At 38.5% G+C, this 72,089-nt stretch overlaps 1 protein-coding gene across 1 annotated transcript; it reads left to right on the forward strand.

Annotated features, from left to right (window-relative positions):
• The first annotated feature begins 4,268 nt into the window (after positions 1 to 4,268).
• On the forward strand, positions 4,269 to 51,541 carry PPARGC1A (PPARG coactivator 1 alpha). The gene is made up of 12 exons (XM_027104035.1): positions 4,269 to 4,307; positions 14,608 to 14,802; positions 16,632 to 16,754; positions 17,617 to 17,821; positions 21,923 to 21,968; positions 22,078 to 22,151; positions 34,151 to 35,066; positions 35,628 to 35,732; positions 35,885 to 36,005; positions 44,099 to 44,220; positions 44,552 to 44,703; positions 50,977 to 51,541. Exons 1-12 carry the CDS (start codon positions 4,269 to 4,271, stop codon positions 51,078 to 51,080), a joined length of 2,202 nt encoding a protein of 733 aa, XP_026959836.1. The 3' UTR covers positions 51,081 to 51,541.
• Positions 51,542 to 72,089: the final 20,548 nt, after the last annotated feature.

Here is a 72,089-nt window from a genome sequence, read left to right on the forward strand (position 1 = left end):
GGAAAAGCCCATGAAATATAGATCATAGCAAGTATTTTCATCTTCCCTCAAAGACTCTACCATTAAGTCCTGGCTCCCGAATCCTGCCAGAGGAGCTTTATAAAAATACTAATTCCTACTTCCAAAGATACTGATTTAGTTGCTCTGGGGGTGGGGATAGGGGGGTGTCAAGCATAAATATTTTTTTAAATGCTCATGTGATTCTAATATGTAGCCAAAGTTGAGACTCACAGATGCCTTTTACTTTGTGTGAAAGACAGCAGGAAACTTTTCTTTGAGTCAAGTTTTTGTACTAAGAATTATACTTTCAATAGTTTAAGTGTTTCCGTGTTATCCCAGTATGAAACAGTTTCTAAGGAAAAGTCATGCCCTGTTTTGTAAATAAATCTGATTTTTAAAAATATTTGGCTTTTCTTGAATAAAAGTGGAATTCTAATTATTTTATCTAGTCATTTATTCCTCACAATTGTTTACTTCATTTACAGTAATTTATTTTTTTAATCATCTGTCTTCCCTTGCTAGAATAAGCTCTGTGAGGGGAGGGACATTTAATTACTTTGTTCATTTTTAATTATTTTGTTCATATTCCCACTGTCAAGAATGCCTGGCACATAGTAGATGCTCAATAAATATTCGTTAACATTGTTTGACACTCAGTTTGACACGCACATCATGATTCCTATTCCCAAGAAGCTTATGGTCTATTGAAAAGCACAGACATGGAACTTAATTGTAGTCCAGCATTTCTATAGAGGACTGAAACGGGAACTTTCCATTTACAATATTTTATTTTTATTTTTTTAAACTTTTTATTTTATATTGGGGTATAGCTGATTAACAATGTTGTGATAGTTTCAGGTGCACAGCAAAGCGACTCAGCCATACATATACATGTATCCATTCTCCCCCAAACTCCCCTCCCATCCAGGCTGCCACATAACATTGAGCAGAGTAGCCTGTGCTATACAGTAGGTCCTTGTTGGTTATCCATCTTAAATATAACAGTGTTTACAGAGAAAGAGAAATACGTATGATATCCCTTACATGTGGAATCTAAAAAGAAAGGATACAGATGAACTCATTTACAAAACAGAAATAGACTCAGAGAAGGAGCTTATGGTTACCAGGGGGGAAGGGTGGGGAGGGGAGGGATAGTTAGGGAGTTGGGATTGACATATACACACTGCCATTTATAATATTTTAAACAATGTTGAGGCCTAAAGAATAAAGTGGCAAGTGCATGAGAAAGATTCTTTGCTATTATTTCCTTTAATTCTCCTGGGAAACAACATAGTATAGTAGAAAAAAATAAGGAAACCATAGGCCACAAACAAGTATAGATTTAGATCAGTTACTAATTGGCCTTGAGAAAGTCTGTTTAACCCTTTGGGGGTCAGTCGTCTAATCTTCAAAATCATGTGACTGGATGAGTTGACTCTTTTAGCTCTTACTGTTTGGCATTTCTGTTACTATGTTCTATCATTATATGAGGCTTGTTTTCTCCTTTCTGTAACTCTCGAATTTTTATCCAGTTTGGTTTGTACTTCTCTTGTCATTTCCCATGTTGTTAAAGGCACATACACTTTTAAAAATACAGCTATCAAGGCCACTTTTGAATATGTTACCTTTGGTGTTATTAGCCACTTTGTCTAACTGGATGTCCTAGGCTACATTGCTGTGCGTGCTAACTGTGTATGCATATAAATTACTGACCGTCATGAATGATTCTGTATCCAGAAGGAATTCAGTATAAAGTATTTAAAGATTTTTCGGGAGGGTTGCACTCAGTCTGGCATTAAGAGAAGCTCAATCTCTAAATCCTAGGAGATTGCAGACTTACTCAGCTACTTTGGAAACCCAAACCTATGTGAAATACTTAGTTAACTACAAAGTAATTGAAAAGATGAACTTCTCATATTGTATTTATTTAGCAAGTATTTATTGACAACGCACTGCTCTGTGCAGGAACGCTTTAATGGAAAATGAAAGGTGCTCAAGGAGTCTAAGGTCCAATCCCAGGATGTGAATGGCTCCTCTTCTCTTGGGGACAGGCCAGGAGTGGCACAGAGGATTCTCAGGATGTACACGCTGATTTCCTTCACCCTAGATGGCCCCATAGAGAGGACAGCCTTGCCTCTGATTAGCTTCTAACTACCTTGAGACAATTTTCTCTCATTTTAATGCTATTGCCAGAATATTGCAGTAATCGGATCATTTGACATCGCCTGCATCTTGGCGTCCCCAGCCTTAATATGCCATCTAGATCCAGGTGCCAAGCATCTGCAGCTGCATGTTTTGCACACATAGCTTGTGGTGCTAAGTCTTTAGGAACAAATAGCTTTGCATTGGCCTCTGCAATGGTGCCTTCTAAGCAGTTCTTTGGGGCAGAAAATGTACTATCTTAGAGAGAATTTATTAGTTGTAATGGAAAATTGTTATAAATGTTTCTTACAGAGTCAATCTAAAAAACATTGCTTATGGCCAGGGTTAGTATAATCTGCTAATTTAAAAAATAAAACTTTATGAGTCATTTAGAGTTAAGCCTCCTCTCTGAAGTCCTAGTGCTGCTGTTCTGATTGATCAGTGCTCTTGTGGAATGTTTGTTAAATATTTTCAATATTACCTCCCTCACCCTTCTACCAATATGTAAACCGTGGAAAAATTAATATCTTACTCATTGCAAGTTTGTACCTCAGGACCTTTGTACTTACTCTGTCCTCTGCCTAAAATATTTCTTTCTCAGGTATTATGGCTTGCTACTTCAAATGCTTTCTCTCTGTCTCCCGCTCTCTCTCTCTCTCTCTCTCTCTCTCTCTCTCACACACACACACACACACACACACACACAGTAAGGTGTATATATGCGTTTACACTATAAATATACATACACACATATATTCCATTTTTGTCTATCTATATACTCCAAATATTTTGTCTCCTTCTCTCTCTCTATGCATGTATATATTACATATATGTATATATATAAATGAACCAAATATATTCTCTCTATATATATATATGTACTCTGTGTAATATGTATATATACTCTATATTATTTATATATTATATATGTATATATAATTATACATATATGTATATATTAGTCTAATCTTTGGAAGGTCTGCCATCTTCTGTCTACCAAACTAAAATGTAAGTTTCTAGAAAAACGATTATAGCATGTAGTAGTCACTCAATAAATATGTGTAAGTAGGGCTTCCCTGGTGGCACAGTGGTTGAGAGAGTCCGCCTGCCAATGCAGGGGACACGGGTTCGTGCCCCGGTCTGGGAAGATCCCACATGCTGCGGAGCGGCTGGGCCCGTGAGCCATGGCCACTGAGCCTGCGCGTCTGGAGCCTGTGCTCCACAACGGGAGAGGCCACAGCAGTGAGAGGCCCGCGTACCGCAAAAAAAAAAAAAAAAAAAAAAAGTGTAAGTAATAAAAACATACATTTATAAACATGCACATAAATATGGTATTTATGCCTGTGTGTGCACAAGTGTATGTCCAGTGTAGATATCAAAGTTCAGCTTGATATGGATTTCAGGTGATCACTTCATGTAATAAACATGCAAGCATCCAGGGATTATGTCAAACCATGCCTGTTAACTCGGACATATCAGCCTTAACAAGTAACAGGTAGGCAATGACCTTTATACAAATTGTAAGGATTTCTGAGCATTCGTGTATTTAATAATTTTGATGGCATATTTCGAATCTCTATATTGTGTCAGTTTATTGAGTAGAATGTTCTTTCCTTTTCCCTTCATTTGTTTATACTCTGTCCCTACCTCAAAGTCTACTCTGTGTTCCTTCATATTATTTTTTCAACAAATTTATATTTGGTCTCAGTTACTTTGAACTCAATCTAGTGCATGAGGACAATAATAGTGATAATGTTATTAATAGCAAACATAAGTCGTTGCTATATATCAGACACTGTTCTACATGTATGCATGGATTAGCACAACTGAGTCTCAAAATAACTCTACAATGTAAGTCTTATTATTTTTTTTAAACTAAGCTCAGAGTTTTATTTATTTTTTTAATTAAAAATTTTTTTAATATTTATTTATCTGGTTGTGCTGGGTGGCTCCTTAGTTGTGGCATGCGAACTCTTAGTTGCAGCATACATGTGGGATTTAGTTCCCTGACCAGGGATTGAACCCGGGCCCCCTGAATTGGGGGTGCAGAATCTTAACCACTGCGCCACCAGGAAGTCCCTTTAAGTCATTATTATAACACACTTCTCAGACATGAAATCGGAGACATGGAGAGGTTAAGTAACTTGCTGAAGGTTACATACCTTGTAAGGATGAATTCAGGATCCCGACTCAGGCAATCTAACTTCAGAATCTATATTTTGCCTCACTGCCTCTTTCATAAGAACATGAAAATCTTATAAGGCTTTTATGTGCTTTTGATCTTTAAAAAAATCTTAAGAAGTCTAGAAATATTTAAGAACTCTGTGAAAGTATATAGAAGAAAATCCTCAAGAATCGTTTGGCATCTCGTCTATGTAATCAAATAGGCTACAAAACGAAAATGAACTTTACGATAATGATGATGGTCAGAAAATGCTGAAGAGAGGAGAGTGATTGGTAATAAAAAGAGTAAAATGCCGTAGAACTAATCCAAAAGAAATTCGGGGAGTAAGCTGTAAAACACCTAGGCACATTAATTATTAGAATGCTTATTAGAAATAAGCGTTCACATAGAATAAATCAAAAATGTTATTAATAACTATTAGGCACTACTAGAATTGCATGTGTGAGAAGAGATAAATCTAGCATACGTGGAATCGTATATTCTAACTTTATTTATACATTTCTCAACAGGCACAAAATAGCAACTTACCCAAACTTGCATGATTATCAGATTCACTTGGTGTGCTTATCAAAACTACAGAATCCTGGACTGTTTCTCTAGGGAAATTGTTCTCAAATGGGAGAAGTTTTGCCTCCTGGCAAATATTTGGCAATATCTGGAGACAATTTTGGTTGTCACAACTGGAGAGGTGCTATAGGCATCTAAACAGGTAGTGGTCAGGGAAGCTGTGAAACAACCTACAGGGCACAGGGCAGCTTCCCCTAGAGTAAAGAATGATCTGATCCAAAATGTCAATTGTGCCAAAGCTGAGAAACACTGATCTAGATATTTTGATTTGGTGGTATATGGTGGGATCCAGAAATCTGTATTTCTAACCAGGGATCCAGGTTACTCTTATAAAGGCTTGAAGACACCAGTATGGGTTGGATTTGTTGAAAACCTTTTCATTAAAGAAGGACCACTTATAATAGGCTTTGAGGTGGGAGTCAGAGATATGAAAAAAAATGAAGGGGAAAGGGGAGATCATTCTAATCGAAGAGAAAATCACACCCAGTAGGACTAAAGATAGGCAGTAACACTGGGCCAGCAGCAGATAGTAAGAAGCAATCTCAGAGAAACCGCCTCTTTCTACGTGGAAGGCCAACTCTGCTTCATGGGATGTAACTATATTTCTTCACCTTAGTCCCTACCTGTTGATAGTGAACTGACATGTCTTTCCAACTCATTTTGTACCCTCCAAATGTGAATATAGATTAGACTAGCCCATGCCCACTTTCATTTTTGTTCTAATAATTTCTTCCATAAAATCCTAACATATAAAAAAAGGGAGGGAGAACAAGTTTTTATCAGAGGTGTCTGTTTTGATATCCAACTCTGCTTCTTATTAGCCACATGAGTTTCGGGCTACTACTAGGGTTAATGGTGGTTTAAATGAAATAATATGCATAAAGAAATTAACTCAGCACCATGCACATGAGAAGCACTCAGTAAAGGTCAGCTGCTGTTTACTAGTTTTTATATCAAAATAACATTTATATGTCACAATATTTTTGACACTATTTAAATGAACATAAAAAAGTGAAGTTGGGTTATAAGATAATGATTAGTATGTTATAGCAATCTTAGCAACTGATTATTTTGTACTTTGTTTTGATTGAAGAGGATGGAGAACACCCTGCTTCATAGGAAGGAGTATTTGTAAATGGCTTCAGGTTTTAAACTGCTCATGTGCACATCTCAAGATATTTTTAAATCTTGAGACCAATGCCAAATGATTCAACTTGGCAGGTTAAGGCAGTGGTGATCTCCACTGTGTTTATGATAAGATAAATAACACAATTGAATGTACATTTTGCTTTCTAAAAGCAAATTATTTATATTTGTATATGGATTCAATTATATAAAATATATTATATACTAAAATATTTACAATCAATCCTTGTAGTAACTGTACTGATGTCCAGGGTTCCATGGAACACAGTTTGAAAAACCCTCTGGCTAAGAGTAATATATATACCCAGCTTGTAGACGAGTATGTTATAAGGTATGAAATAAAGAAGCTCACTCTAATCCAGATAGATTGTATCAGTTGTTTTCTCTTGATTAGTGAGCCTGATGCTCCTGCATGGGCAGATAGTTAGCTGGTCTGGCATGATGTTTCTCTTGGCTCTTTTGAGATATTTGCAAATTAATTGCTTAATAATGCATTCCAGTATCTTTCCAAACACCAGGATTGGTGAGAGTAAATCTCTACATTTACAAGACCCATCCCAAACCCTTCCTTTACAAAAGATGGATTTACAAAAACTGCATGAGAAATGAATGGAAGCTCTTTTAAATCAGAGCCTAAGATAAACATTATTATCAAGACAAATCTGCTGAGGGTGAGAAGAGGTGGGAATTACAGAGGATACAACAGTGGCAATAACAAAAGGAGGATGAAAAGTCACATTATATTCTTAGAACTGATTAGACTTGTTAGTTATTATTGATTCATTTTAATTAAGCTTCTACTATACGTCACATGTTTTAACCAGCGATCAGATGGACCTTGCAGGGCTTCTATTTTACACAGACCATGAACAATTGTCATTAAAATATATACTGAGTTAAGTTTCAGTTAAGCAGTAAGTTTCAAAGGGAAAAATAAACCAGGAAGGTGGATAGACTGTGTTTGGAGTAGTTAGGAGGGTCTCACTGAGAAGGTAACATCTGAGTAAATAAGGGGATAAAGGGGGCAAGCCATGTGGCCTTCTGGCAGAAGCTCCTTCTAGAAAGGGGAAACGGCAGGTGCAGAGCCTTGGGGCAGAGGAATGCCTGGCATTTTTGTGATCTAGTAAGGAGCTCAGAGTGTTTGGAAAGGATTCAGCCTGATAAATGGGGGTGTTGAGAGCATCAGAGGATATAGGTCTAATATAGGGCAGCCAACAATGCATCTCAGTTAGCCTGCAGTAGTCTGGGTTAAGCCCCCAGTGGTTGATTGTTGATGATTCCCAGTCACTCTCAAAAGTGTTCTGGCTTGGATGATAACTTATATGGTGATCCTAGGCTAGAAGGTCACTCTTAGAACTTTGACTCTTACTCTTAGAGACATGGGAAGCCATGGAGGGTGTGGTCAAAATTGAGGCAAGATAAGACTCAAGTTTTATCAGGATCACTGTCTTCTGGGTTGAGAATGGACTATTGGGATGGAGTGGCAAGTGGCAAGAGTGAAAACAGGAAGCCAGTTGGGAGCCTATAGAATGATCATTCTAGCATGTGCAGGGCAGCCGGAATTGAGTTGTTTGACTTAAGCCATACAGATAGCTGGTGGTCCACATGGGACTAGGATCCATTCTCTTGACTTCCAATCTGGTGTTCTTATAACCTGCCCAGTTTCTCTCTTGGTTTAAACTTGAGGACAAATGGAATGCCTTACTGGCTCTTTTCAGGTCTATTAAGCCTCCTGTTTGATGGCACAACCCAGTTGCTTCCTCTATATAGTGTGAGGAATAGATGTGAAACATCTCCCCCACCCACCCCTTAACTAGCTCATTTTGAGTGCATCAACCAGGATTTTCTTAGGCCTTTCTCTTGAACTTCTGTATTTACACTTTTGGCTCATGTGACCTTTTCAGAATAATGGACTCCATATGTTCAGGACATGCTTATTAACTCATGAGTGTGTGATATAAGCTAATAAGTTAGTATAGCGCCTAAGTACAGGTGTGAACCTAAATTTTATGCCTGCTTAAATGGGAGCGTTAAGTGTTAACGGGAATGAAATGGACTCCCACAGGTAAATATATCTATGGAGGGAATCCTTCAGTTTTGCTTGTATTTATTTCCACTTGATCCTTATTTTATTTTATTTTTGCAGGAGTTATCTTCAGTTTTTCTTCATTGCTTTCTTCAGTTAGAGTGGATAACTGGGAGGAAAAATACATGCACTGATTATACACTTACACAGGCAATGACAATTGAATATGTAGAATACACTCAAGAGATTGAGAGGCACATATACGTAGATTCTGTTTTAAATATGTCCTTGAAATGCAGACTTATATGTGTTGAGGGGTGTGATGTGTGTAGACACATTTACGTACACGATATTTTAAGTAGCCTGTAGTTTCATGGGGAGTTGCCTAGACAGTGAAATTTAAATTTGTGTTCTTTCTGTTAGCCACTATATCATACAACCAGCAACTCTGGCATCTGACAGGGCAAATACAGTGGTGCCTAATGTACTCATTGTATCTCTCCTGGGAATAAAATAGAGGACTAAGCTAACTTTGGGGGTATTTGTAAGAAATGAATAGATGAAAAAGTATTTTTTATAAGAAATATGTGATATGAGGTAAGGTGGTCTTTACTGTCTTGATTATTTTTCTGCTGGACATATATGCTTGAGATTTCTTAAGTTGTTTTTTTTTCTGCCTTCAAGTGACCATCCCATTTTCAAAGCCCTTTATTCCATATGCTAAGCAAAAAGTTAGTGGAGTGTTTTAGAGGCTCTTCCTATGGAATGGGGTAGGAGTTAGCAACCTATAAGTGCCATGTGGGGATTCTGCCCGATTTGGAGTGTGAGAAGGTGGACAGACGTGCTGTTGTTACCCATGCCTGGGTGTAAGTAAAACAAGAAAAACCACAGTGGATTGTAGAGCATTCAAGGAGAGAAAGAGAAGAAAGAAGGAAAAAGAATTGTTTGAAAATAGTATTCAAAATATTTAACAACGTCTTCAGCAAAGACTCAGACTACTCAGAGCAGACATGTGCAATAAACAATTAGTGAAGTGTTATCTGTCCTCATTAAAATGGTTTTTAAAAAAACTTAAAACCTCAAATTCTATTTCAGGGGTTTAATCCGAATTGTTATTTTTTATTTCATTTCAGAAGAAAAATTTTTTCTTTATTTTGAATTCAGCTTCTTGCAAATCTTGAATCAAACTTTATACATCAAAACCAACCTTGATACATGCAAACATTTTTTGCCTTTTCGTGCATGAAACGGTGGTACAGCACTTTATATATGGTGATTCGGGAAAGAGATGCCTATGATCAGTTGTATTCCTTATCTGAGCCCCTGAATCTATCATAAAATTCACTTTCTTATTTATTTATTTCAACTCCTGGTGGGATCTATTGGAACAGATAATCCAATATAGTGGATAATCCAAAAATGTCATTTATATTTGGCTTCAGAATACATTACCAGATGTTACTCTAGCAGAATTCCCTTCTTAATTAGGCCTCACTTAAAGTAGGAGTTAATTTTGTCTTCATTAGCTGCTTCCAAATCAGCAGGATGGGGCAAGAAGGAAGCCCAAGGCATGCTGGGAAGTTGGGAGGAAGCTGGCCCAGTGCTAAGAGTCAGCGGTAGAACGTGCTCAAAGAATGAAGTTCAAATACAGGTAATCAAGATGATGGGCATATACAGGAGATGTTTATTGAGCACCTTCTTTAAGAATTCTCAGGCGTTTATCAACTCCTTTTTTTTCCTCCTTATTACTCATGAGTGCAGAAAAATTCTGTAATAGGAATTCGGGAGATAACTCGAAATTTTACATAGTAAAACAATAGAGGCTCAGAGAGGTTAAGGGACCTCTCATACAGATTGATCTCAGAGTAAACAGCCCCTAAGGTATTGAAACTGATTAATGAATGATAAGAAGACCCCACTGTTTCCTTCTTATTGATGATTTGACTAATGAGGAGGCACGAATTCTCCTGGCCTAATTCGCATTAAGAGAGCTAAGATAATGAAGCTGTGATTAAATGGCTATTAAACTATTTTTATCAAACAGAGATCAAGCAAGTGTAAGAACCTAGGGATGCAGAGTATAATTGCAATTCTACAAGATGTGGAAAAAATGACTATCATAAGCAGGGCATGGTCCTTCCAGATAGTCTGCATTAAAAATCTTTGGGATACCTCATGCAGTTTTGCACTCTGTGTTTCTCCTTTCAGGCGTCAGCATCTCAGAGTCCCTCACCTCCTCCTTAATTTAGTGGATTTATTCACTCTGTGTGCATTTGGGTGAGTTGAATGCATCGTCTACCCCACCATGTGTAACTGGTTGGAAGATCCTTTTGCCAACTGCTCACAAAGGAGCAAGGCCCAGATATTATACACTGGATCCCAAATTTCAATCTTGAGGTGACTTGGGGCGTGTGAAGGGGCTGAATCTACCTTCCTTCAGCTGTACCTTTTGAATTATATCACACTTAGTGCAATTCATATAGGGACCCGACAGTTCCAAAGAGAGGTAATGAATCTTCTGGTTTTATTGACTGTTCTGAACTATCGTTTATTAAGGACACAATACGGCTTCCGATTTGTTGCACATTCTAAATTGTGGTTTGTTAGTATACATGTATGTGTATGTGTATCTGTCACTGGAAATTCTTTACACCTTGAGTGAGTTTTTGTTGCTATGCCTTCTTTATTCCTGGAGAGCCCTTAGAGATTGAAGTGTTAGAGTCACAGGGACCTTTATTTAGGTCAGAAGAATAGCAGTGGACTTCCTTTATGTAAGGAGAGGCCAAGGTTGAAACCCATCGTGGGAAATGCAGCTTGATAGCCACAGAGCTCCACATGGAAATGTTTCTTGTCTGCTTCCCAACCTTACTTCTGCCTTTCTGCCCCCAGAGGAGACTGAGCTGTTTGTGTAGCTGTAGATCACCACCCAATTGGTGATCTGCTCTCTCTTTTTCACCGCTCTGCTTTTCTTTTCCTAACTTACATGGAGCTAATTAGTATATTTTTATAAAAACAGTTATTTTGAACAATTAGAAAGCAGTATCAGAGCCGAGTCTTGGAAAGGTTATCTTGCAATGGCATTTTTCCTGACTCATGTATTTCCATGCCCTGTGAACAGACACGTGTTAGTAGGCCAGTGGGCTTTGTCTGCAGCGACTTTCATTTATTTGCTCTGTAAATTGGGACCGAAGCAATAATGGAAAGTGACATTAATTGTTTGAGTTCTTTTGGTCACATGCGTTGCCTTCTCTGGGGTGTTCGATTGTTGAAACTCATGCCAAATTAATTGAAATTGTCAGAATGAGGGACAGTGTTCACTCAACTTTACACGTACGAATATCTGTTGAGCTTCAACACAGAAGTGTCATCAAACTTTCTTCCCAGTATGCTATGATGAAAGAAAACAGAGATTTTGAAATCATAGCATTCGTTTCTACCTTAATTCAAGAGCAACTTTATTAAAACAAATGGTCTTGGAGCACCTCTCTGAGTCACACATACACAAGGATGATAATAAAAAGGTTTAATAATTATTTCTAACGGACACTGCCTGTAAATAATGATTACAGTCCCACTGTTCCATACTGATTTAAGACCAGCCTGCCCTTCCCCCTCCCCCTCCCCTTCCCCTCCCCCTCCCGCTCCCCCTCCCCTCCTCTCTCCCCCTTCCCTCCCTCTCCCCCTCCCCCCCCCCACAAAGCCAGTCTTCCATTCCACAAACCCTCCCCTCCCATGGTGGTTTCAGGAGAGAGGAGACTTTAAATAGTTGGTGGTTTAATCAGGTCTTGTAAATTAATTATGACATTATCAAGCTCCAGTATTTCTGCCATTGTATTTGGTGTACACTCACCCAGGCTTATTAAAGGAACCGAAGAAAACTAGTTAATTTAAGTGTTCTTTGTCATTTTCACTTGATTGGAATTATCGTCATTTGTTTACACTAGGGATAGAACTAAGACACTATTGTATTATGTGATTGAAAGCAAATAGGGGCTTGTAGTATTGCTGGGAAGCCAAATGCAAAATTTAAATCAGAGTAAACAAAATTACTCATTTACTGGTAAACATGCTTAACTATTTTTCCTGAGCTCTTTTTGAACTTCAGTGAAGTAAGCCTTTCTGAAAACTGGGATACCTGGAAAAGATGTCCAACTTATTGAAAGTGCTTGTGCGTGTGCTTGTGTGTGTTGTGTGCATGTGCGTGTGTGTGTGTAAGCATGCATGTGTGTGCTTGAGACATTTTCAAAGATTATATTTATTAGGCAATATGGGATTTTGAGATTTTGAGATGATTTTGAAATGATTTAAAATAATATATATTTCATTTAAATATAACTTTTATTCAGAATAGTTTAATAACCTGAATTTGGTTTTTGGTACGTGGGAGAATCGAAATCAAAATTAAAAGGGAGAGATTGGCATCTTTGGATACCAGATTATGATCCGCTGCAGAAAATAGGAGCAAATTATTTCAGTATCTTTATTACTAAGGTTACATGGACAGAGTCCAGAAGAGTTGAGGGTGATGGGGATGCTCAATAAAGTCTTGTTATTGAATTGAGCAATTTGGATTTTAAAGGATTGACCAATTTATGGAAGGAAGTGGTGCAATTTTGAAGTTAACATTTCACCCCTTCTGATTAGGGTTTACTGCCTGCACTAGAGTCTAAAAACTCCTAGAATTGTTACTCCACACTGTGTTCCCCAAACCACTTGACTCACAAGGTCAAGTACAGGGCCATTAGGGAGATGGAAACAAATGTTAAAAGTGCCAAATAAAGTTTACCATGAGTATCTATGGCTCTTCTTGCCTTCTTGAATCCAAAACAGAAAGACGTTCATAGTTTTACTCCTGGATGGAGAATCATCAGTAAGGAGGGAAAGCAATTTTTATGTGAAAATAGAATGTATACGTGATAAACGCCTGCCTAATTTTTCTAGTAATACAATTTGATTTTCTGATTAGCTGTCTTATTCTGTGATTCTTGTAATTTTGTCAGGTCAATTAACTGGAGTTCAGTGCTAGAGAGAAAGGAAGTGTGGCACTGCTGACTTTGTTAGATGTCAGCAGTTTAGGTGTATTTTGTAATAGAATCTGTGTGGGATAATTTAGCTGATATTGTTAATGTCATAGCGTACAGAACTTAAAAAAATGACTTATGAAGCAGGTCAGAGTGGACAACGTGAAGTGCTAAAAGAAGGAAAAGAAAGTGATCTACACAACATATATTTTAGGTTAAAAAAATGCAGATTAATGAATTATTCAGCAAGTAATCAATGACTGTCTACTGTATGCCCAGCATTGGCATTGGTTGCCCAGGTACATAAGAATATAGCGCATTGACCTATAGACAAGGGGTATAAGCTCCAGTTTGGAAGATCTTGAGTTTTTTTTTTACAGAGTGCTGAAATAAATGAATATTCTCTTTTATAATAAATTGTTTACAGATTCTTTCCTTCCCCTGGTGGTTTCTCAGAGGGGCAGAGTTTTGTCTTGTTTCTCCTTGTGTCTCCAACACTTAACATGGCCCTGACATACAGTAGGTGTTCAAAAATATTTGTGCAATGAATAACTGAAGATGAGCTTTCCAAGGATGTGTTGGTGGAAGTGAGTGTGGCAGGTAGGAAAATGAGTTAAACCATGTTTGCAAGAGCCCCCGTTAGAGGCGACGTTGCCCTAGAAAGTACCCCTGGTCACAAGAAGTGAATGCATTCAAGAGATGTTACAAAGTAAGGCTCTACCTAGTGACTGGCCAGGTACAGAGGACTCAAGGTGGTTCCAGAGTTTAGGGTCTGAAGAATTGTTATCCAAACCCAGAAAGTCAAGAGAAACAGCGAGTTTTTTGTTTTTGTTTTTGTTTTTTTGGGTTTTTTTCCACGAAAGTTCCTAAGTTTGGATTTTGAGATGAGGGAGCTCTTATCAGGTAGAAATGTCCAGTAGGCAGTTATAGATTTATGACTAAAGTTGGGAGAGATGTCAGGGAGAGAAATAAATGGCTGTGGAGTGTTCAGTGTTGAGATTATAATTGAAACCATGGAAGTGTATAGTTTTTCTTGGTATAGTTTCAGTTTGTAGTGGTGTTCAAACAGAGGGTTATCTAAACATTTTGGTGGGTATGCTGTACAGGAGATTGAAACACTATATCTGAAGATGCAATAGATGATAATTAAAATGCTCTCAAGCCCTGAGATTCTCTAAATCTTCTCTTTTAGTTAAGGAAACAAGACATAAATATACGGAAAATGACGTGAACAAGACAGAATCGTATTTAGCAGTGTTAACACCAACACAATAAACAGCTAAATTGGACAGCTCAACAATCAGAGATTGGTACACTAAAGGTATTAATTGATTGCGTGATTCAGACCAAAAGGGCTTTGGAATTTAAGGAAGACGTGATCTTGTGTTCTGGCACGGATGTTCCAAATTTCATGTATCACACACTCATTTGGGTAAACATATTCAGCCTATGCTGATTAATAGATTACTCATCTCCCAATGTGAACTAACTCATGACTTCTGTTTTACTGTTTTTTGCAGAAGATAGATGAAGAGAATGAGGCAAACTTGCTAGCAGTCCTCACAGAGACACTGGACAGTCTCCCTGTGGATGAAGACGGATTACCCTCATTTGATGCACTGACAGATGGAGATGTGACCACCGAGAATGAGGCTAGTCCTTCCTCCATGCCTGATGGCACCCCTCCGCCTCAGGAGACAGAAGAGCCGTCTCTGGTAAGAACCCTTCCTACTGTTTAACAGGAATTGGAGTTGCCTCTGGCTACCCGCTGCGTGGGTATGATGTAGTAACAATAAGGTTTGGATTTTTCATTTAGACTGATGCCAAAATAATCCCCAAGCACACTCGGAGTTGCAAATTCTGTGATTCTGTGTTGAAAAATGTTGATAATACAGTCTTCATGTGGTCTCACTGCAGTTTTTTAAAACTACCTTTTGTAGGTTTTTATATCTTGGTATTATTGACGTGTGTGGTTAGAAACTTAGAAAATATAGACAACTAAAGAGAATAGACAAAAAATTCACCTGTAATTTCAAATAATCTCTAGTATCAAAAATTATTGAAATCTCTTGTTTTAAGATATATCATGAACATGTTCATGAATTTTAAATAGATGCATAATTTTGAATGGTTGCATAGTATTTTATTGTTTGGAGATGAACTAATTTATTAAGCAATCCCTTATGGTGGGGATATTTAGTCTTTTTCCTGTTTTTTTTCACCGTCATAAATTGTATGCTAATTGACGTATTTGTAGTTTTATTCTCATGCATATTATTTTAGAAATAGAAGGTAGATCAAAGAGTATGCAGTATTTCAAGGCTTTGGATCCATAATTCTTATGAAGACTGGAAAATAATAGCACATTTGCCACCTAAGTTACCTAAATTTATGGTAGGCAATGAAGAGTAGATTTATTGGCAATGAAGAGTGAATTTTCTTTTCAGTGCAGTACTCGACCAGGATTTTATTAGTTCTAAGACACAGTTTACCTTCTCAGCTATGGTAGCCATTTGTCATTTGCCATAAATCTGATGTAAAAGCATGCAATGTAAATTATGGAATGCCATCCTGCAAACTTTAATAGTGTGCTTTGGCCTGCCGTTGAGGTGTTGTTTCTCTCCCGTCTCTAAGTTTCTACATGTTAAAAGCATTCCATGTAAACCTATGGAGACCCTACTCATATGCCTTTGCAGTTTGAGATTTCTGGTTTAGAGGAGAATATCTCATAAGCAGTGGTAACATATGTATTCCCCAATTTTTCCATGTGCCAGTGTCATTGGCTTTGCTGCCTAAGACTCTGATTTCTTTCCGTGGATACCCAATGATGTTCATCCACACAGTGGTTTCAGTTGGGAGGGGCTGTTGACTCAGAGTCATACTACATATCCCATCAGGGAGGTCCTGGAAGGCCAGCAAGTCAAATGAAGAGAAAGACGTCAAAAGAGAGGAAATGCTTCGCCAAAGCCAGAAGCCAGATCTCTTGATCTACGGGCCAGGACTCTACCTACTTAAAAATTCTTTTTAGTGAAAGCCACTCTTTTATCCGAAATATTATTTGAATCAGTAGTGTTTTACACTTGATTGTGAAACATGATTCAAAACATCACAGAATCTTTTCTTTATTGCCCCTTGATTCATTTGGGTTATTGAGGGGGAAATGTACACCCCACCCCACCCCCACCCCCAAATCCCCTAGTCTTCATTTAGTAAAGCAGCTTTTCTCACCTCATAGGTATTTGGAAATCCTTTTAGGAAGATTCTTCTGGCTTACTTTATCTAAAAGGAAAATTAAGGTAGATACTACTAAGTCTCAAATGTAGGAGAAGGTAACACTTTCACAGTTTGTAGTGTAATGCCAAACTTTTTCTTACTTTTTAAAAATGTTTCCTTAGTGCTATTGTGCTAAGGTGTGCTATGATTAGAGTGAATTCATTTTTGTAATTAAAATTAACTAATTTTAAGTTTAAAATTTCAACAGCTTATTCTAATGCTGAAAAGATGCCTAACGTTTCTTGCTTTCTCTCTTCCTTGATGTTTCCAGCTTAAGAAGCTCTTACTGGCACCAGCCAACACTCAGCTAAGTTATAATGAATGCAGTGGCCTCAGTACCCACAACCATGCAAACCATAATCACAGGATCAGAACAAACCCTGCAGTTGTTAAGGTACAAATGTAAAGTTTTTTTAATACAGGAGGGGAAGTCACAAGGGACTTTGGCTTAAAGCTATAAAATAAACAATAGGTTTCTATGTGTTAATTCAGCTGGAATCCTGCAGCGGCTTCCTAATGGTGAAACAGATTACGAAATGGGTTTCCAAAAGCAATACTCTAGCTATTTTAAACTAGGAAGAGTTCATCAACGCTTTGTCTTTGGACGATTGAAATGACAGTTCTTACTTCTTGCCTACTTTATTAATACACGCAGCAGCGTGGGCAAATTTGCTGATAGTCCAGTATCATCTGTGAGTGACTTTAAGATGCTGGATTGCCATTTTGCCAGCTGTCTAACCTGAGAAAGATTACTCTGGAATCACCACAAAAGATCTATCTCTGCCATTAATTGCATGGAATGCTGGAATGACATAATTCGGTTAGCGGGCTGTATTAAACAATGTTTGTCTTGCCATTCACTGTGAGTGAAAACGGAGCGTTAAGGGGTACTTAAGAGAATTGTGAATACTGGGCTCTGGCAATCAGTGGCAAATTAAGGTTTAAACCGGCTTTTTTTTTTTTTTTTTTTTTTTTTTTACTCACAGTAAAGGCTCTGTAGGGTCTTGTTAGTTACATGTTGCTGAGTAGGAACACTGAAATGTAGGAGAAATGAAATAAAAAGCTGCATAAATGTCATTTAGGAATTTTAAATGTAATTTTCTTTCCTTGTTCTGCAAACAATTATTCACAGCTCATAGATCTAGTACACTTAGACTGAACACTTCATTGAAAATCTCATCTCTTCAGAAAACCTATATCCATTCTGATAAGGTTCAGTTCACCAATTTTAGCTTTCTTTATGCCTTGTTTTTAAGACCGAGAATTCATGGAGCAATAAAGCGAAGAGCATTTGTCAACAGCAAAAGCCACAAAGGCGTCCCTGCTCGGAGCTTCTCAAGTATCTGACCACAAATGATGACCCTCCTCACACCAAACCCACAGAGACCCGGAACAGCAGCAGAGACAAATGCACCTCCAAAAAGAAGGTCCACACACAATCTCAGTCACAGCATTTACAAGGTAGGCTGTGGACCCAAACACAAGCTGCTGGTGAGGGCGCAGAGGGCAGGGCAAGCCTACACTGGGCTGAGGATACCCAACCTTCGGGCTTCTGTTCCATCGGTGTCTCTCTTGAAAGGGAACTCAGCACTTCATGATAACTGGGGGAAAAGAAATCCTTCCTTGGACACAGGTTGAACATACCCTATTTAGCTGAAATGCAGCCTAATTCACAATCACCAGAAGGCACCTGAAATGTTAGCCGGGTGGGGAGCCAGCGGTGGTGTAGAGGGAATTGCAACATCCGATGAGGTTTGTAGGAATCTCTGAATTGCTGAGATAACTGAAGTTCTGGGCAAGCTGGGCTAGCCAATTCATGAAAGAGCTTTTATTTTTTCCCTTCCAATAATGGAAAAAAAAATGAGGCACTGTTGCTTTGCTTGCTGTCTATCCCTTATGAAATAGTAACTAGTATTTATGCAGTCTCTCATTTATCATGTGCATTCTTCTTGTTTTAGACTACGTGGTATACTCACAAATTTTATTTTGTAAATAAGGATTTGGAAATTCCTGGATATTTTAAAAATTTGCTTTCTATTTAAAAAATATAAGCTTATATTACACTAAACATCTGGGGTGATTTTTATTGTCCCCGTATGTTACTAGAAGGCTGATACTTCTGAGGCAGATTAGGGTGATTTGGGGAAAGTCTGTCTTAGCAAAGATAAATTTTCTTTCTTTCTTTCCTTTCTTTGTTTCTTTCTTTCTTTCATCCTTTCTTCCTTCCTTCCTTTCTTTCTTTCTTTCTTTCTTTCTTTCTTTCTTTCTTTCTTTCTTTCTTTCTTTCTTTCTTTCTTTCTTTCTTTCTTTCTTTGTCTTCCTTCAAAATATTCTAATTGTAGAGGCCCAACGAGAGCCCATAGAAAGTTGCCGTTGCTTTAAAATATTTAACTTCCACATTATCTGTACCTCTGACTTTGTAGTGGAAGTAGACACATTCTAAAATAGCAGTTATAAACATCCACCTCTTTTTTTTTTCCCTTTTGTTTCCCCAATTCCCCTTCCAGCTGCAGAGTGGTAGCCCCTGATCCCTGTTTTGAACCATGATTATTTCATACAGGTATGCTGTTGCTGCTGCTTTTAATACATCTTTTCTTTTCCAGTGTTTTGAATTTCCCTCTCTCATCCCTACCTCACCATAAACCCGGGATTTTCATATTCCTTTAATATTTTTAATTGGCTCTCAATTAGATTTTCCCTGGTGGATATCTCAAAAATCACTGTCCATCCCTTTCTGTCAGTTCAAGGAAATATATTTATCAAAATGGGCCACAGTCTCTCAGTTTGCTGCACCCTGATTGGCCTCTCACATGCATGCGCTGGAACAGTTTTCTCAGTGCAGAACCAGACATGCTGTGGGATTCTAGTGGGTGACCTGAAATGAAGAATTCACTGGGCTCCTCCCCACATGGTCCTGGTCATATGTTCATTTTCTGGAGCTGAATTTGAAGCCCCAAACTTGCTGGAACCCTGTAGTCAGTAAACATAGTCCAGCAGCACATGTTTTAAAGTGGGGGGTTTTTTGTCTTTTTTTTTTTTTTTTAATTTTACTTGGTCCTTTTGGATTTTGAGGGTTTATTAATTTTGTCAATCCATGTACCACTAAATATTATTGTAATCTGTTACAAACCATGGCAGTGAAGAACTAAATTGGCCTATGAAGGACATACACTTTAGATAAAACCTGCTGTGTGTAGGGTTTTTTTTTTTAAGGTATATATCTGTGGTGAGGCATCAGAAGTATATCCCAGAATAGAACAAAGCTTGTTAAACAACAACAACCAAAAAAAAAAAAATTCCTGTAGTTACTAGAGGTCTAAAAGAAAATAAACATGCAAACATGGCTGGCTGTTAATAACCAACAGGAAATAAATGCTGAGTTTCAGGGATTATTTAAATTATTATTCAAAATTTTAATGTAGAAAATATATGAACAATTAGAAACAATAACTAAGAGGACTTTCTGAGGTTACCTTATTGAACATATTGTCATTTTTTTGCACGGAGCTTCACGTGTGCTCTCTGTACCATTGTAGGGTCCAGTTCTTTTCACTTCCCTAGGATAATGGTCTGGACTTTGGCGATTGTATGGTCCCATTTATTCACTTATTGATTCATTCATCAAAGATATCATGATCTTCATGAAAAAGATTCATTCCTGTCCTCAAGGATCTTAGAGCCTCTGGTCTACCAGTCATTGGAACAGTGTGGATTAAACTTCCAGTAAACCAAATCAAAGCTCCTGTAGTGGTAGTTTTTGTGAACGTGGAATTATTTTGGGATTAGATTCTGGATGTGCTTTGAAGCTGTACCCTTCCTGTGACCCTCATTTCCTGTTTGCATTTTGTCCCACGAAATATGACCACTGCCTGTTCCTTTCCTTCCATTGCCGTAGGCCTTACTTTTACCCAACGATCAGAATTTGGGGGATGTTCCTTTGAGCATTCCAGATAGGCTACCCCACACCTTGAAAACTGGAATTTCAGTGACTGATTTTCAATGTACATTATTGTGTGACATAGCACATATTCATACCTGGTGATATTTTGTATAGAACCTGTGTGTGTTATCTTAATTATTAGTTGAGCACCGTAGAAGTTGGTAAAGTTCCTTCATAAGTGTGTTCTTTTTGAAAGGCTCATTATGTCAGACATATTAAAAAGTTAATGTCAAATCAGTTCATTTATTGGTATATCTGAAAAAGCCAATCAGTCAATGTACCTAATTTGCACAAGACAGCACGAGCTTCATATTTCTGGATGCATATTGGATAGATGATAAACCATTCAATTGTTTAAAAACGAAATCTAAATCTATAAATTAAATACTATGTAAATACTACTTGTATATGTAAATACTATTTGTCCAAGTAAAATACCTAATTTCAACCTAATTTGGACATAAATAGTATTTTCACATTTCAAAGGGCCTTAATTACTGGTGTTGATTAATTTCCTTTAATATCTATTGAATGCAATTCCTTTTGATAATAGGGGAAAGAAAACATATTCAGGGCCCGACTCTGCCAGTTACTAGTTTTATGGCCCTGGAAATATCATGCAGCATCTTAGGTCTCAGGTTTTTCATCCATAAAATAAGAAAGTTTATACTAAAGACCTTTTTGGTTTCAAGTCCATAATTTTCATTACATAAATGACTACCTCTTGACCTTTTGAAAGTAGTTATTTTAATGAGAAAAAATTGACAAAATCTACATACATATAAAAATATCTTTATAGATAAGCATATATATACATAATATGTGGACGTATATCCCAAGTACGTTTCTCATCATGTTTTCCCCTCCTTCTGTTCAAAAGACAAGACTGCCAAGGAGAAGCAATTGAAATTTTGGAGTGAGAAAAAGATTCTTACTCCACCCTTCATAACTGGGAAATGCCTCCTGTAGGAGGGTAAGATTTAGGAAGCAGAAAAAGAAGTAGATGAGCTCTCTTTGCAAGTCTATAGGTCTCTCAACTGATAAACAGTAGTTTTCCTTTAGTTGTCTATCAGATTTGGGGATCTGAAGGCCTTTTAAACTATCTGGGTCAGTGTCCACAATTTGCCATAATCTCTCACTTAATTTTCAGTGAATAGAATAGTTCTTGAGCGAGCTTTGGCCCATAGAAATAACCTATTCTCAGGGCTAGATATAAAATTATACATTTTAGGAGAAAAATCAGCTGAATATTCATAACGTTCTGTCGTCTTGTAGTTACTCTGCTGTTTTCTTGCCTAAACAAACCGTGTACTATATTCCAAATTAAAATAGAAAACATTATTTCTCTCTGATGGTCTGATGCAAATTTTGTATCCTTAACAGAGATGCTACATTTTGGGGAAAATTCTGTTTTCGTATGTGTTTTCAAATGATAGTTTACTGATGCAAATGTTGTTTGGAATTTGTTTTAGCATAATGGACTGTTGTCTGAGTTTGGTCCAATATTCAGGGACTTCCTTACTTTAGCTTTCCAGTTTCCAGTTCCCAACTTGACTTGTAGAAAGAAAACAAATCTGAAAACTCTCAATATTTCATAATTAGTTTCCTTTTTTTTCCTTTAGCCAAACCAACAACTTTATCTCTTCCTCTGACCCCAGAGTCACCAAAGTAAGTATCATGAAATGTAACCATTTTCAGAAAGGGAAGGGGGTTCTAATACATTTGGCTACAGCAACTCCATTTCAGTTTGTTTTTATAAATGTGCCATATCTTCCAGTGACCCCAAGGGTTCCCCATTTGAGAACAAGACTATTGAACGAACCTTAAGTGTGGAACTCTCTGGAACTGCAGGTAAGCCTTACATTTCACTTGAATCTTTTTGTGTGGGTGAGTCTGTATGTGAAATATATATTAGAGTATATTCTCTATGTGATTAATGAAATTCACAGAGTACAAACAACATTGGATAAGAAGTTATCTATAAATATTTTCAGTTGTTTATTTTTTTAGGAGGAGACATTTATTGTGTGTCACACCTGGGCCAGACCCTCTGATATATATCATTGATTTGGATCCACAAATAAACCTATTTCCGATTAAGGCACTAAAACTTGAGTAGGAGGAGAAATTAACATTTATTGGTCTTCCACTCAATAGATATGCCAGCATGTAAGTGGTTTTAGCTAATTTCATAATGACCTCATGAAGATGGTGGTAGTATTTTTCATTTTTAAGATGAGAAAATAAGGTTCAGAGATGTTAAGTAACTTGCCCAAGATTGCAGAGCTAGAAAACAAAGAGCAAAGGTTTGAACTCAGGTTTACTAATTATCAATACTTCACCTGAAATATTTTCTTAATCACCATTGTACTCAACAGTGTAATGCTCTCCTATATATGTTACCATCTTTATATCTTTCCAGTAAAGGAAAAAAATGAAAATACGTCCATTCACCAAAACAAAATGTTCTTATATATTTTAAACAAGAGCAATTTCCTTCACCGTTTGGACTTCTTAATTTATTTGGCCAGTCTTACTTCACATTCTGAAGAGGACGAAGCTTTAAAAACTTGAACTAACCCCTGAGAAACTTACGAATCCAGAGTTCCTAGGCAGACTTCTGAGTTGGCTGCAAATGGTGCCTTTGCAGTAAGTGCCTAGGTTTAGGCACTTGAACCCCGCCAGAAAGTGAATCTGAGGATGTCTGTACAAGAAGTTCCTAGGCTTTGGCCATTGCTGATAAGGGTAAAGGAACAGTAAGTTTAACAAATGCTTTCAACCAGAACTACGGTGCCTACACACACCGTGGACACTGTTACTAAGTTTAATTTCACCCTTTGAGTTTGCTAAATTACTTCCTTATGAAAGGTCTGTTGCATGATTGCATGATTTGGTCAAGCAGTAGAGCAGTTAATTTCATGGTATTTATATATATTTTATATGTGCGTATACAAGTATAAATAGATCGTTATATAATAGTACATGTACACACATGTATTCACATATAAAGAATATATATAACATCATTTCTTAAATAAATTACAATTACACATGTGATCATAAGTAACTTTTGTGCGTGTGTATTATGTGCAGTAGAGGCCTTCTTGTCCGACCAATGAGTGAGTATTTGGTGGTTTTATCTAAAAAGTTGATTGAAGTATACACAGTTTAATCACTTTACTTTTGCTTAAAACATACAAATTACACATTCAAATATAAAATTTTTGATATAAGACAGAGAGACCTTTGCACTGAACTTAAATGTACTAACTAGGGATCCGTTCATCTTTCTGGCACAAACTTCACTAATAATGCCTCAAAGATGGTATTCACGTTTCGTTTCTTGCTTTTGGAAGGAAAATAATTAAGGGTATTTGTGTGGTAGTCTGAGTGCAGAATCATTCTAGGTTTTTATGATTTTTTTAACATAAATCATAATCATAATTCCTTATGTTTTCCCATACCATCCACCTACAGCTAAGCTGACAGCCCTTCTTTTAGTAATATACCTTTATCGGGTCTTTTAATAGAAAAAACTTTTCTTACTAATATTTCATTCAGTTATATAATATTTTATTATCTGACATAATTTCAGTCACCAGTACAATAGACATCAGTGGATTTGGGAAAATACATTACCTTGGCTATAGTAACAACCAGCTGAAAGGAATCTATTAACTAGGAGTGTTTAGGATGGCTGTAGGTGTACGTTGCTTTGGTTTAGAGAGGTTTGAGAAAGCTTCCACTGTATATACTGATACCAAGCTTTCCATTAAAAAACATTTTTTTTATTTTTCTCTGATTATAAATAATATAAGCTTACTATAAAAAATGTCAAAAATACAAACTAGTGGGAAAATTGTGTATAGTTCTAAATTGTTTTCTATGGATATTTTTACATCTGTGATCATTTTGTATATACATAATTTTGCATTCTGATTTTTCAGTTAACATTTTAATAAGGAAGTTTTATATCATCACAGACCCTTTATTATCAGGCTTTTCTTAGTGTGCTGTATAACATTAGTTTGAGTAGGTACATCAAAATGTATCAAAATTTAATTATACTTCTTTGTTACACATTTAGGTTGTTTTAAAGTGTTACCATTTTGAAATAGCACTGCAGTGGAAATCTTTGTTCATAAATTTTTTAAATCTTATTTTTCTCAAAATGAATTACTAGTAGTTATTAATACGAATATAAGGATATAAATATCTTGGGGGCTTCTGATACATATTGCCCCATTGCTTTCCAAAAGAGGTGTTTCCACTTATAGTCCTATTATCACTATGTGGATATATTTGCTTTATTACATCCTTGCTAGCATTGGGTATCTTCGTTTTTAAAATATTTTGCTCATTTATGTGTATAACATCATTTAAATTGCATTCCTTGTACTCATAAGATTATGGTGTTATGAGCTCAAACACCAAAAGCACTTATTTTTATTTTCTTCTTGTCAGAAGTTTTATTATTTCTCTTACTGACCTAATTTTAAATAATTTAGTTATACATTTGAAAGGTTAGTAGGCTACACTGTTGAGAATTTATAGAAGATACTTTTTAAAAAAATACTTAGCATCCTAAAAATATATACAGTGGATTTATTTCTGTTGGTGAACCAGAATTCATCTTACTAGTTTAAACCCCTTTTTATTAGTGCTTTGAAAGATTATTGAGTACAATGGAAATCAATTTACCAACATATATAACATATATAATACCTGCTCTATGCTTGCAACACTGTAGATCTTGGGGAATATTTATCAAGCATAAGACATAGAGACTGGGCTTCCTTGGTGGCGCAGTGGTTGAGAGTCCACCTGCCGATGCAGGGGACACGGGTTCGTGCCCCGGTCCGGGAAGATCCCACGTGCCGTGGAGCAGCTAGGCCCGTGAGCCATGGCCGCTGAGCCTGTGCGTCCGGAGCCTGTGCTCCGCAACGGGAGAGGCCACAACAGTGAGAGGCCCGCGTACCGCAAAAAAAAAAAAAAAGACATAGAGACTAATCCATGCAAACCATGGACTATTGTACTTGGCTCATAGTAGGTGCTAAAGAAATGTTCTTGTTTTTAAGATGTGGGCTTATAGTCAGTTGGGAAAATAACACATATTGTCCAAGTAGCATGAAGGGAAAATATTATTTACTGTTTATAATGTTTTGCTACTTTCAAAAGAAGGTGGGCCCAGAGGTTGTTTTTCATTTGTTGAGCATGGTGGTAATGAGTGCGGATACACATTACACAAGCTGATGTATGGCCAAATTGCATTACATGCAAGAAGGGAATTCGAGCTACAGGAAAATCAAGGGATGAAGAAGAACTTGGAGGCTGTAGAAGGTGGCTAGAAGGAGAAGTTTGAAACCTGCTCAGAGGATGGTATAGGGAGGAGGAGATTGGGGGAGAAGAGGGTTTTTTTTTTTTTTTGATAAAGCTATTGTGTGTTTGAAGTGCTAGACAATGTGTAATGTTCATGACCTCCATCCCCACTAAACGTCTTCAGTAAAATTTGTTGTGTAGTAGCGTTTGGAGGATATGACAAACACTGATTGTACCTCAGGAGAATCACCAAAGGGAGAAAATAAGCTTTCATAGGGAACCCTGTAACATGGCTTCAAGTTAAATACCATGATTGTGCAAAAGATTGAAAAGAATTGTAGAGACAGTTCAGGACTGAAGGAAGCATTAAGGCAATACCATTAGGCAGTGAGTGACAGAGTTGATCTGTGGAAAGGAGTTTGGAGGAAATTGAGCGCTCCACTGACTTGGGGTGCCTTAAGGGAGAAAAATATTTGCATCTGATTTTTAAGTGTGTGGGTGGAAAGGAGAGAAGATATTGATGGAGCAGAAGATACTGTATTGTAAATTGAAACATAAAATTGCCAGTATTCAACATTTTTGACATACCAAAAAAATTGGCAATTTCGTGTGATACTACCTGAACTAAGATACTTTACAAGCTGCAAATCTCCAAATGAAAGTAGTCTATTATGATTTTTTAAAAAACAGACAGCACAGTTTAGTGAAGCTGTGCAAACCCTTGGCTCTGATATCGGACAAACCCAAGTTTAAATTCTGGGTCAGCCCCCATCTAGCTGTAAGGCCTTTGGTCAGTTTAATTAAATTCTGTAAGACTCAGGAAGCTTATGTATCAAATGAAGCTGATCACAGTACCTGCATCTCACTGAGTCACTGTGAGGATTAAATGATATAAAACATGAAAAAAGCTTAGTCCAGTGACAGCATATGTGTTCAATAACTATTAGCTATTTAATTACTAATTCTACATTAAGTTCATTTCTGGAAGTCATTGTACCTTCCTGCTCACCTTTTCAATTTTTGACTACCTTTTACCTGGTTCCTTTTATTGGCCTTTGTACTAGCTCTTCTTTAGCACTCTCATATATGAAGTTATGTATTCTCTTTTGTGGTAAAATTCCCCTAATTCCCCATGAAATTGAACATATACTGCTTTTGGTGTGGGGCTGGGATTTACCAAATCAAGGTAGAAAAATCTCCCCTTGGGCATTCATTCTCTCAACAACAGGTACTTCTGCTGTTACTACAAATCCTAGAGGCTGGACATTCACTAATAGGCGCTTCACATGTATTATTTTTATTTTTATTTTTTTTTGCGGTACGCGGGCCTCAGGCTCCGGACGCGCAGGCTCAGCGGCCATGGCTCCCGTGCGCAGCCGTCCTGCGGCATGTGGGATCTTCCCGGACGGGGGCACGAACCCGTGTCCCCTGCATCGGCAGGCGAACTCTCAACCACTGCGCCACCAGGGAAGCCCCACATGTATTATTTTTTGACTGTCTGTCCATTTAATTGTGAAGGGAAAAGCTATATGTCGATTCTAGGTCTGTGGTGGACCCTGGGTTCAAAGCAAGTCTGTCTGACTAGAGATTATGTCTCTTTCCTGATGCCTGAATTTTAAAGATAGTAGTGGACATCTGTTATGTTAAATAGGTTTTATTTCACTTGCCAAGTGTCATTGATTGGTATTGGCTGCCAGAAGCATTGTGTTGAGAAGGATGCTAAGGCCAAGTCTGTACTCAGTGGGAATGTCATGATCAGTTAGTAATGTCTGCCGTCAGTGCAGCAGAAGGGTGGACAGGGTGCGAACAGCATTCAGGTTGTTGATTTGTTGATCCTTCGTATACATGCTTAATGCCTTTGGTTGCAACAGAGGGCATGGATCAAGCTGTTGCCCAGGACTTTCTGGTGTCTTCTTATTTAATTTTACAAAGTTTAGTGAAAATTTCCAAACATTTAAGTGAAAACGTAAAGAGTCAACAAAATTCTAAGACCTCAAGAATAATCCCTCTGCCCCATCTGCAGAGTCTTTGGGAAACAGGAGGGATGAGATAGGAAGTTTGCTTTATTAAGTATCACCAGCTGGTCTGACTTTGTGATTGTCCTAAAGTAGCTCATTTTGGCTGATAAAAAAAAAAAAATGCTTCTCTTTTACAGGTGTAAAAACTAATTTGATTTCAAAATAGCTGTTAGTAAAGCAAGATGAGAGAAAAGAGAATGCTCTTTTGGCAGAAGGCATTTAAATCCATTGCACATGGAGATGTTCAGAGTGCTAGCCTTTTTGCTTCTGAAGTGGGAATGGCAAAGCAATGTCAGCTCAACAAGGTGATGGTTTTAACCACAGGACATGAAGGAATTTGATTAGGAACCCCCAAACTTTTATTTATATATATTTATTTACATGTACATACATATATATGTATATGTGTGTGTGTATATATATATACACACATGTATATGTATATATAAATGTTTTATTTTTATTACTGTAAAAGTAATAAGAGTAAATATAACTAATTAGGAAAATAAGGATAAAATCATCAGCACTCTCATCACCCTAACTGACGAGGTCTTAGCAATGCTTTCCTCCATCGATATGTATATTTTCCCCATGGTTTTCATGATGGTGGATTTGGTTTAAATCGGCAGTTATTGAAATTGCACTTCAGTAGACTTGCACTTAAAAAACCCAGCTCGTTAACCCATCACTGAGTAATTTCTTATTCTTTTATGTGGAGTCTTGTATTGTCATTTTTGGACTTCCCATTTCAAAGCTGATTTCGCTGGATGGTATATGGACAAACAGCATAAATTTGCTGTACCCTTTTGGTATGTACATCTTTTGTATGTGACTTACCCGTGGGGAAATAGACCAAAGCAAAATAGGAATAGTAGTTGGTAGTTTTAACAGAAAGCCACAGCGACAGAGAACTAGAAAGTGATTTTGACAGGTCATATAATCCATTCCTGTGGTTGAAGAAGCCAAGAAAGGGAGACCCAGCAAATTCTCTCTACAGCCCACTCCAGTGTTTTGCAACTCGTCCTGACAGGAATTTCTTCCATATTTCTTCCATATTTCGTATCCCTCATTTTCTATTTTTAATCTCATTCTTCTTGACTCAGCGTCTGAAAAACACCTCAGTTTTCTTTTCTGGAAATGGTACTATCCAATGTCTTGCAAGCCAAGGATAGCAAAGCAATTTTCTCTCCCGTATCAACTTCAGGGGTTTGGTGGGAGACACCTGGAAAGCCAGACTCCTCCCTCCCTGACCCGGACCCCCTCTCCTGCCCCAGCTCTGTGGGAAAGTGCCCGAGGGCCAGTGAATAACAGCTTCATCTTCCATGAGCAAGAGTTGGGGCACTAGACACATGTCATAGGAATGTTCTGAAGCTTTTCTGTGCGGTGAGTTTGTTCCCCAGTTCTCAGAGCTGATACAGGAAATCCTTAAAAAGCAGGAAAGGCGGGGGCTCCATCAGTCAGAGGGGACATGCCAGCCTGGGTACCAGAGCGAGGTGTGGGAGGCCCTTCTGTGTCAGGGGTTAACACTTTGGTTGCTGCCTTTTGTGGAGATCCAGTGAGTCCTGGGGAAGTTAGGGGTGAAGAGAGAGCACTGGAGGAGCTTTTATCAACAAGATATTTTAACAATGATAGCAGTAACAGTTCATACTGATTGAGTATCAGTCCTTCCTATGCTCCCTTGACACCCACTCCAAGTTCTTGAGGCCAAAAATATGTGAGTAGAACTCAAGTTACTCTCCTCTCTTTGCCCAGTCCTCCTTCTTTGGTGAGTTTTTAAGCAAATTAGAAAATCATCTTCTTGGTGTCTTTCCTTGAGAAATCTTAGAACTGGCACTTGACATAAGAAAAATCCCACTGTCAAACTCCAAAGCGAGTCACAGATTTAGCAGGAGGTTGTGTGAAATGTAAACTGTAAAACTGTGTAAACTATTAAGAAAGATCTTGCTGAAGTCATTGGCTGGATAGTGGAGCACAGAATACAGAGCAGAAGACTTGCCATTTATCAGTCATTCAATTAAACACACCAACCCAAAAGAGAACTCCTCAAAGGAGATCGTTTTATAGCACATAATGAAACACAAAACCAAACCAAACTTGTCTCTGACTTTTTTTTTTTAAAGGGCTGTTTAAAAAGATAACTGGAGAGTGTGGGAGAGTGTGTACCACTTCCCCCAGATTTGCTGTGAAGTGCAGAAGTGTGAGTGATGTAGAGGTACTTGTTTATTATAGAGCACATTTCAATGCAGTAATCATAAATATTGCTAAGGTTGTGCTCCGTTGAAATATGACCTACATACTCTTGATTGTTTGTGTTACGTGATTTGTCTGACACCCATTACATTCTGGGTAATAGCAGCCATTTGTTGCTCTGCACGGCAGGCTCTTCTGACAAAAGAAAATAGGCAGCAATAAAAAAGCTATAGTCTGAATTACATTCTGCACAGTGCTGCACTGCTGAGAGTTTGTGCAAGTGTGTTAACAATGTTCTGAACTGCCTCTTGTCAGCCTTCAGCCTGTAATGGCCATCTGTCCTCACATAAATCTGTCAAAACCTGCTAAGTTCAAGAGAGAGCATGGAATATACCTTGTACTGTCAACACCAAAATGTACACATTCCCCAGAAAATCAACACACAGGAAATAATCCGGAGGTTATGGGAGGCATTAGCCCGGTTGATTTAGGCTTGTGGGCTGAAATTGAGAGTCCGGCAATTAGTGGGAAGATGACAAAGGTAGTGGGGTTGAGGAGTTGATTATTGACTGCCCTTGTACCGCAGGGGAAAACATTCTGGGTGGAGGAGATGGGGTTAGAGAAATCTAATTAGTTCAGGTGCAGCAAAGGGTTCCCTGTCCCGGGCACAACTCCTAAAAGGTGGACATCACGTTAAAAGAAAAGAAAAGAAAAAAAAAGCTTCTTACATGTTTATTTATTTATTATTTTATTTTATTTTTTTGTGGTACGCGGGCCTCTCAATGTTTTGGCCTCTCCCGTTGCGGAGCACAGGCTCCGGACGCACAGGCTCAGCGGCCATGGCTCACGGGCCCAGCCGCTCCGCGGCATGTGGGATCTTCCCAGACCGGGGCACGAACCCCCGTCCCATGCATCGGCCGGCGGACTCTCAACCACTGCGCCACCAGGGAAGCCCCGCTTCTTATACTTTTGTTTTGCTTTGTTTTGTTTTACTCTGGATCTCAACCCTATCTGGAAATAGATTTTCAATGAGGCACTGGTGACACGCAGTCTCGTGCTCCTTAAGATGTCTCAGTCTTGCTCTGGGGTATGCTCCTCGGATTGAAGAAGTTTCAGTAAATAGTCAAAAGGTTAGGGAATGATCTGAATTATTTTTCCCTGCCCACCGACTCACTAATCCTAAAATAACTTCCATCCACTAAGAGAGTATTATTTAATGAGCAGGGCCGTCTGAAATTTCTAGTCCTGATATTTTCACTCACAGGGTATATCTGCTTATCTCAGGGTGTTTCTGTAAGTTTTAAGCAGATACACAAGAAAATCTGTACTTACTGCAGATTTTAAAGAATGATCTCTTTATGAAGTCCTGGGGGCTGAATCCCTGAAATGCCAGCATTTGGTGGAATATTCAGCACACAGTAGGTGCTGAGTGAAAGTCTGTTTAATTGCCACAGGCCATCTAAAATGAAAAGGAAGTAAAAGGCTTTGTTTTCAACGCCAAGAAACTCTAATCACGTGTTAGCGCTCCCAAGAGCAACTTGAGAATCGGTTATTTAAGCGATAATGAGCTTAGGTACTAGGACAAGGGTTTCAAATGTTCAAGACGAAAAAGAATTTCTATATTTAAAATCCCTAGATAGCTGAGCTATTTTTAGAACTAGTCTCTCTTTAATAGTGGCCTAATTTGGTGTTTCTGAAGTTTAGGGTTTCTTTTTATAAGTCTAGAATGTCAGTCAAAATATATCTACCTGAGATCAAGGCAAGGTGCCACATAGACGCGGCGGGATAGTGGCTCTCCATAAGTGGTCTATGAACCGTGTCATTAAAAATATTCGACCAGCTTCCCAAGTGATCCGTGGGCCACTGAAATGGGACACCTACTAGTAAAGGAGGATCTAGAAAAATAAAAATGAGTGAAACATTTTGCAAAAATAAGCCCGAGCAATATTCCACTGAGAGCTTCTCATCTGTCTGGAGAGACAAGATATAATTCACATTCAAAAAGATAAGTGTGAAAATATAGCAATATCTGGTAAGTGAGTGATCCTGGCAGTAAATTATTGGAAAAGTAAAAATTACCCCCATTCAGAGTATCATGAAAAGATCTATGAAGTTGTATTTGAGGATGTTGAATGTCATTTCTCCCAATTCAAGGGCTATCTCATTTGGAATATTTGACTGTTATTTACTCAGCAAAGAGAGATTATTCATCATTATTTCTTTGAGCATCTTAGCTTCCTGTGAGAAATATTTGAGATCTTGTCATTTCTTTGCTGGGAGTTGGTATCTTTACATTTGTTGTAGCAGTAATTGAAGGTAGCATGTGGTTGAAATCAGTGTGTATGAATGGGGCAGTGCAGAGGGTAAAGGAAACAAGCAGAGGGAGAGATGGACAAACAGAAAGATAGACAGGGTAAGAAAGAAAGCACGAAAAGGAAGGGGAGAAGGAGATGGAGGGGGAAATGGGAGGAATAGGAAGAGACGGAGGAGGGGAAGGAGGGGAAGGAGGGAAGGAGGAGAGAAAATTTGCCATATAGGAATTCCTTAGAGTGAGTAAAAGATATACTTGTCTATGAAAGAGGGAACACAAGGAGAGTGAACTTCAGTGACATAGATGATTCCTTCAGTAATGTCACCTCCCTATTATCTTCAAGCAAAGAATGGAGGGCAGGCGTACAGTAGGCTGCTGATAAAGGGAAGCTTTTCTGAGACTCAGATGTGTCACGAAGGGAGAGCAGTGTCTCCTTCTCTTTGTGTTTGCATTTCCCTGTCTTTCTGAACTTTTCTGGGATAGATGTCCAAAGTCAAACCTTTTTGCATTTTTGTACGTTTCCTTCCCTCCTTTAGGGAGAATTAGCTATGTATAATAAAAGTTGCCAAATATTGGTGCAAAATATTTCATTTTAAGGAAAATATTAATTTCTTCTATCTCTTTATTGTCAAGCAGGGGAGAGAGGCAGTGTCTTCCTGTTCATACCAAAACTTCATGTAGCGTTCTGTGCCCTAGTTGGTTATGTGTGTGTATGTATGTGTGTGTGTCAAGGTAGAATTTTCCTTGAAGCATGCAGTCGCCTTAAGTCCAACCCCAGGCTTCTTGTGGACTTAAGTTCTTTTTTGCTGAATAGCATCCTCCCGTCCTCCTAAATAAAAAGTGTATTGTAAACTAAAATGTTCCCTTGTAAGCATAAAGTCATTTGAACTCCAGCCTGCCCTTCTTCAAAGTTCCGTCGACTCTGGAGCTTTTCCACAATTCTTCTTCCTTGGCATAAAGGGCTGAGGAGGACTTAGGGGTGAAACTGAACAGAGATAACTAGCCTTCACACGCTCTCCCACAATGACTTGTGATGGAATTTTCTGCCCTCTGTAGAAAAGCACAAAAGGCAACAACTGACAGATTCCCCCTCTTCTTCCTTTCTTTTTTTTTTCATTTTTTCAATTAGTTAGTTGCCGAAGCTTGGATTCGTTTCAATCCTTCAACCTCCTAACCCGCCCTGATGTGGTGCTCCAGATAAAATGGTGTGCTGGTACCGCAATATTTAGTGTTACTGTTCACTTAAGTTTCTGTTGCAGAACCATATTTTTGACAGAATGTATTAGTTATGCTTACAAGAATGTACTATACCTACATTAGCCATGGTTTACAAAGTTAATGAACTGTGGAGACAGAGAATCATTGCCGTCATGTTGTAGAGTTGTCTGGTACCCTGCGTTAGCCGGCTGCATTTTACTGAACTTACTTTGATGTTGCCAATGTCATTCCCACCCTCCCCCCCAGTTGCTGTCATCCCGTCTTTTCTTTTCTTTTCTTTTCTTTTTTTTTTAAAGTTGCCTAATTCTTTGGCTCCGTGGGTAGATATCCTTGATTTTACAAAAATTCCTGACCTACATGCATCCTCCCCAGCATTCTTTGCACCAAAGGTCTTCTATGATTTCCCTGTGTCCCTACCGTGTTAATTTTCCACAACTAAGACTGTGAGAAGCCCCTGTAAATCTGAGCTTTTGTAATGCCTGGTGGTGACGTGGTCATGTTTCCTGGAAAGCAGGATCGGTTAGCATTGGCGTCTGAAATACAAAATATCATGGCTTTCACCACAGCCTCATATCGTAGATCCATCTTTTCTTGGTGACAGAGGCTTCGGGAGACAGAGTCACTTTTTCCGGTCTTATCGTGAATTTAGTTTCCTTCCTTTTCACTGAGTTTTAACCATTGTCTGAAATCTTGGAAAAGTTAGGAAAACATATCCTGGCATTTAACAACATATCTCTGTCTCTTTTCTTTCTCTCTCTCCCCTCCCCCTTTTTTTTTTTCTTTTATCATCTTAGGCCTAACTCCACCCACAACTCCTCCTCATAAAGGCAACCAAGATAACCCTTTTAGGGCTTCTCCAAAGCTGAAGCCCTCTTGCAAGACTGTGGTACCTCCGCCATCAAAGAAGGCCCGGTACAGTGAGTCTTCCGGTATCCAAGACAATAACTCCACCAGGAAAGGGCCCGAGCAGTCTGAGTTGTACGCACAGCTCAGTAAGACCTCCGTGCTCACCAGTGGACACGAGGAAAGGAAGGCCAAGCGGCCCAGTCTGCGGCTGTTTGGTGACCATGACTATTGTCAGTCAATTAATTCCAAAACGGAAATACTCATTAATATATCACAGGAGCTCCACGACTCCAGACAACTAGAATATAAAGATGCCTCCTCCAACTGGCAGGGGCAGATGCGCTCTTCCACAGATTCAGACCAGTGCTACCTGAGAGAGGCCTCGGGGGTGAGCAGGCAGGTCTCTCCCGGCAGCACCAGAAAACAGCTCCAAGACCAGGAAATCCGAGCTGAGCTGAACAAGCACTTCGGTCATCCCAGTCAAGCTGTTTTTGACGACGAAGCAGACAAGACCAGTGAACTGAGGGACAGTGATTTCAGTAATGAACAATTCTCCAAACTACCTATGTTTATAAATTCAGGACTAGCCATGGATGGCCTGTTTGATGACAGCGAGGATGAAAGTGATAAACTGAAGTCCCCTTGGGATGGCACGCAGTCCTATTCATTGTTCCATGTGTCGCCTTCTTGTTCTTCTTTTAACTCTCCATGTAGAGATTCCGTGTCACCACCCAAATCCTTATTTTCTCAAAGACCCCAAAGGATGCGCTCTCGTTCACGGTCCTTTTCTCGACATAGGTCGTGTTCTCGATCACCATATTCCAGGTCAAGATCAAGGTCCCCAGGCAGTAGATCCTCTTCAAGGTAAACCTTGTCAAAACCCACCCAAAGCCTAAGGCGTCCCCAGGAAGTGAAAAAAAAACAAAGGCAAAAAAATGCATTCAAAACCCACAGGCAGCCCAGCCCCTCACCATCCATTCCCAGTGCCACAGGAACTAAGGAGATTGTCGTTACCCATACATTCCTCCCCATCTTCTCTTAAGTCTGTCATTCTTGAACACAGTGCCTTGAGCCAGTCAGATCTGAGAGAGCAATTTGTAAGAAACTTGCTCATCTACCTTTTTTCCATTACCTGGAGAGCTGCCTTGTGCCAGGATAGGTGAGATCCATGCAAGATAAAGCTGACAGTGTACCAGGCCGGCGTTCGGCATTCACATCAATAAGAGACGCTGCAAGAGAACACGTCACTCCAGACCTCTAAGCTGACTAGATGATCACAAACTGTCACTGGGAAATCTCACAAGTAGCTGGGAACTGAAAGCCGGTTTATGTAATGCGGAATTCCAGGGGCTGTTCAGTCATGCCGATAAACTGGGGTTCACTGGCAGTTGCAAATGCCCTTCTGTTTTTCCTCCTCTCTCCCAGATCTTGCTACTACTATGAGTCAGGCCACTGCAGACACCGCGCGCACCGAAATTCTCCCCTGTGCGCGAGATCACGTTCAAGATCGCCCTACGGCCGGCGGCCCAGGTAATGATACACGTCCTTTTCCCTCCGCGCCTCTCATCTCCTCCCGTAGATGACAAGATGTTTTCTAAAACCCCGCCCCCTCCCCAATTTCCGATTAATTTTGCTCATGCGATTGGAGGTGGTTGCCTTAATGATGAAGTTATGTTTCTCAGGTATGACAGCTACGAAGAGTATCAGCACGAGAGGCTGAAGAGGGAAGAATACCGCAGAGAGTATGAGAAACGGGAGTCTGAAAGGGCCAAACAGAGAGAGAGGCAAAGGCAGAAGGCAATTGTAAGCAGCTTGGAGCTTACTTTCATTTTACAGGAGGGTGTCTTTTCTTTTTTTCTCCTGTCTTTTCTTTTCGTGGGGGTGGGCATAGATTAGAAAATAAGGGAAAGACTCTTGTTAGAATATGCAATACTCAGCCTTTTGGCTTTAAAGCATCAGTGAGTCCTCAGTCCCTCTTAACACAGACTATTGGAAAGCAAAATGTTAGGTCAGTGTATTTCTCCTCCATACTACCTGTTTCTCATTCATCTTGAAGCTCATTACTGTTTTTGACCTTTGTTTCTAAAAATGGAGGAAGGAGAGATTTGTCCAGTCAGATACTGGTCCCATCAAGCCAGAGGATGAGTTCTTTGTATTGTTCTCTGCTGCTTTTTTTTCTCTGAGTGGAAAATGAAGAGATATCACTATTTGGTTTCAGTTTTCGTCTTTTTGGCAGACGTGAGGGTTGGATTGAGTTAGATTTAAAGGCAGTGGTGGAGAAAGATTTGCTAAGAAAGTCATCATTTCTTCCTTGTGCCAGGTCAACAGCTAACACATCCATATTTCTTATGAACTGCTTTTCAATAACCTATTATGGATTTCAGCACCACGTACTGCAGGGTGTTACATTCGCTTGACATATACACAGTACTGACCCTTTGGGCTTAGGATCTAGGTTATGTGCATCTAGTTCGTTCTCCGTTGGTCAGACCTTAGAAGGCAAAAAGGAGGTCCTCCAATTGTCAGCATCCAGTACTTGTTCAAGGCAGATATTCCTAATTGATTAAGGAAATCTTTCCCACTGAGCCCCAATAGAGCCTTGAGGGCTTTCCCAACATGGTGCTTTAGGGAGCCATGGCATATCCATTGGAAATGGCACTGTTTTCATTCATTGCAGCTGCTGTCTGTTAGCTGCTAAACGTCATTTCAATGAAGATCAACCTTTGACACATCTTGCATACAAGCTAACCAGGGCTTAGGGAAATGGTATTTAGCTGGAAATGTTAGATGGATATGGTACCTTTAAAACAACCCACAACCATCAACAAAATCTTGAAAAACCTACCTAGAAGAGCTGACTAATAGAGTCCAAATCGAGCGTTGGCCAACAGTTATCAACTGGAGGAAAAAGGTTAACTGAGAGGTTTGTTAAGTCAGGCACTCAAGGAAAAAGAAGGGAGAAGTAATTGAATACGTAGGCTAAAGATCTAGGGCTTTGCTGCCATTTAACTTCGAATCTACCTAAGACCAAATTAAAGGCCTTGTGAAAATTATAACACTTTCCCTCATTTTTCTCAACTTTCAAATGAGCTGTGATATTAACATCTGCCAGAGTATCATTAGTTAACACTTAAGAAGACTAATGAAAATTAAAAATTCAATTTTCTAATTTAGATGTTTTTAATTAATAGCCTGTTCAATAATTATAATAATTCACATTTATAGAGTGCCATATAGTTTACAAAGCCTTGTAGCGTGGCACGGTACAGTTAATATATACCAAAGAGAGTCATGTTGAGTAAGCATGAAGGTAAATAGTTATTTCAATGTTTTCGTATCCATATTTGATAAAACTCTTCATGTTTCTTCCCAAAAGAATGACACTAAAGAGAGAAATTGTTTTATCATATATTTGCTCATTTGTGCAAAATATAACACAGCTGTAACCAAAGCTATATAGATAGATGTAGATAAATGACATGTGCTTATTCTATTCTTCCAAAGATAATTTAGTGCCAGATACTTACTAGGGTGAAGAAAGGGAGGGAGGGGTCATTTTTGCTAGTTTGGTTCTTTACAAATAGATCAAAGAGTGTGATGGTCTATATTCCATAGATGCCTGAGCCAAAAGCACTCTTGAGGCCACTAGCCTCAGTCTGGAAGCAGATACCACCCTACCACCCTGCCTTTCCTTGTGTCACAAATATTGACCAGTTCCTTGGTTAATTCTTTGACTAAGACAGTCTGTATCAGTTCCCTTTGAAAGACAGCAATTATAGTGCAAATGTCAACTTGGCTTATATTAAGTCATCATAATTAACTAGACGTTTGTGAGAATTCTGGCTTTGAGATTTTTATTGTTTTTAAAAAGCAGATTAAAAAAGAAAACTAGGACATAGAGATTGTTTACTAACACAGTGACCCATAGGTACTAAGAGCTTAGTATAAAGATTTGGGACTTAACTATTAAACCAATTCCCACTTGGACTATTAGATGCTATTTTTGCTTAAAATAAGTGAAAACACATGAGTGTATGAGAGACATTTGTTAGGTGCCTGGGTTCTAAAATTAGGTAAGACCTAGTCCCCACATCCAGGGAGTTCAAGTCTACTGGCTGGTAAAGATACATGAAGAGGCAATAGGGTGTGTTAATTGCTATCGCAGAGGATGCGCCTAAGGTACTGCAGTGGCAAATGGGTCGGCAACCAGCCCTGGGAATGAGGGAGGGCATCCCTGGAGAGGGTGAGATTGATTTGAAACCTAAAGGGAGGAAAGGGCAAAGGTTTTTTTCACCTGTGTTGTCCAGTGTGGGAGCCATTAGCCATGAGGCTAATTCAGCTAGTCCCAAATTTAGATGCACTATGAGTGTGATTGAATTTTGAAGACAGTACAAAAAAAAAAAGAGTGTAAAATACTTCATTAATATTTTTTACATCAATGACAAGTTGAAACAATAATATTTTGGCTATGCTGAGCCAAGTAAAATATATTATTAAAATTAAATTTGTTCTTTTACTTTTTAAAATGTGCCTCAGAAAATTTAAAAGTTACATATGGTGCATTATATTTTTATTGGAAATTACTATTCTAGGCAGAGACTTTAGCTTATACTAAGTCTCTGGAAAAGAACAAGCTATATTGGGAAACTGCTAGTCATTTAATTAGAACACCAGGGTACAGGAGAGGCAAGAAATAAGTCTGGAGGGCTCCATGGTCGCCAGATCCTTGAAGGGTCCTTTAAGTCATAATAAAGATTTTGAAGAATATCTTGAAGGCGTAGTGGAACTATTTAATGAGATTACCCGCAGGAAGTTTTTCTGATTGATTTCCTTCCTCAAAATGGTCTGCTTTCTTGTGCCATAATGCATTTGCAAAATATATTTTTACGGACTTGGAGATACAAGCAATGATTTTTGACTCATTTGACTAGATTAGCTTGAAAAGTCATTCATGAAACAGCTAAAGGAACTAGGACAGTTTGCCGAAGTTGATCGGGTAGGTGATTTCCATTCAGATTTCTGAGACACCCTGAAAGTAATGAATAAATAGCAAATTATATCTGGAATATCTTGGGTGCGGTGCTGGATTATTCATTAATTCAGATCAATTTTATAATCAGGGGAGCAGCAAAACAGAGGCTCCAAAAGGAAATGAAAAAAATGTTACAATCATGTAATAGATATTTTACAAAATTAACCTTTGCTACCTTGTCTTGTGGTCTATAATATTGACTTATTTTTGAGTTCCATAAGAAGGAGATGGTGGTTTAGGTCATCTATAAACTTTTTAATATGTATGTGTCCAAAAGTCTTTATTCAGACCGACTTCAGTGTACCAAATCAGACAGCTAAGAAAAGACTAATAATTAGTAATTACACAGAATCATATGTTGTGGTTGAATATTGCCATTGTTTAAGTTGCTGTTTTCCTCCAATTTCCATCTAAATGCTCTCAAAACCCAATTTATCCTCTGCTTTTCTCAGTCTCATAGGCTTGAAATAATTCAGGATATTGGAACTCTGGAAGCCAGAGTATAGTACTTAATGTCTAATTATATTAGCTCTTAAGTAAACTAACCTGGATGTATTCACATCCATCCAACCTAAGACACTAAGGAGGAGTATTCCTGGACCGTACTTGGATGGAAGTAACTTTGGTAAACTGAAAGCTATAGTTTTGTTTCTCCCCTGAAAGTGTCTCCTAGTCGGGGTCACTTACTGAATGCCTACTGAATCAGATGAGTGTTATCAATGTTAAGAACAAGAGAAAAAACAACAAAAAAGGAAACTTGTTTTGGCATTATGTCAGAGTTTTGGCCTTTGTTTCTATCCATTCACACCTCTTCATGGTCATTCACCCCTCTCACTTTCTCTTTTAGATAGAGGACCTAGCTATACCATTCACTGTAGAAGTGGCATGAATTTTATCCACTCATCTCATCTATAGTGTTTGTAATATCCTTGGAATTTTTGAGGAAGTTAGGTTGTAACTAATCTGGAGGTGAACATAAATCTTTCACTGTCAAAGTTGACATGCAGTTTCCTTAGCATAGGAAGAGGGATGTTTAAATTATCCTGACTTGGAAATGTAGAATAAAAGTTCTGAGAACTAAAATCCAAATGATATCAGGCTGTTCCTTATTGTTCCCTAACACTGCAGAGCATTTTAGTGAGATAACCCACAGAAAAGCATCAAGCACAGCACTTGGCATCTACTAGAATTTAGTAAATGTTAATCTCACTACTAATTTCCTTTTCTTCTTAGTCAAACCCCTATTACCAGGAGCTACTTATTTTTTGATGAGAAACAACCATTGTATATTTCCCCCAGCTAACTGGGAGGCTCTACCCACTTTCTGATAAAGATTTTGATAATGCAAAGTCAGTTTAATTCAGTCGGATTTTTTTTCTCTGTTCATCCCCTGTGTTTTGATATAATGAGGATTTACCATACCTGTTAATGCAACATAAATCTTCACTTCTATTATCCACCCCATCAGCAAACTAGCTTTTGTGAAAATTGAAGCTAAAATATACTTGATAAATGTTCCTTCCTCCTCGATAGGGAAAACTGGTCTGAAAATCATTTTTCAAGGAGCTTTTTCCAAAGGTTTAGAGTTCCTCCAAGCCTTTAAGAAGTTGGAAATGTTATTAAGCATTTTGATTTCTTTTCCTTTCATCTCATGTTTAGAAATTAATGTCTTGAAAAATTGGCTGCAAATGTTAAGGTTTTTTAAAGATATGGAATCTATTCATCTGTCTAATAAAACTGCAACATGTTAAAAATAATCAGTTCTTCACTAGACATTTTGGTCAATCTTGGAAAGATTTTTGTCTTTGCTTTTTAGACCTTCAGATGCCTTTTAATTTCATTTTTATCACTAGGAAAACCAAACACTAATCATTTTCTCAAATGAGAATTTCAACATGTATTCAATCTCTGATCTTTGTAAGATAGCAAGATGTGGTCGCATTCTTATGTTGCATAAAAGAAGATTGACAGTCAAATAGGTAATTTAAGTGATTGCGGAACAGCCCTTTGGATTTCTGTCTTTCCTATCTAGGTTGTGTCTTCTTTTTAGTGCAGAATGTATCAGTATCCAATATAAAAGGTCCTCTGGTTTATCCTTTTTTGGGATTATTGTTGCATAGAGTTTCGTATAAAGAAGCAATTCAGAGACTATCCCAATATGTCTGCATATGGATGTGCATATGGTCGATTTTCACTTTTACTGTGAATTTCCTTGAAGATGAACATAGGCTGTGTATATTCCCTTAATGGTAGATGAGCAATTTCTTTGTGATGGTTCAATTTCTTTCTCTCTCTTCTGCATTTCTGCCTCCTTTTCCTCTGTACAGTAGTAACCTTCCTAAAGACATTCATTAAAAAAAATAAATAAATAACACTCATGCAAGCAGGCGCCAGGAAGTTTAGATAACAGTCCCATCAAATTCTGCTGTTTGGCTGGAGCTGGCTGCATAAATAGAATGGAATGTGATGTGATGATTCCCTTGCTCAAGTGTACAGCACTGCTCCGGGATGAGCCTCACTCTCCATTTATATTTATTGACCTCCAGGATGTGCTGGGGGCTCTGGAACAACACAATTACAGCCTTCGGTTGAGACATACAATCTACATGGAAGCGAATCAGGCAGCCCGCTCTGCTTGCTGTACTTCGTCTGGTCAGTTATGTAGGCTCAGTGGTTGCTGTCAAAGAATTGTGTTTTACCAGCTGTTTCAGTGGAGTGAGACAAGTGAGAGCACTTACCCTTAAACCATAAAAGCAAATCATGGAAACCTTTGTTAGTACACTCAGCTGAGCTACTTGGGTAAGGTTTTTCCTATGATAAAGCACCAAACCTGGTTTTCATTCTCCACTGTCTTAGAGAGTCTCAGAGTAAGGACCACACTTAGTCACCTTTGATGTAATGAAGGGTATGGAACTAGGTGTCAAAAGTGATTAATTGATTGATTTTTCAACAAATATTCATTAAGAAGACTCTTATGTTTGGGTACCCTTAAAATATAGTAGTCGATAAGACTGGTATGGTCGGTGCTTTCATGAAGCTTTCATTGTTGGGGGAGATGGACATTAAACACCGAATAAACTATTAATTATTTAATTACAATTGGGCACAGAACTACAAAGGAGAAGTAGAGTGTTCTATCAGAGCAACTTGTAATAGAAAGCCGAACCTCACCTCAAGTCTCAGAGAGGAAAATGATTGTTGATGTTAACTTCACTGATACAAGAAAGACCCACTGGGAAGAGGCTGAACTACAGAGTTTGGTTTGGGTAATGTTGGTCTAGTTTGAGGTACCTATGGGACATCCAACCTGAGATGTCAAATAGATAGTTGTTTATTTGAACCTGAAGCTCAGAGGAACTTTCCTGATGAAAACGGAAATATGAGTGTTGCATATGGTAAAAGAAGAAACATGGATGATCAAATCACCTAGGAGGATACGTATTATAGGGTCTGTGAATTGTTCAGTTACGTTTCTCAAACATTTATTGAGAGTCCACTCTTTACCAAGTTCTTTGCTAAATACTGGGCACATGAAATGGACATATGTTTAGTAAATAACATAGGACATCTCTTTGCTTTAAGCCTAAATGACTTTTTACATCATCCAAGATGTAAAAAGATATTCTCAGCACATCCAGAGAAAACTCTTAGGCAGGCTAAATCTGTACCTTTGCCCTGTGTTTCCTAGTCTCTGCCTCCGTCTAACTTAAATCTCTCCAACCTTAAATTCATTTCATTCTTGTTTGCCATTGATAGACATACAAGCTAACTGGTAAGCACTTCGTTATACTAACTTCTTGCACCTTTTCTCAGCTTGAGAAACATCATCATCTTTGGCCTTGTCTTCTTGGAATAAGAGATATACGATTACTTCTTACACTAAGAATGCATTCTTGTTCTGTAAAAGTGATCCATCTTCAGGCTATAAAATATTCTTCCCATATTTTGTAGGTTATAAATTGCTGTTGACTTTCAGATTATGATGATATTGACTCCACTTGTGAAAATTAGGCCACACCCTTCTCGTCTGTTCCTAAAATAAGATTCATTGGCAAAGTGAAATTTATAGCCTCTTTTATAGCTCTTATTCTTTGGAGACCCATGGCTTAAAATGGCCAGTATTTTAAGACTGTATTTTTTAAATTATTGTCTTTGGACCACCTGTATCAGAATCACTGGGGTGTGCTTGTTAAAAATAAAGATCATTGAAGCTTACTTTCCAAATTTTTTTAATACAGCTGGAATAAACCCAATCATTTGCATTTTTAATAAGCACCCCAGGTAATTTGTATTTATACTAGAGTTTAAGAATCAATATTTTGAGGGGTGTCAAAATTTGTATGTCAAACTATCATGCTGTACATCTTAAAATTATATAGTAACGGATGTCAATGATTTGTCAATAGAACTAAAAAATGTGTATATTTTATTATTGCAATTCTGAGTTAAGGAGAAATTAAAGAGTTTTGCAAGCCAGGTCAGTTTCCTACCAATTTTGAAGATTAATAATCGAGTCACAAGTGTTAAAATATTTAATAGATATTATTCAGCTATTCAGTGATAAAAAAGATTGCATTACACACATTTCTTCTATAATACATTAAATTTCATGTGACAAAGAAACAGAGATGGATAGAAAAAGTAGAAGAGAGTGAGAGGCAGAAGAGAGTGATACTGAAGAAATGGAAAGTAAAACTTGGTTCAAGTGTAGTCTTTTGTTCAGGTTTAGTGTGTGTTTTGCTTTAATTGGCATGCTCTGGGGGGGTTCTTATTATGCATGATTGCACATTTATAAATGTTTCTAGCATTCAACTTCTTTCCTATCTTCAGAACTAGCAAGTGTCTTCTCACTTTCCCCCCCTAGGAAGAACGCCGTGTGATTTATGTTGGTAAAATCAGACCTGACACAACACGGACAGAACTGAGGGACCGTTTTGGAGTTTTTGGTGAAATTGAGGAGTGCACAGTAAATCTGCGGGATGATGGGTGAGAATCTTCAAGATTATTTCTTGTTCAGAAGCTGACATATGTAAAAAATTATGGCCATAAGATTACTAGAATGGGAATGCTTTGACAGATGACATGTTGAGTTCAGAACCTTATTTATTTTCTTTCATCCCTATTTATTAATCTTTCTAGTTGAGATTTCCTATCCCAGAAATAAGTATTTAGCTGCTTGACAGGACAATCACACTGATAAATGGATGCAGTGGTTCAGACGTTGGCACCAGCGAAGTCTCCAAAGTAGAAAGGGTTACAGTCATATATGCTAATCCTTCCTCACTAGCTTTGAACTTCTCTTCTTTGTCCATTGCAGAGACAGCTATGGTTTCATTACCTACCGTTATACCTGTGATGCTTTTGCTGCTCTTGAAAATGGATATACTTTGCGCAGGTCGAATGAAACTGACTTCGAGCTGTACTTTTGTGGACGCAAGCAGTTTTTCAAGTCTAACTATGCAGACCTAGGTATGGATTTTACTGTACATAGAATGAGGAATCCATAATGTAGAGCTCAAAATGGAAGCATATGTAAACTGTAGGCACATTGGGTTGGACCATCGCTTTATTTTACTAGAGGGAATATTTGAATACAGATTTTATCTTATTTTTTATTTTTTAACACACGAGACAGTTTCAGAAGCAAGGGGCTTAAGTTTTGGCAACAAAGAGAAGAAGGAAATTGTTTCTACTGTCTGCCCATATGCTGAAATTCTGCACTATTTGTATGTGTGTGTGTGTGTGTGTGTGTGTGTGTGTGGTATGTTTTGAGTGTGCAAGTGTTGTATTCGTTTGTAATCTGTTACTGCTTTCCGTGCCTACCCTGAATCCTTTTGTACAAGCTATGGCATTGGCATCATTGCTTTGCAGAACAGAATATGCAAAAGTCTTACTCTTTTTTCCTTATTATCTCACAAACTCTTAGAAATGTCCACATTTTCTACAAATTACACCCAGAGAGAAGAGAAAGTAAAATTTCATGTGCTAAATCACACTGTACTTTCTTTAAAACAAAAGAAGAAAAAAAAACCCTGTTTTTTTTTAGTGCTTCCGTATGCTAGGCACTGTGCCAAGGCTTTGTAAGCGTTTTCTCATTTAATTACCAGAACAATCCTAGGAAGTGGATATTATCATCCCCATTTTACAGGTAAGGAAGCTGAAAAATAGATAAGTATTCCTTTTTGCCTGTTATAAAAGTTGTACAGACTCAAGGGGTGACATTTGGAAAATATAAAAAGGTATTAAGAAAAATAGCCTATCACCTAGAGATAACCACTGTTACCTAGTATGGGATTTGCTGTTCAGTATTTTGTGTCAGACCGTCAAATTTCTTGTAGTTGAGGTCATATTATACATATATATACACTTTTAAGTTCTACTTTTCTCGATTAATATTATATAAGTTCATTTTCCACTGTGATTCAAAGGATGAAAAATAATTTACCAGTACACTTTAATGGTTGTATAGTATTCTGTCTGGCAAATAGTGCCATTATACTTAATCGTTCCCTTATAGCTAAACACATTTTCAGTTTTTGATATTATAAATAATGCCACGATGGACATCTTGATTTCCTTTCCAATTTTAATTTTGTTCCTTTCCATGTTATTCCTTAACTAATGTGTGTGTTGTAAGCCTTTAAATTCCTTCATGAAATAATGAAGGAAGGAAAATGGCAAATGTCTTGTGCATATGACATAATTATTGAAATCAATTTATAATAATCATCATGAAATTAACATATCAGTCTGCTCCTAAGCATTATTATATGTCTATCTGCACTTGCTTTGGCTTTGGTATAAAGAAAAAAATGAATACCAAATACAGGGCTTTTTTCTTCCTTCAGCTGAACTGATGTCTTCCTAGAGTAATTGATACAGGTGGGGTGCATTGTTCAGGAGGAATATGCTATAATTCACTTCACAAGCTAAATAGATAGTATGAAGCAGGGGAGAGACAGTTGACTGTTAGAGAGATAGACGCCTAGGGATGAAAATATAAAAGGTGGCAAGTCATTTGTTCAAATGTTGGCTGATAAAAACAGTCCAGACAGATTGAAGTCTTGAGTTGATTTGACTTATTTTCTTCGGTGATGAAGGCCAGGGTGTTTTCTAGTCTCTCAAAACATCTAGAGTTTAGAATAAGCTACCTAGAGGGGCCTTTAGATCGTGATTCATCACTGGTAAAGGGAGCATGGGATAGTATTTCCAAATTGCACTGGAGCCTCCCTGAAATATTTCTAAGAAGAATGCTTCTCCTCTAGTTATCTCTCTGCCTTGCCAGCAGCAATAGAAACTTCGCCATTGCTAAGCTAGCTCTGATTTCCTGAAAGGTGTGTTTGATGTGTATTGTAATAGCATGGATTTTTCCGTTTCCCTCCAGCCTTACAAATGCAGGAAGTGGAGTCGATCTGAGTGTAGGCCTGGTGTAGTTGAAAGCGCCTTGGCTTTGGAATTTCGCAGGCCTGGTTTTGAAACCTGAGTTAGCTTTTTGACCTTGAGCAATTAAACTCCCTCTGCTTCTGGTTCTTCATTTGTAAAATACATTATAATGTTGTTGTGAAGATTAAATTTGTGTCTGTGAAGCCCTTAGCATAGTGTCAGTGTCTGGCACAAAATAGATTCTCAATGAATAGTAGCTATAATTATAATAAAAATGATTGTTATGAGAAGTTATAAATTTGAAGTTATTTTAAAATGAAAGAATCAACACCAGGGGCCAGCTTTGGAACCAAACAACATCATGTATGTCTTGTCTTTATTCCCTGAATAGTTGAAGTTAAGTGCCTCGGGCCATGAATGCTGAATAAGGTGCATATAAGCATATCCTGGACTCTTAGAGGGGTTGGGAGCTTACGTATATGTCAAGAGTAATGTGAAAATGATGTGATACTGATTAATTTTACCAAAAGTGAGGCAACCTATCATTTTAGATAGATTACCAATTTTTAAAATTTTTATTTGCTCTCCTAAATTAAGTTAGCTCATGTATCCCATTTCTCTGCTATTTTTAAATTATAGTTAATTTACAGTGTTGTGTTAGTTTCAAGCGTACAGCAAAGTGATTCAGTTATACATGTATATATATATTCTTTTTCAGATTCTTTTCCACTATAGATTATTATAAGATATTGAGTAGAGTTCCCTGTGCTATCCAGTAGGTCCTTGTTGTTTATCTATTTTATATATAGTCGTGTGTGCCTGTTCATCCCAGTCACCTAATTTATCTCCCCCACCCCCCTCACCCCTCATCCCCTTTGGTAACCATAAGTTTGTTTTCTATGTCTGTGAGTCTATTTCTGTTTTGTAAGTAAGTTCATTTGTATAATTTTTTTTAGATTCAACATTTAAGTGATATATGATATTTGTCTTTCTCTGTCTGACTTCTTCACTTGGTATGATAAATTCTAAGTCCACCCATGTTGCTGCAAATGGCATTATTTCATTCTTTTTTAGGGCTGAGTAATATTCCATTGTATATATGTACCACATCTTCTTTGTCCATTCCTCTGTCAGTGGACGTTTAGGTTGCTTCCATGTCTTGGTTATTGTAACACTGGGGTACATGTATCCTTTCAGATTATGGTTTTCTCCAGATATATGCCCAGGAGTGGGATTGATGGATCATATGGTAATTCTATTTTTAGTTTTTTAAGGACTCTCCATACTGTTCTCCATAGTGGTTGTACCAATTTACATTCCCACCAACAGTGTAGGGGGGTTCCTTTTTCCTCCACACCCTCTTCAGCATCTGTTATTTGTAGACTTTTAAATGATGGCCATTCTGACTGGTGTGAAGTGACACCTCATCATAGTTTTGATTTGCATCTCCCCAGTAATTAGCGATATTGAGCAGCTTTTCAGGTCCCTGTTGGCCATCTGTATGTCTTCTTTGGAGAAATGTCTATTTAGGCCTCCATTTTTCTGCTGTTGAGGCCACTTAATGGTTGCTTACAATACTATTAGTGCAAAACACGATGATTCTGGTTACTATTTATGAGCCAGATTTATAAATGAGACTCAGAATTTAAAGGGATGATCAGCTTATCATGATGAAGCCAATATTTAAGTCTGGTTTCTATGAATCTGTAATCTGTGTGTCTTTCTGTTTACTGTTCTATAAACAAATAGATCTTTCCATTTGAAAGAGCTTGATGAAAAATCTCAAAGAGGAAAGACAGAAATTAAATTAGGACTATAGGGTCAAAACAGAAGGATGGGTCATGATTAAGAATATGATCATTTTGATCAGGAATTAGTTTTGGCTTAGAATTTGTAAATAATAAAAAGTAAACAAATAACATTGGTCACAAACTCTTTATTAACTCAAAGAAATGTAGTATATTATCAACATCTTGAATACATATGTAACTTTACATATACCCTTGCCATTCATTGGTAAATCAATCCCAGATCTAAACACAAATATTTTCAATCACGTTTTTAATAATATGTGGGTGTTCAAGACTAATACATTCATTAGACAAATACTGAGTGCCTATTTTGTGCCAACAGTTTTCTAGGTGCTCGGAATACAGTTGTGATGTGATTTGTTTCTATTAATACAGTATTATTAATTATAAAATTTTATTTTTTTAATTTGTTAGCGTGGCTTTCAGGTTATTCCTATAAAAATTTCATTATCTCTTACTTGTGTTGCAATATCCTTCCTTTAGTGGAGGGAAAGGGGTGGAGTGGATGTTATTGCCACAGGAGTTGCATACAAACACATTGTCTCTTCAAGAAATGAGAAAGATTTTGTGGGTGCCGACTGACATAGTATGCCCATGAAAGTTGGTATATACGTAAGCACCAAGCCACTGTATTTCAGTGTAGAAACTCTTGAAATCCACTGTATCAAAGTGCTTTTAGTATTTACTGATGAAAACCCAGAAAATTCTGGGTTTCATGTAGAATAATCCCAAATTAAGACATTTTAAATATTCTCAAAATCTCCTCCAAGGAAAGATACACATATATATTCTCGACGGTTCTATGCTGACTTTATGTCACACAGACTGCCATCACTGGACAGCTCTTCCGTCTTCATCTACAGTGCAAGTGGAATTCTGATTTCAGGCTAATCTCTGACAATGAGCAGAACTTTTTTGTGTGTCTACAGAAGAGATTTTGATTTGAACAACAGCTGCTCATGAGGCTTTGGTTATACAGGCAAATTATTCATTAGGCTATGAAGAGAAGAGTGTAAGCCAGTGTAATTTAAGATTGACCATATAAAATTTTAGTGAGGAAAGATGGGCCATTTTTGTCCTGTTTTTATATCTGAGGCTGACTATAATTGTTCATCTTACCTGGAAAAAGAAATGCAGTAAAGACAAGGGATGGTGAGAATGAGAAAAAAAAAAAAAGTGAAGGAATTTCCTTGTCTTTAAAGTAGATTGAAGCTGGTGGGGAAGGGGAATCAGCCTGGTTCTGGAGAGCTTAAGGGATTTGCAACCTTTTCAGAAGAACACCTTGTGAGGTCAGTGATTAGCCCCCATATTATCTAATATTACCTTTTTCTGTCACCGAGCATTTCTATTTTGTAATTTAATCTGGGTAAAACACAAATATTTATATTTTAGTAAGATCGTTAACGTTTCCCAGAAAGGTTTAGTCTTCTCTTCTAGTAAGTGCTTTCCAAGGAATGAATGTGTTTGCCAGAGGCTTTCTATTGTATTTCCAAGATACCTTTTCTCAAGCTGAGAGACCAGCAGAAATAGTTGACTTTTCCATAGATGTCAAAGGAGAAAAATCAGAAATATTTGACAGAATTTTACCTTACGTCCAACGTGGCTGACATACATCCATTTTGTTCAGGGCTACTTAAAGTGGCATGTGGAGCTTTGCACAAAAGCTTACTTGGACTAGTTTAAAGATCTAAGAAAGACCATGGCTTTATTTATACGGGTATATTTTTCCTCTCCTATTAGTGAGTAAAGAGGCTGCATTTGCCCTCTCTGGACATGAAGCATTTTCCTAAACCTTCTAATCTGGGGAGAGTTTGTGCCACTGTTGCTGGGGTCCCTCAAGGTACTGGAGATCGTATGTCCCTCCCTCCTGAAAGGGGAGCAGCAGGGTGATGAGTGGGTGAAGTTCTGACAATTATCTCTCTCCCACTCAACTGGCTTTCATGCTCAATGAAATCAATCCCACTGAATAGGAAAATTAGTTCCAGCTTCTACTTTTACCTCTCCAACTAAGTGGTTGAGGAACCTTGGGTAAGTCATTTAACATGCCAGGAAGGGAGAGGGGGCTTATTTTTAAAGCATATTGATTGACTAAGTTACTATTGAAAAGAAATATTAAAGTCTGTTCTGATTTCCTCCAGGAGTGTTTAAATCTAAAATGAGTCAATAGATGACTGTTTTGAATGCTCATCACTCCTTACCCTCTGCAAGTATATACATGTGCTATAAATAAATAAATATACACTTAATTAACTAAAATATTGGTGTGTATATATACCAGTACCATATACTGTAAAAATACCTTCTGCAAATATATATACACATATTAATATTCATACATATAAATACCTTCTGAAAAAATATATGTAAATATATGCATATATATATGTGTACACCAACATCAATATCATATACTAATAAAAGCTGGGCATATTTTTTAAAGTATATCGATTGGATAAGTTGCTCTTGAATCAGGTAATCTTAGAATAGATGATTGAGTTAATGACCATCAGCAGAGGGTACATCTAAATCTGGCTTGGGTTTCTTTCAGATTCAAACTCAGATGACTTTGACCCTGCTTCCACCAAGAGCAAGTATGACTCTCTGGATTTCGATAGTTTACTGAAAGAAGCCCAGAGAAGCTTGCGCAGGTAACATGTTCCCTGGCTGAGGATGACAGAGGGACGGTGAATACCTCACGGGACAGCGCGTCCTTCCCTAACAGACTGTTGCAAGTCATACTTAGGAATTTCTCCTACTTTACACTCTCTATACAAAAACAAAACAAAACAACAACAATACAACAAGAACAACAACAATGGTTTACATGAACACAGCTGCTGAAGAGGCAAGAGACAGAATGGAAACCCAGTAAGCACATGTTTATTTATGGGTGTCAGCTTTGCTTTCCCTGAGTCTCTTGGTGATGGAGTGTGTGTGTGTGTGTGTGCGCGCGCGCGTGTGCTTGCCTGGTTTGGGGGAAGTGTGTATGTACAGGTGGGGACTGGGGGCACCTGACCAGTGCGTGCAAGGGCAAACCACTTCAAATGGCAGCAGTTCCATGAAGACACACTTAAAACCTAGAACTTCAAAATGTTCATATTCTATTCAAAAGGAAAAAAAAAAAAAATGTACATCCAAAAGGAAAGAAAACCAACCAACCACAAGCCACCCTAAAATGACAGCCACTGATGTCTGGGCATCAGCCTCCGTACTCTGTTTTTTTTAAGAAAGTGCAAAATCAACTTGAAGCAAGCTTTCTCTCATAACGTGATGATTATATGACAATCCCGAAGAAACTGCAGGTTCCGTAGAACTCATATCCTTTCTCTCTCTCTCCCTTTTTTTCTTTCTTTTTCTCCTTTTTCCTTTTGCCATGGAATCTGGGTGGGAGAGGATACTTCGGGCACCGAGCTCAACTTTCCTAACATTTTGAAGTCTCTGTAGTTCGTCCTTTCTCATGACACCCATGTAAATGTCCAAAATGTTGATCTTCCACAGCGAATTTCAAAAGCCTTGTCAATGGTCAAGCTTGCAGCTTGTTCAGTGGTTCTTCCTGAGGAGCGAGCACGGTGTTACATTACTAATGGGAGTTGGGTAGAACTCTCTGGGATGTGTTCAGATAGTATCATTGCTACATTCTCTGATGTAGTTAAGTATTTACAGATGTTAAATGGAGTATTTTTATTTTGTGTACATATGATACAATGATGTTCTTTTTTTGTTACAGCTATGCACTGTAAATGCAGCCTTCTTTTCAAAACTGCTAAATTTTTCTTAATCGAGAATATTCAAATGTAATTATGAGGTGAAACAATTATTGTACACTAACATATTTAGAAGCTGAACTTACCGCTTATATATATTTGATTGTAAAACAAAACAAACAAAAAAGGACAGTGTGTGTGTCCGTTGAGTGCAGCACAACAAAATCGATGCTTTACGCACAACCATCCCTTCTTAGGTGAGCTTCGATCCAAGCATCTTGTCAAGAAATCTCCTAGCCCCCTAAAGGTATTAACCACTTCTGCGATATTTTTCCACATTTTCTTGTTGCTTGTTTTTCTTTGAAGTTTTATACACTGGATTTGTTAGGGGAATGAAATTTTCTCATCTAAAATTTTTCTAGAAGATATCATGATTTTATGTAAAGTCTCTCAATGGGTAACCATTAAGAAATGTTTTTATTTTCTCTATCAACAGTAGTTTTGAAACTAGAGGTCAAAAATCTTTTTAAAATGCTGTTTTGTTTTAATTTTTGTGATTTTAATTTGATACAAAATGCTGAGGTAATAATTACAGTATGATTTTTACAATAATTAATGTGTGTCTGAAGACTATCTTTGAAGCCAGTATCTCTTTCCCTTGGCAGAGTATGATGATGGTATTTATCTGTATTTTTTACGGTTATGCATCCTGTATAAATACTGATATTTCATTCCTTTGTTTACTAAAGAGACATATTTATCAGTTGCAGATAGCCTATTTATTATAAATTATGAGATGATGAAAATAATAAAGCCAGTGGAAATTTTCTACCTAGGATGCATGGCAATTGTCAGGTTGGAGTTTAAGTGTTTCATTTGGGAAATTCCGCTTTTGCAGAAGCAGTGTTTCTACTTGCACTAGCATGGCCTCTGACGTGACCATGAAGTTGTTCTTGATGACATTGCTTCTGCTAAATTCAATAAAAACTTCAGAAAAACCTCCATTTTTGAGCATCAGGATTTCCTCTGAGTGTGGAGCCCTGGAATGGAAGTCAGTAAAGTTTGGCGTGTACATTCAAGTTTTTAAATTGAGATCCGATTACAGTTTGGCCGACATGACTTTTCTGGAAGACATGATATACCTACTACGTAATCGTTCTTTTCCTTTCTCTCGCCCAACACGATCTTATAAAATGGATTTCACCCCCAGGCCAATGCAGCTAATTTTGAAAGCTGCATTCATTTATCACCAGCATATTGTGTTCTGAGTGAATCCACTGTCTGTCCTGTCGGATGCTTGCTTGAGTTTTTGGCTTCTTATTTCTAAGTAGATAGAAAGCAATAAAAACACTATGAAATAAAAGAACTTGTTCACAGGTCCTGCGTTACGACCGTAACACATCTTTAATCCGCCTAATTCTTGTTGTTCCGTAGGTTAAATGCAGGTATTTTAACTCTGTGTGGACGCCAAACTAAAGTTTACAGTCTTTCTTTCTGAATTTTGAGTATCTTCTGTTGTAGAATAAGAATAAAAAAAGACTATTAAGAGCAATAAATTATTTTTAAGAAATCAATATTTAGTAAATCATATTATGTGTTCAAGGACCAGATGCTTTCTCTATTTTGCCTTTAAATTTTTTGTGATCCAATTTTCAATACATTCTCCTTTTTGCCCTGGATTGTTGACATGAGTAAAAATCTTGGTTTCTTTTCTTACTTATGAAAAGACAACACTACAGATTTCATGTTGAGGATTCATTTATCCCCCCTTCTGGCCTGACAAATATTGTTACCATGAAGATAGTTTTCTTCCATGGACTTCAAATTGCATCTAAAATTAGTGCAAAGAGAGACTCACTAGACCATCCAAATAGAGCTTTTGTATCTTATGCAGACACTGTGGGTAGCCCATCAAAATGTAAACTGTGTTCCTTTTATTTTTAAAATTTTTTTTGGAGAGAATATTTCCAATGAACACATGCACCCCATCATCACTGGAGGCAAATTTCAGCATAGATCTGTAGGATTTTTAGATGACCCCGGGCCATTGCCTTCATGCTGTGGTAAGTACCACATCTACAATTTTGGTAACTGAACTGGTGCTTTAGAAATGTGGGTTGTTTTTTGTTTTTCAAGAGATGTAGCAGAATAATTCTTCCAGTGCAACAAAATCAATTTTTGCTAAACGACTCTGAGAGCAACGGTTGGGCTGTCAACATTCAAAGCAGCAGAGAGGGAACTTTGCACTATTGGGGTATGATGGTTGGGTCAGTTGAAAAAAAGGAAACCTTTTCATGCCTTTAGATGTGAACTTACAGTAGGTAATGATTATGTGTCCTTTTTTGATGGCTGTAACGAGAACTTCAATCACTGTAGTCTAAGACCTGATCTATAGATGACCTAGAATAGCCATGTAATATAATGTGATGATTCTAAATTTGTACCTATGTGACAGACATTTTCAATAATATGAACTGCTGATTTGATGGAGCTACTATAAGATTTGTAGGTGAAAGTGTAATACTGTTGGTTGAACTATGCTGAAGAGGGAAAGTGAGCGATCAGTTGAGCCCTTGTCGGGCTTTTTTTTTTTCCCACCTGCCAACTCTACATGTATTGTTGTGGTTTTATTCATTGTATGAAAATTCCTGTGATTTTTTTTTTTAAATGTGCAGTACACATCAGCCTCACTGAGCTAATAAAGGGAAACGAATGTTTCAAATCTACTTCTGCTTTTCTTATTTATCATAACCAAACTCCTGGCATATTCCTCAGATCAGTACACATTACTCGCTTATCGTTATTCTGTTTCCTCTCTGGATCTCCCCCCTCCCCCTGCTTTTCCATATTCATGGATGGATTTCAGCTCTAAGGTAACATGCACCTTCTGTATTTTACCTTGTCTCCTTTCAAATGGCAAAGGCAGAAGTGGTGATTTCTATAATGAGAAGTGATGTGGGACTTTATCAAACGGATTAGCTCTGTTTTGGTACTTAACCCTGGAAAGTGTGAATTTTAAGTACGAGCCACTGCCCCTAGTGAGAAACCTGCTAAGTATTTCAGCTTAGGAAGCAATTGTACTCTAACGGGCTGAATTTTTTTTTTATTGACAGTTGATTTACAATGTTATGTTAGTTTCTGGTGTATTGCATGGACTGAATATTTTTTGAAGACTTGTAACAGAATGCATCTCCCTGTCCCCCCGTCATATGTAAGTCATCAGGTTAAATATGGGACAAGCTGATAGATTGCTGCCGGTACGGCTCGCTGTCAGGATGTCCACTGTGCCTTGTAGGTGATCGGTGATCTTCGTGACAGAGATTGCAGAGAATGTGTTATTAGTGCTCTGCCATGTCCAGATTTCAGATGTGGTCCTCACTCCCAGCCACTTGCACTGCAAGATTCAGCATAAGCCTAGCCACGGGGAAAGGTGGTTAAATGTATTCCAGTTCCTAGCCCCCCCCTTTCTCCTACAGAAAAATGTATTCGTAATTATTGGAAATGTGATAGAGCTATCAATAGTACATTGAAATCTGCTAAATAACACAAGAAGCCCTTCCCCTGGCTCTCTATTTTATAGCACTGTAAGATTTGCCAATTATTTTATCAAAATAGAAAATAAAAACTTCCTGTTATCTTACCCAAATACTGCATTCATCTACAACTGTGATTCAGTGGGTAGGCCTCACATTGTGACTTGTCTCCACTGGTGTTTAAATTGTATAGGGCATTTTGAATCTTCTGGCTGGAATTAGCAAGGGCAATAGAATAATGACAGCCTTCCTTTTGAAGGGTTAACTTTTTACCCTTAAAAACCTTTTGAGGGTAAAGAGGGATTTTTAAGAGGAAAAAAAAAGGAGTAGCCACTAGTCTTGTACAGGGACAAGACTAGATTAGAGATAAAGGATTCATTTGATGTTGTCCTCAAACATTAAATCGCTTCCATCCTTAATGACACTAATGGCAAAATAATTATTGAATCCAAAATTAGGCTGACAAAAATAAATGAACACTGGATATGAATAGTTTATTTAAAAGGAGCTTGTTTCCATTCAAAAGTCCTCCAAACTAATCTGTTTAAAGTATACAATGTGATATTGGTTCAAAATCCTTTTTCAGCATTGCCAGTTTTCTCTTAATTGTAGCCTTATTTAGCTAATCATTGGATATAATTTACAGCTCTGAGAGCACTGTTATACTCATTTGACACTAGTGTTACTAGCTACACAGTTGTAACTCAGTATTAATTATAGCGTATTATAACCAAGACGTACTTTTTACAATGTTTACTTTATATTAATCTTGTATTTTGCAATTCTCTTTACCATGCCTTGTTTTCAAACACAGTATACACTATTATAAATCAATCTTCACACTTTATCAAACAGCAGAGAGCAATAAATAAGGTCACAACTCATAGAGGAGCTCCTCGGAGGTTTGTAACATCATGATTTAAATCTCAGAAAGATTTAATCAAAAGCTGAATTAATCCCTGGGGGAAAAGATGCTGTATAGATTCTATTGATGGGAACAAAGCAGCCTATTTCTTTTCACTGGTCTCTGTTAACATGTTGGGGAAAAGGAACAAAGTTTCTTCTATGAGAAAGAAAATAAGATTTCCTTGGTGGGGGAAAGATAATATGCAATGACCTTTGTGTCATGTTTCTTCCCTTTCAATCAACATGGTCCTTTTTATTCTACTTACCGTGACGTTATCTACTCTTCTAGTTCATGGTTTAAGTTAAATGTCCTCTACCCTCCTGCTCCCCTCGGTATATCCCATGTGATTCCAGTAATTCTGCAAAGTCCCACAAGCTCCACTCCAGTCAAGCATGTGGAATGTGTGGGTCACATGAGCTTGTTTCCTGGGCTTCTGTTGTAACCAGGTGACTGCCCCCGGGGCAAATTCTCAGCATTCAGGGCCGCTGGAAACTTGCAGGAAGAAATGATCAGAAAATTTGGATATTTCTAGGACCAGGTTCCCACTGAAAAGCCTAACACTTTTCCTTGATTAGGATGTATGATAAGGACAAGAGGCCACCCCCTTCCCCTATGCCTCCTTTCTGTCCATCATTCTTACAGGAATGTGACCATATTCCTTTTAACCCTAAAACCATTACTTACCATCGGCTGACTTATAAAAGGGGCAGAGTGGAATTAATTAATTGAATAAAGTGAGAGAACTTTTAGAGGAGAAAACCAAATGATCCTATAATATTTTTCTGATTAAATTAAATGAGCATAATTATACATGCACACATGCACACCAAGGCATATTATCATCAAGAACCTTAAAATATTGTATTCCTCCAAATGTATGCATATAACACTTACTGAAGGTGAGTAGCCAGTGTGATATTTAAATTTGCATATTGACCATTTTCATATATTAATTTCTAGTAGGAAGAAGCTGAATTTTTAGGCAAAGTCCTGGGTTGATTTAGAAAAAAATGTGCTTCTGCTCGTTTTGGAACATTGGGAGCACTTAGCAACATTATCTTTTCTTCCATGTAGTTTTCTGTGATAGATTTTCAACCAGATGACATCCAAGTGAAAGCTGAAATTAAATGGGAAGGAAAGAATGTTAAGTGGTAAAATCCTAAGTAGCTTATTAGACTACTTAATTGGAGAGAATTTGTTTTTGCTGTTGTTAGGAACTCTATCCAAGCTTCTCTTTAACATTACTAATTGATGAGAAAAAGGGGGACTATAATAATATAGCTACCACACAATACTCTCCAGCAGGTCATTTAAGGGAATTCACAGGTACTTTGATTGACTTTGGTGGTGTTGAAAATCATTCATATCAATGAATGATTTCTTATACTTATTTCCTCTTATACTTCATTTCCAACCAGGTCTCCTATTCCTACCAGAGCTTCACAGCACACTTAAGACTTAAAGAAAATAAGGGTGTGTTTGTTCCTAGTTTAGGTTTTCAGCTTGATTGCTATACCCTTTAATCAAATGACTCATGTTTTGTAGTACTTAGAGGTATTACCCTCTGTAAGCATGTCACTATTTGTTGGTAGGAATGTGTGTGCACAGAATGATGGTTAATTACTCTGCTTGCCAGAGAAGGATAAGTTAGTAATCGGTGACACAACATGTGATGTGGCCATGTTACTTTCGTGTCAGGTAACTTCATGATCAAGGGCAACACACGGCCTAATGTTCCTCCAATTATCTGGCTACAAAACATCCTGGTACTATCCAATGAGCTGCCTTTCCCAGGGTCAACATCTGAATCTCTATCAAACCATCCAATAGGAAAATGATTAGAAGGAAAGCGAAAACTGGAGTTCTCCACCAAATGTTTGGCCTTTGTGTCTGAGGTTGAGAAGTACCTGTGTGTTATAGCTGACGTTTTCCCCTTTTTAATGGCAGGTATGGTGGCATCCGTAGGGAGTGTCAGTGTATGTGCCTGATGAATGAAACAATTCATGGAGAGCTCATAAGAGTTCCTCTGTCACATAGTGCCAGGGTCTCATTGAGCCACCTTCCGCCATGACTCACCATGGCAAGGACTAAAACTAGAAAGCTCAGCTGAAGGAAGGAGAAGGAATAAATAAAAGGTTAACCAAACACATTTGAACTTCGGGTACAGAGCAAGGTTTGGGCAAAGATTCCCCTTGGTTTCTTATTTGCCTTTTATGCCAACTCAGTCTATGGGATTATATAAACAAAAGGGGCAATTGTCCTGCGAGGGCAGTGGAGCTGTGAATAAGAGAATGGACCTTCCAAAGCCGATTCCATATGTGTGTGTGGTTCTGTGTCAGCTAGACAGCAGTCGGCCTTTACCGACCTGGTGTTTGCTTGGAGGAGCTATTAAAATCCTGTGTAGTGCCTGGGCTGTTAACATTGGTGGGAGGCTCTTAGAGGTTTCCCTAATGAGGTTTTTGGAGAGAAATTTTCAACTTTATTTTTGGGGAATGTTAAAATGATACTACATGTGCATACAATAAACAGGACTCTTCACCTTCCGATGATGCATTGCAGAAGATCCCATTTTTTCCTTCTAATTGGTCCAGTTTTACCATCCCCAGAGTCACCACCTGCAGCAAGGGAACATCAGAGACTTGCAGCATTTTGAAGGTTAAATTTGAACCCCCTCCAAAGTCATATCTGTTAGATACCATGGAGACATTTAAGTTCATGGCAATGGGATGATTTAAAGGCATCATTTGCTTTTTTTTTGCATGCTCTTAAAAACTTAGCCTTACCATCTCCATTTGGAAACTTGATCCACTTGGAGGCTTCTGTTCTCGGAATCTGGTCTTAGTGACATACCTGGCTGTTCGGTTGCTCAGCAATTCCACCTCAGATAACGATGTTACTTAATCTGAGACTCTTCCTCTAACATCTTAATTTTCAAATTAGATGAATCTTTCTGCTGCAGTAAGAAGGCTAATATGAAAATCTATCTTCCATTCGAAAGTCCAGCAAATTCAGGCTGTGATTAAAACAGTGAGGTTAATGATAATGACTATGGTGGTATCAACTAACATTTATTGTGGGCTTACAATCTTCTAGTCACTTTGCTTGACTCTTTATGTGAATTTTCTTGATAAATCCTCCTAAGTAAAGAATGAGGTAGTGTACCATTATTCTCACCTTATAGATGAGAAAATGGAGGTGTAGAGAAGCTGCCAACGTTTGGGTAAAGTCCAGTTGACCCTAAAACTTATTTAATTGACTATTTCGTATATATAATGCCTCCAATAAAATATTAACACCCCAAATAAAATATTTTTCTGTTGGAGGTGATTGAAAAGTTTGTGTGGTTTTGTTGTTATCACCTTGTTAGAATGAATGAATGTTATGTAATGCATTCATTCATTCGCATTCACTGAACACTCAATGGGCCAGAAACCATACTAGGTACTAGGAGCAGAAGGGACTAGTTGACAATATAGTAAGAAAAAATTAAACTGTGTGTTTACTAATAACAACAGCAGGGCACTCTTAGTAGGAGTGTGAGAGAGAAAGTGTGTGTGTGTGTGTGTGTGTGTGTGTGTGTGTGTGTGTGTACACATACACAAGTGTATATGTATATATGTACAGTTGATCCTTGAACAACATGGGGAGTTAGGAGTGCCTACAACTTGTGTAGTCAAAAATCCAAGAATAACTTTGCAGTCAGCCCTCCATATCCATGGTTCCACATCGCATCATATTTAAAAATCCAAGTATAAGTGGACCCTAGCAGTTCAAACCCATGTTGTCCAAGGGTCAACTGTATATGTATACATGTATATGTGTGTATGTACATATGTGTGTATACATGTGAATACATATATGCATATGTATATGTGTGTGTGCATGTGTATTTGTGTTTTCTGGAAGGTATATTGCAGTATTACTAATGTCTTTGAGGTTGAGGCCAGAGATTCTCATACTTAATGGGCAGGAATGGCAAAGTGCTGTGATCCCACGATAAACAATTTGACTTAAAAGGACGGCCAATCAACTTTAAAAAAAGTAGACCTCCTCCCTGCATTAAAATTAAATTGGAGTTGGTACACCATTACCACTTAGGTATTCAATAACAAAAATAATCAATATTTGATAGCTCTTTACGGTTTTCCCAACACTATTTAAAAGTTTCTCGGTTAAAGCTAAGCTATGTGACAAGCTGAAGGCGTGATCACTAGCCCCCTTTTGACTGAGTGCTTTCTCTTTCCTGTGTGTATAGTCATTTTTATCTTGAATATCAGCTGTTCCTGATAGAGGACCTTCTTAAAATTTCTCAGGTGTATTTTGTCTGGATTTCTCTCTCCAATGCTAACATTTCTACAGTAAGGTCTTAGGATTACTGTGGAAAGCAATCAATCACTAGACACTCACAGTTTGAGTTTATGGATGGCCTTTTGGGGGTAGTGTCCATGTTGCACCTGGAATCAAGAGTAGAGAAAAGAGGGCTCAGTTTCTAAGACTGCAATATTTGGGCTACATTTCCAATCCAGTGTCCAAGCTCAACGAGGTCAGTTAAAATTATAAAGAGGGCAAAAATAACGAAATAATGCCATTTGCAGCAACATGGATGCAAGTAGCAATTATCATACTAAGTGAAGTAAGTCAGAAAGAGAAAAATACCAGATGATATCATTTACATGTGGAATCTAAAATATGACACAAATGAACCTATCTATGAAACAGAAACAGAATTACAGACATAAAGAATAAACTGGTGATTGCCAAGGGGGCTTAGGGGAGGGCTGGAGTGGGAGGTCGGGGTTAGCAGATGTAAGCTGTTATATATAGGCTGGAAAAACAAGGTCCTACTGTATAGCACAGAGAACGATATTCAATATCCTATGATAAACCACAATGAAAAGAATATAAAAAAGAATGTGTGTGTGTGTATATATATATATATATATATATATATATATATATATGTATGTATAACTGAATCACTTTGCTGTACAGCCGTAACTAACACAACATTGTAAATCAACTATACTCCAATAAAAAATAAATAAATAAAAAGAAAAAAATTATGAAGAGGGAAAGAGGGGTAGTTCATCACAGACTTTGGTCTTTGACATTCTATGAACCTTAAAAAAATAGTCTAGGGCTATCAGTCTCCAGGGTAAGAGAAAACATTCCAGCAACGACTGGCTTAACAGTGGCTGCAAAATGGATATTGTCACAGACTCTTAAAAATGTTTTTAAGGTTTAATTAGAAAACATACCAAACAGACACGTAAGTGCATAAAATAATCGAATAGAGCCTCATGTATAAGATCTTAACATTTTACCCTCTATGCTTAAGATCGCTCTGAAAAAAACCACATACCCATCTCTTTTTTTCTCCTTCCCTCCTCAGTAGTGACCTGTCTCCTGTAGTTGGCGTGTTGCTATTCCTATCCATTTCTTTTTCTCCTAACTACCTTTCCATGTCTCCAAAAGCAAGATGGAGTATTATGTTGTGCCTTTTGAAAATTTACATAATGTTTTCCCACCGTACGGTATCCTTTTTGCAATTTGCCAGTGGTGCCTTTTAATGCAAATGCAATTAAAACAATTCAGCCTCGCTGTAAGCCCGAAGGAAATCCTTCTTTCCAGGTGTTTGGAGTTGCCTTAGCAGCTGCTCAACTGTCCCAGCTAATCATTCTTCACAGCATTCCTGACATTCATCTTGGTTTCCTATTTCTCACTTTGGCTCATGGTTAAGTGCATTTATGCAATATCTTTAAAAGTCTTCGACCCTTGATCCACACCCTCATCTTGCTTATTGAGTGGTTATAAGTTATTCCAAGGGAACAGGGAGTCATAAAATCACAGGAGAAGTTGGAAACCCATACCTACGTTTTTGGTTTTTTGTTTTTTAAATAATAGAATGGGTTCTGATTTTTCTTCTCCGTTAAATCAGAGATTTTTGCCAGAGTCCTAACCTTCCCATTGCCACATACCTGTGAATGGCCGTGCCCTCTCCAAAGAGGACATTGGGAAGCCCCAGCACTGAAGAAATTATTTCTTGTAATAGTAACCGATTAAACTAGTTACCAGCTGGGGAGCATGTTTCAGCACTTAAGTTAATTGAACTGTTGCAAACTAAATATGATTCTAAATTGTTTCAGTATTCTAAAGCACTTCATGCGTGCAGACAAAAATGAAAAAAAATTACCAAATCGGTTTGAAATGTGCAAATCGGGCATATAGCGCTGACATTTAGATCTATGACCTGATAACTCTGCAGTAGGTACATTGAAAAACTTTGTGGGCTTATTTGTTTTTCTTCTTTTGCTGAGCTCTCCTTTGAAACCCCTGAACCAATACTTGATGTGATATTCAATACGTGGAAGTCAGACTGCAGTCAGAAGGGAAACTGTCTGCATCAGGGTTTTTCTACTAATTTTCCCAGAAAATAATCTCTTCATGATTCGTTTCATGGACCAAGGAAGAAAGGAATTGATGAAAGGAGGTTGAGCTTAATAGAGGAAATGCAGGGGCTTTTTGTTTTTGTTTTTTTTTCTGGGAGAATCTTGCTAGAATGTGGTTTGTGTATCTGTTTGGAGGGCATGGTTTTCCTTGAGGGGGTGGCCTTTCTGTATTGAGGACCACTGTACGCAATCAGTGAATATTTAAATTGAAGTAGGAGGTGGTCCTAAAGTAAATCTGGATGCCAGAAGATGCTACTCCCCCATTCCCCCATCGGATATGTCTCTTTTTCTTCTTCATGTCTCCCCCATCACCCAACATATATACAGATGCTATTCCATTTCCAGAGCTTTCTGTGGCTGTGAATTTTCCAACCTCTACATGATCAGGCCAGGGGCTGGGACTGGATGGGTTGTTTAAGAAGCTTGGATGGGCTGTGAACCTCTCTGCAGCTTAATGAATCACCATGAGTAACAAGTTACACAATTCTTACATCCCTCCAAGGTCATCCCTCCCTCTCCCAAATGAAACTTACGAATAAGATGAAGTGAAATACCATATCCACTGACTTCATGGACTCTATCTGAGAAGATAAATAAAACTCAAAGAATGATAGAATTAACACCAGGAGGAGAGTCTTAGGGGACACAGTCAAGGACGCTCAGGGTCATAGTGGATAAGTCCCTGGCTTCAGGTCGCACGGTGACCTGAAGAATACAGGCTGTCATTGTTATTTCAGTGACATCACAAGTTGCTGGGCACCATACAATATCAGAACATGAACCAGCAACACATTGACAAGAACAAACTCATGCAGAACAATTAACTACTAATTAGGCAGCTGCATCCACAGTATGAGTTGAGAGGTTCACGGCAGATGCCTTTCTCCAAAATATCTCTTCTACGGCTGACCAATCATATTGGAAATTCAACACTTGGTGATTCATATAGGTTTTAATTAAACTGAAAGTACTCTTGGGAAAGATGAAAAACTATGGCCATTACCAGTCCTAACTCACTGTTGCTCAGATCATTTCAAGATAATTGGTGGTTGTGTTAGACCCAAAGTGAGAGAAATTGGAAAACCCAAGTCCTCCCTCCCTGAAGGAAGACAGGAAGGACAGTGACACTGGGTGGTCAGAAGAAGGACATACAGTGAGTGTGTCCTTGCCACCATTATCATGCTGAAGTTTGAGTGAGTTCCTATAAGAAGATGTAATACTCACTTGTATTCTCAATATCTAAGGACTTTCTTTCTCACTTATTTAGACATTCATTAAATATTTATTTAATATGTACTTTGAGCTAGACCTGGAAGGTATGAATAATGTAGTTTCTACGTTTAAGAAACTCCCAATCAAGTGTGGAGACATACAGAGGACTTGACAAACGTTACGGAAACACCTGCTATGTCGCAGACACTGTTGTCATCACCAGAGGTAGCAAAAACCAATGAATGAGATACCCTGTCCTCAAGGAATTTGCAGCCTAGTGAATGCATATACAATGTAATGAGTGAACAATTCAGAAATGTCCCAATACCTACAGGAACAAATTTATTTCTCATAAGGGAGAATGGACAGTGAAAGCTCCATGGGATTTGTTTTTAATATTTATTGATTTATTTGGCTGTGCTGGGTCTTAGTTGCGGCACGTGGATCTTTGTTGCAACATTCCAACTCTTAGATGCGGCATGTGGGGTCTAGTTCCCAGACCAGGGATCAAACCCGGGCCCCCTGCATTGGGAGTGCAGAGTCTTAACCACTGGGCCACCAGGGAAGTCCCTCCGTGGGATCTTTAGTAACAGAACTGACCTTGAAATGTGGAACTGGGCAGTGGGAGAAGCAGAAGCAGTAAAACTCTCTCTTTCCCCAGAATCTCTCCTCAAATCGGGAACATTCAAGATTTCCCTGATCTGTCTGCCTGTGAATACTTGCCATCTTTCATTGACTTAGCTCAAGTGTTGCCTTTTCTAGAAAAACTTTCCATACCTTTCTCTCCCCACTTTCTGCCCCAGATTTGCAGAACTAACGTCATTTTTACATCTTCTGTGTATACACCTGACTGGATAGATGAATGAAAAGTTGACAGAATTTTCAGTTTTCGCTAAACGAATCCCCAAATGCCCTGGCTCTGAATCGTTTCTGGAAGATCATTCGTCTCAAGCTCCTATAAAAAGGGCAATTTATGATTCTTGATATGGAAAAAATAATCCCTCAAGACTTCTCTGAGAAATTGGGTGTAAGGAAGACTCAGATGGTGGCATTTTCCCTCTTCTGCCTCTTTCAAAGAACCACTCCCTGAAACTAGAGCCTGCTACGACAGAATGTGATTTCCTCATTTGAGGGCAGTCATGACGAGCTGGTTCTACGGGGTCCATGAGAAACATGGGCTCTTTCCTCGGAGCTTTACAACTCATCCTCCCCCACCCCTCCCCTGGCCACCACAGGCTAGTTCTGGGGAGGAATCTGTTTATTGCTTCTAAACGTACTTTGTTTTTCCTTGCTAGCAGCATAGCTCTGATGGAATCCTTGGATCGCACATCACCCAGGCCATCCTTTATGGTTCTTTGGCCAAGTGGGAACTTAGTTCAGGCAAGGGGGCTGCTGATGACTGGGGTGCAAAAAGAGCTTTCCCAGGAGTTGGTCATTATTTTCACATTCTGGTTATAGCTTTAGGGAAACTTCTCTGGGGGCATAGAGATTTCTGCTGATCCAAACAACTTAGGGAATGTTGAAACTTAGCACAAAAGGCCCACCTGAGCAGAAATGGCAAGAGCTGGGGAGGTTTGCCTCCCCGTGCCTTCGAAATATCTATCCAAAAAGTCTCATTTCTGCTTCTTCTACGGCCAAATGAATTGTCACATCCATGTGCATCCCTTACCCAGCAATCTGTTTATCAAGAAAGAGAAGCCTGTTGTCTCCCAATTTCTACTTTCCAGGTGACTGATATTAATTAGTCTGCAGCAAGCACAGTTTATCTCTAGCTGAAACCAAAGCAGATGAAAATGCTGCCATGCAGTAAGATTTCTTTTCTTGAAACGATGAATGGGATGAAGATACTTATCTGGGAGAACAGGTTTCAGGTGGAGCTTCCATCAGCCTTACTTTGGAAATGCGTTGTTAAACTATGGCTGATCTGGGTGAGGAATAAAAATAGCTTGTCATATTTTGACGACATTAACTCATTTCCAACACAAGAGGCCAAGGCCCCAGCACAATGATAGACTCTTTCTGAAAGTAGAAAGTGCCGACTCCGTTAATAACTCTGGAGCTAGTTCTCAATTATTGGCATTTTTTGAAAGATATCACTAATTTCCTCAAAGCTCTTGTACCACTTTAGAATTCATCTCAGTGTCCCAATGCAGAGAACAAAGCTTTTAAATCAATCTACCCTTTTATTTTTATTATTAAGATAACCCCTAGAATTGTCCCTTCTGGCTAGTTTGCACATGGAGTCAGCACCGGATCCCCGAGAAACTGACAGACAGAAATAATTAGGGCAATCTGACCATGAAATAACTGTCTACCGTAGCTGTGTGATCCCAGCAAATTTATTTCTTAGCCTCAGTTTCTCCAAGAGAAAATGGGAAAACAAAGCCCATTCTGTGGGGTTGATATGACGTTTCCCGGGCTAATCTCTGTAAAACCACTGGGGAAATGATGAGCATACTCCCTTTTCTTCTTAGTGGTCCAAATGGGCACTTGAAATGCCTTTGAAAAATTGGAAAGCTGTGATGAAATCTGACGTCAAAAGGACACTGCTTTTTTGTATATATATATATATTTTCAGTTCCTATACACTATGCTAGACAGTGAGACTAAAGGAAATACAAACAAAAACACAAAACTGTGGTCGGCTCTGGGCTTCAGTTCTGGTCACCAGCTGTATCCCAAGCACTACTTTTCACATCTTTAAAGTGAAAGGGGCATATAGCTTCCAATTCTAACATGCTATGGAAATAGGAAAATACTCTTAGTGCATTATCCTCTCATCTTTCTCTTTCCATTCTAGCCACCCCTTTGTAGTCTCCTTCATTAGTTTTTTTTTTCTTCTACTTATCTCTCTCATGTTGCTATTCCCCTGGATTTTTTCTTTAATCATCTTTCTCTTCTTGATGCACGTTCTCGAGATGTATCCTTGACCACGATAACAGTGAAAGCCTGAAGACCATGGAAGATGACTTCTAAATCAATTTCTCTCACCCAAGTCACTCTCCCAAGCTTCAGAGTCATAGACCTACTGGACATTTCCTTTTGAGTTTCTCCTAGAAATTTAAACACAGTATGTCCCAAACTGAACACAACATCTTACTCCTTAAAAAAATAGACTTATATTCCCCTTTTCAGAGATTATCATCAACTTGAAATTCCCTGGCAAAAACATGGGAGTCATCATAAATCCTCCCTCTCTTTCATTACCATATCTAATTTCACCAAATCTAAGCTCACCAAGTCTTATTTATTCTTCTTTTTTTTTTTTTTTTTTTTTTTTTTTTTTTTTTTTTTGCGGTACGCGGGCCTCTCACTGTTGTGGCCTCTCCCGTTGCGGAGCACAGGCTCTGGACGTGCAGGCTCAGCAGCCATAGCTCACGGGCCCAGCCGCTCCAAGGCATGTGGGATCTTCCCGGACCGGGCACGAACCCGCGTCCCCTGCATCGGCAGGCGAACTGTCAACCACTGCGCCACCAGGGAAGCCCTCTACTTCTATTAAAGCTCTCAAATTTTTCATCTTCATTATTCCAGTTATAACCAATTCCACTATAGCTTCCATTTAGCAGTCAAAATAGTGCCTTGAAAACTCTAAATTTATCCTACCCTGTTCTTAAACCCACTGATGGTTTCACGTGGCTCTCTGGAAACAAACGCAAAGGCCTTATTATTGAGTATAATTTCATCCATGAATGGCCCCTACCATCCCCCATTACTTTTTACCATGCTCCCAGCTCCATGGCTCCCCTGTACTACAGTTTCACTCTTACTCCACCTTTGTAGTTTCTGCAATATACACCCTCAATTCTGTCCTATTTCCAAAACTTTGCAAAAGCTATTCCCTGTACTTGGAATGCCCTCCCTCTGCTGCCCTGTCAGAGAGCCTGAGGGTCTTTTCCCCATGCGGTTAAGAGCTCTTGCTTTGAGGTAAGACACACCTAAGATTGAATGCCAGATCTCATACTTACAAGCTCTGTAATGGTGGGCAGGTTATTTGTGCTCGCTTAATTTTGGTTAGATCACCTTTAAAATGTAAATATCAATACCCGCTACATAATGTTATTCTAAAGATTAAATATGATGCAATTAGTATGGCATATGGCACATAGGAACATTCAATCATTGTTAGCAAATGTTTGTCCTTTACAGAGATTCTAAGCTCCTCCCCCATCCTGCAACCACACCTCTCTATGCCCTGCTCTGGAATTTAAGCTGCACGATGTCAGGGACAGAGTCTATCTTGTTCACATTTATTTAGCACATGTCACTGTGTCACTGTGACCCACAGCAAGGCCACTGTAAAATTTGTTATTTCCATCAAGATTCAACTCTAACACTGTTTCTTCTGGGAAGCTTTTATTAACCCCCTAATCTTCCTTCAACATTGGTGCAATACTTCTCCTAAGTAACAGACTCTGCTATTGGAATGGTTTCTCTTTCTTCTCTAGAGTCTTGAATTTCTGGAAGACAAAGATTGTGTCATTTATGTTTGAATCCCCAGCACACTTCCCAGATCCATATAGTAGCACTCAAGAAAAGCTTTTTGAGTGAATAAATGGATGAATGAATGGATTATTTCTTTCACTCGTATCTTTTTTTCTCCTGTTTTCCCCTTACCATGTTCCATTTACATTCGGTTCATAAGAATCAGGCAGAGAATATGGAAACCAATGGATGTCAGGCAGGTGAGACTACTCCTTCACCCCAGAGTAGACATCACAGATAGCCCCCTGGTGTTCCACTAAAATAGACAGATTGATAGTGGCTCCTGGGTGGAAAGGTTTTTCCATCATAGAAGCTTTAGAAAAGCTTTCCCCTGAGCAAGGGCATGAGAACCGCACAGGCAAGCTGGAGACTGTGCAGACCTCCCTGAAGGAAGTCTGAAAAGCTGGTATCTAGGCAAGAGTCCACCCTCTGGCTCTGCCCACAGGGTTTAAGTAAGAGCCTGGAAGGACGATGCATTTCTACAAACTCAGATGAAAGTGGCTGAGAGATGATCTGAAAAGGAAGAGGACACTTCTGTACTCTGTTCCCTGGGCCATGGCCTCCTAACCACCTTGCAGGCCAGGCAAAAAGCTGAGCTGACCCGGCTGCATCAAAGTGAAAGGGTTTGTGTGCAAATCAGGGAAGAGTTCTGCCAGCACCTACAGGACTGGTGCCAGGGAGTTAACATTTGAAAGCCTCAGCTCCATGCCAGGCCATTGTTGGAAAAGCAGCAGATTTTGGAGCAAATGCCAGTAAGGTGCAGAGGGAAAGAAGTGAAGACAAGGACTCCAGGAATTAGCTACTCAGGAATGTTCAAGAAACCTGGTAGCTCTTTTCCTTGTCAAAAAAGAGAGAGAGAGAGAAAAGGACATTCAGAGGAGCATTCATCAGAGCAGGTTGCTCAGGGTTTTCAGGGAATTGGCAGGGCAGATGCTACAAGGTCATTGGAGTCAGTGTCAAATGTGAGAACAAAGCCGCAGTGACATGAGCTGAGAAATGACTAAGCACTCGAGGCCCTGAGTAGCTAATAGATGGATCCAAATGCCAAGTGAAGCAGTTGTCTCAACGCATTTGAATACTTCTGAAGAGGTGATGAATAAAATAGCGGGAGAGATGGAACCTCTTCTCTTCCAGAATATTCCAAGATGAGGAAATAACATTCCCTTACTCTGTGACTCTGTGACGGTGGTTGATCAAGCTTCCCCTTTAGTCACTTTCTCTGGTGTTTTAGAACCAGTGCCCACCAAGTTTTCCTTTGATTCGGGGGCTTTTATTTTATTCACTTATTTATTTTTACCTACACGGAGGTTTTTATTCTTAAGGAATTGCTTCCTATTTGCAGCTTGGGAATCTCCCTCTCCGGTAAAAGGCTGCTTAGAGTCTTCAGATGAAGGGCATGGTTTGGCAACCAGGCAGCTAAGCTTTGGGGTTATACAGAGCTAGAATGCCAGTTCAAGTTTTCCAGACTCCAACTCCATGATTGTCTTTTTTTTTTTTTTAACATCTTTATTGGCGTATAATTGCTCTACAATGGTGCATTAGCTTCTGCTGTATAACAAAGTGAATCAGCTATACATATACACATAAACCCATATCACCTCCCTCATGATTGTCTTATAATGCTACATGTCTCTCATGGACCGGGCAAACATGGCTTTCTTGGAGCAAACACATGTCACTCGTCTGGCACTTAGGCGAGGGCTAGTTAAGTTAGTGAATTTGGTTGGGTGACCCTCCCTTTGGCATGCTCCTCTCAGCTCTCCCTGCACAAACAGCAACAAATCATTCTACCCTTTTGGTCAAGCACTTTTGATTCTCTCCTATAACTGGGGCTCACTCACCCCCATATGTTTGTCCTTTAGGGACCCATGTCTCAATTCGCTAATTAAATGAACTTATCTGAGCTAATAGCTCTTAATTCCAGTCAATGCCCTTCCTTTGGTACTGAATGCAGAATCAGAGATGGAAATTTCAGTGGGTAAAAGATGACTGGAAGAGAGAAATGGTTGAAGTAGACAAAACTTCATTGCCTCTCAAATGTCACTGAATAACATCACCCATCCTACCTACAAGTTGGCAGGTCCTTGCTTACAGGAGCCCCTCTGGAAAACCACTACTGAGTGTTGAGATTCAGGTCTCCAATTTTCTGAATAATAAGAATCCATTAGGAAAACCTTTTTCTGATTTGTGAAACACTTCTTGAGCAACTGCTGTGCACCGGGCTCTGTTCTATGTAGGAAATTCAGTGGGGAAACAACTTATGCTTCCAGAGAGGTTCTATGCTATGGGACATTTCTCTCTATCTTCCTCTCTCAACATTTTTACAGCCTGTTGAATGCTTAGGAAGACACCTTTGAAAAGATCAAGTAACCAGTGGCTAGGAAGAAAAAAGATTAAGAAAAAAAAGAGGGATATTAGTTTTAAACTGCTCATTTAGAATTACCAGTTTCAATCAATGACAATTTTAAGATATTAAATACATTCTGGAGTAACTTGTCAAAAAAAAGTGCCATTACTGATATTTTCCAAGGTCTTTCTAATCAGATCAGGGTCAGTGATGGGAAATAAGCTGGAAGATGAATAGGGTGTCAGAATGAAATTGAGTTCCAAGGAGTTACCACAACTTCCCAGCTTGAGTGACTTGGTTCTGAGACAATGGCTTGGGAGGTCTTTGGTGAAACTGGACCACTGCTGATTGCTCACCACATAGTGTGGGACCCGCCTCTTACTTAAGCTATTGGAAAGCATCTCTTGGCATTCTCCTCTGAGTTATGGGAGAGAAAGAGGCAGTTGCGGGAACCCTCTCTGCTCCTCGGATTCTGCACTCATGTCTCTTGTCAAGAAGGCTTGATAGAGCCTTCACGTGGCCCAGTGAGAAGCAAACCCTGGCTCAATCAGTTACTAGCTGTGTGACTTTGGGCAAGCGTGTAACTCCTCTAACCCTCAGCTTCTTTACCTGTAAACGGGGGATAATATTAATAGTAGTTAATCATAACAAAACATCGATGAGATGATTATTGCCCTGTTCAAGCACTGCCGGAGATTCATGCCCTCATCAGAAGCTCACAGTCTCCATGAGTTAAGTGTGATTACACCAATCAATAGCTATTATTATAGAGAATCATGGTCACAGGTCAGAAATCACTACAGGTAACGCTTTTTTAAAAAACAACGGTTATCTTTTTTTAAAATAAATGTGCAACTTCTGTGATAACCATCTCTGCCAAGGAAGAGCTTTCATCACTTAATAAATGGCATACTTTGGAAGAGCTCCTGCACTCAGATAGATGACACTCCCTCCAATGCCCACTTAGTCCTCTTAGGACAGTAGGATAGTAAGACATGTAATTGACTGAAGGCATATCCTACCTAGT

Source organism: Aethalodelphis obliquidens, unplaced genomic scaffold (genome assembly GCF_003676395.1).
Source record: "Aethalodelphis obliquidens isolate GAN/ISIS:26980383/991018 unplaced genomic scaffold, ASM367639v1 scaffold6, whole genome shotgun sequence".
Lineage (NCBI taxonomy): Eukaryota > Metazoa > Chordata > Mammalia > Artiodactyla > Delphinidae > Aethalodelphis > Aethalodelphis obliquidens.

Excerpts from the sequence above, each read along its gene's own strand:
- PPARGC1A (XM_027104035.1), top strand. The coding sequence starts at position 4,269 with ATGGAGAGGTTAAGTAACTTGCTGAAGGTTACATACCTT. Across the intron at positions 14,803-16,631 it reads AGACAGAAGAGCCGTCTCTG|CTTAAGAAGCTCTTACTGGC; the intron begins GTAAGAACCCTT and ends TGATGTTTCCAG. Across the intron at positions 35,733-35,884 it reads CCCTACGGCCGGCGGCCCAG|GTATGACAGCTACGAAGAGT; the intron begins GTAATGATACAC and ends TATGTTTCTCAG.